The sequence below is a fragment of the Pseudophryne corroboree genome, chromosome 2, assembly GCF_028390025.1.
Source record: "Pseudophryne corroboree isolate aPseCor3 chromosome 2, aPseCor3.hap2, whole genome shotgun sequence".
NCBI lineage: Eukaryota > Metazoa > Chordata > Amphibia > Anura > Myobatrachidae > Pseudophryne > Pseudophryne corroboree.
The window spans coordinates 543006494-543078582 of NC_086445.1; the positions used below are offsets into that span (position 1 = coordinate 543006494).

General features: G+C 48.0%; 1 long non-coding RNA gene across 1 annotated transcript; it reads right to left on the minus strand.

Annotated features, from left to right (window-relative positions):
• Positions 1-3759: 3759 nt before the first annotated feature.
• On the minus strand, positions 3760-37710 carry LOC135050950 (uncharacterized). Its single transcript, XR_010241942.1, has 3 exons — positions 37352-37710; positions 5334-5400; positions 3760-4040 (listed from the first exon to the last, which is right to left on the minus strand). It is a non-coding gene; the product is annotated as an uncharacterized LOC135050950 (long non-coding RNA).
• Between the last annotated feature and the right edge of the window lie 34379 nt (positions 37711-72089).

The following is a 72089-nucleotide window of genomic DNA, read 5'->3' on the forward strand; positions in this document are numbered from 1 at the left end:
TTTCAGGCGCTCATCTCTAGTATAAATATCTTGTTCCTGGGCTGGAAAGAGTTGTCAGTGCTTCAATTGTCTTCAGTGATTCCAGTGTGCAGTCCTCCCATGGACTTTCTCTGCAGTACAGCCTGACTCTGCAGTGTCTCATCATTGCATCCTGTGACTGGCAGTTACCTGAGACCGGCTTCCAGCTTCTAGCTTCCAGCGGTGCCCTGCCCTGCCAGTAACCATCGGTGTTCCGCCATCGATCCCAAGTCTCCATCGGTGCTCCGCCATCGATCCCAAGTCTCCATCGGTGCTCCGCCATCGATCCCAAGTCTCCATCGGTGCTCCGCCATCGATCCCAAGTCTCCATCGGTGCTCCGCCATCGATCCCAAGTCTCCATCGGTGCTCCGCCATCGATCCCAAGTCTCCATCGGTGCTCCGCCATCGATCCCAAGTATTTCTCTGAACTGTGATTCCTGTTACCTGTACCAAGTCATCCGTATTCCTCTGAACTGTGTTTAATAAACCTTTGAACTTTCCTTCGTTGTCTTGGTCACGCCTTCGGGCATTTGTTCTAAAGGTTCCCTGCTTGTCTAAGAACCCTGTACTGCCTCCCAGGTACACATATACCTCAGCCCCTACAACTGAGGCTCCCCCTGGTCAGCACCAGCCCTCAGTTGTGACAGTAAGCACTGACCTAATGGATCCGGCCGGAGACCAGGTCCAAGCGACCAGGCCGATGCAAGAACTTGCAGCCTGCCTTGAACGTCAGGGGGCTACACGGGGCCATGTGATTCGCTGTCTCCTGGACCTCTCCTCTCGGCTGGATGGAATACAAGTAACCCTCCGTGGTTCAGGGGCGTCCAGTGTGCCGACTGCAGTACCTTTGGTGGTATCCCCACCCACCATTCCCGTTTCTGCTCCTTATCTCCATTTACCGACACCTGCCAAGTTTGATGGTTCCCCAAAAGCCTGTCGGGGTTTCCTAAATCAGTGTGAGATATATTTCGAGTTACAGCCTGGCAGTTTCCCAACTGACCGCACCAAAGTTGCTTACATCATCTCCCTCCTCAGTGGCTCCGCCCTCGATTGGGCATCACCTCTATGGGAGCAGTCGGATGCCGTGCTCTCTTCATATGCAGACTTTGTGGCAACCTTCAGGTGCATCTTTGACAAACCAGGTCGTGTGACCTCAGCCTCCTCTGATATCCTCCAGCTACGTCAGGGGACACAAACAGTCGGTAAATATCTGGTACAGTACCAGATCCTAGTGTCCGAACTTTCCTCAGCCCAAGGAAGGGCGTCTGTGTCTACAGCCCAAGAAGGGGCGTCTGTGTCTACAGCCCAAGAAGGGGCGTCTGTGTCTACAGCCCAAGAAGGGGCGTCTGTGTCTACAGCCCAAGAAGGGGCGTCTGTGTCTACAACCCCAGGAGGGGTATCCAATGTTCAAGCTCTAGTAGGGGCATATGAGTCTTCTCAAAAAGGAGTTTCTGATCTGTCAACCCCAGGAGGGGTGCTGGAGAAAACAACCATGAGAGAGGTGTCTGATTCGTCAACCCCAGGAGGGGTCACCAAAGTTTCAGCCCCAAGGGAAGTATCCAGAGCCAAGTTCCCAGATGGAAATTTTTGTGCTACAGATGCAGTTATGAACTCCTGTTTGACGTCTTCAGAGAGCACCACCCTGTTGGCATCCAGCATGGACCATGTCCAGGATGGTCTAACTGAACACTCAGATACCACTTATTCCGGTTCTAACCAGATTCAGACTCCTTCAGTTCCAGCTGATTCGAATGTCAATCCAAAGACTCCTCCGGTCCCAGCCGGTTCAAGCTTTTCTGGACCCAATCCGGTTCCATCCGTAGGTCCAAAGACTCCTTCAGTTCCAGCTGATTCAACGGTCTCCAAACTCAATCCTGTCCTATCCGTCGGCCCAAAGTCTCCGCCGGTCTCAGCCGGTTCAAGTTTGTCTGGACTCAATCTGGTCTCGTCCATAGGTCCAGTACAGTCTCATCTGGTTCCAGCCAGTTCAAGTTCATCAGGATTCAATCTAGATTCTTCCATTTGTTCAGGTAAAGAATTTATAAGAAGTGTCCTGGGGCCACTCCTAAAGGAGGGGGTGCTGTCACGATCCAGGTAATTCCTTATCAGCATTTACCTTCCAAATGCCTCCTGAGACTGTCCCAGTGTTCCAAGCCTGGATTCCATCTGCACTGTCTGCATGCAGCACGCTGCATCTCATTGTCTCAAATCTCTTCACTGTGATTCTGGCAGCTTCATGGTTAAAGCTCACATGCAAGTTACAATTAGTCTTTCCCTCCAAGTTCAAACATGGGCGCAGCCATGTTTGTTTTCATCATATGTTACTTTTCAGCCTATCAGCTGTACTCTGCTCTCGGCCTGATTACCCATCAGCTGCACTCTGGACTCTGCTTAATCAGCCAGCCAATCCCTGTTTCCCAGCTGGTATAAATATCTTGTTCCTGGGCTGGAAAGAGTTGTCAGTGCTTCAATTGTCTTCAGTGATTCCAGTGTGCAGTCCTCCCATGGACTTTCTCTGCAGTACAGCCTGACTCTGCAGTGTCTCATCATTGCATCCTGTGACTGGCAGTTACCTGAGACCGGCTTCCAGCTTCTAGCTTCCAGCGGTGCCCTGCCCTGCCAGTAACCATCGGTGTTCCGCCATCGATCCCAAGTCTCCATCGGTGCTCCGCCATCGATCCCAAGTCTCCATCGGTGCTCCGCCATCGATCCCAAGTTTCCATCGGTGCTCCGCCATCAATCCCAAGTCTCCATCGGTGCTCCGCCATCGATCCCAAGTCTCCATCGGTGCTCCGCCATCGATCCCAAGTATTTCTCTGAACTGTGATTCCTGTTACCTGTACCAAGTCATCCGTATTCCTCTGAACTGTGTTTAATAAACCTTTGAACTTTCCTTCGTTGTCTTGGTCACGCCTTCGGGCATTTGTTCTAAAGGTTCCCTGCTTGTCTAAGAACCCTGTACTGCCTCCCAGGTACACATATACCTCATCCCCTACAACTGAGGCTCCCCCTGGTCAGCACCAGCCCTCAGTTGTGACACATACCTTCTGGACAGTTTGCCTACTTGTCTATATTATCAGTAATCTGCATATGGGCCCTCATTCCGAGTTGTTCGCTCGCTAGCCGCATTTCGCAGCAGTGCACACGCTAAGCTGCCGCCCTCTGGGAGTGAATCTTAGCTTAGCAGAATTGCGAACGAAGTATTCGCAATATTGCGAAAATAATTTTCTTTGCAGTTTCTGAGTAGCTCGAGACTTACTCTTCCAGTGCGATCAGTTCAGTGCTTGTCGTTCCTGGTTTGACGTCACAAACACACCCAGCGTTCGTCCAGACACTCCCCCGTTTCTCCAGCCACTCCCGCATTTTTCCCAGAAACGGCAGCGTTTTTTCACACACACCCATAAAACGTCCAGTTTCCGCCCAGAAACACCCACTTCCTGTCAATCACACTCCGATCACCAGAACGAAGAAAAAACCTTGTAATGCCGTGAGTAAAATACCAAACTTCATAGCAAATTTACTTGACGCAGACGCAGTGCGAACATTGCGCATGCGCAGTTAGCGGAAAATCACACTGATGCGAAGGAAAATAACGAGCGAACAACTCGGAATGAGGGCCATGGGCTGATGGTCTCAAACAGTTCTGGCTAAATACATCATAAATATAAGACATTTTTGTCTTATCCTCCATTAAAATAACAACACAAACAACATAATTGGCATTTAAACGTAATTTATTTGTTGAACTGACAAACTGAGAATAAAGTCTGACTGAAAAGCATTGCTGACAACACGGCATAAAGGTAATATAAGTATAATTACAAGGGCATATACTCTGTCCCAAATTGAATTACTTTTTGAGAGCAAATCCCACTTTAGTGGACCAGACCGAACATAAGACTTAACAGGTCCCCACTCAAGATAAAAACCCATCAACTTAAGTGTAGAATGTGCCTCACATTCCTACTTCTCCTTAAAAGGAATGCTTTACCTCAAGTAATGTGAACGCCGGCTTCTTGCACTGTGAAGAAACACAAAAAATAACACAACTGAGCTCAAAATAATTATAAACTGTCATTCAAATACAAACCATCAGAACTATACAAACCCACAGTAACAGTACAAATGAGTGGAGGATGGATAGCCACACCACCAAGCTGAACTACAAAAATGTAGCCACCTCAGAATGTACCTCCCTTCACAGCCTGTCGATGACAACCTTAGATCTCAATGGTATACCTCCAAACTAGGCTGGGAACAATTTCAGACCAGACATATGCACATCTATTCAACAATTCTGGATTGCAGTCATGTCAGACCTACAGTATGCACTATTTTCCTGTATCACCGACCCCCAAGTGGGAGACCAGCTATCAGGAGTCCCCAGGGCCGTATTAAGGGTTGGGGGTGCCCGGGACACTTGAGACAGGGGGGCCCGATGGAAGGTGGGAGATGTATATTAATTGTGCATACCTCCAAACATGACACATTCAAGGATTGACAAAATTCTCTCTACCTAGACTTCCCTCTTAATATATGATTGGTGTGACCTGTGTTGAACTAATTAATTGATAAAAAAAGGTGTTTCACCACAGGTGATTGCAATCATAACTTAAGAGGGCAATCCAGGTAGAAAGCATTTAATCCCTCCTGGAATGGGTTATGGTAGGAGGTATAGATTGTGTATATTAAATTTAAACCAATGGTGTATATTAGTTTTAAAGTAATAGTTTAATAATACCTGGGTACTGTTTATACAGTCGCTCCACCTAATTGAAAGACAACTATTTTATAAAAAATTTCTTGCAGTGGAACAAAGACAACTTAACCTTAAAACACACATAGAAAAATAAAATAATTTATCTCGTCACATGCAAGTATAGCATCAGCCTCTGTACAACTTACACACTGGGATAGGACTCAGGAGGACTCTGTGTGTGTCTCTATCTCTAAACCAAAATGGTTTAGTTGCATAAAAGTTTACACAGGACTCAGATACCCAGGGAGGGAGGATCAGTAGCTGGGATGTCTGTGTCACTTACAGCTCTCTCCACCCTCCTATCTCTCCTCTGGTTAGAAAGCGCCATCTATGTCCTGCTCACATTCTGGCTCTCACATTAAGAGGTAAAGCTAGTGATATCAGTGGGTTTAGGCAGGGGGGGCCGGGGTACAGTATGCCCTGCATTTCCTCCTTAATCTGGCTATGGGAGTCCCCCTGCTAGCCACTCCCAAATCAACTAAACCCAGCAAACTAACCAACCAAAAACCCCAGGGTGTATATTTATTAAAAGTTTTTTCTTCCTTTTTTTCTTACTTTTTTCTTCCTTTTTTCTTTTTCTTCTCCTCCTTTATTTATATGACCCATTAGGGTTCTGCATCGCCTAACAAAGTACATAAACAAATAAGCAAAACAAGAAAACAGTGATTTGGTAGAAGATAATAAGTACTGTAAGTGAAGGAAAAGCACATGAGGGGAGAGGGCCCTGCTCATGAGAGCTTACATTTCTAAGGTGTAAATAACATAAGTCAACAACGGCTGGAGCATCAGACGGGGGCCACATAAGAAAAGGAGACCTGGTACATGTGCCCCTGCCCCCCATACCCCTTAATCTGCCTCTGCACTTACCCATGAACCCTTCGGCTAACTCACTGCCCATCAGTGACTCCTTCAGCTCTCTTCTCAGCCCGTGATGCCTTCGGATACCTCCATGCCCACCCCTGTGATGCCCCAGTATAGCACAGTCTTGGGCTGGGTACACTCCTAAAGATATATCTGCCAGTATGTACACTCCCATAAAGTACCATATAACTTTATGGGGGCTGTAGTGACCACATAATTTCAATGCCAGCCTGGTCAACAGCCAGAGCCGGCCTTAGGCATAGGCAAACTAGGCAAATGCCTAGGGCATTTGGTATGCTTAGGGGCACCAGCAGCTTCTGATGATTAAAATTATATGCGGCATGCCTATATTCTGTGTGTGAATGCGGCTGTATGAAATGCTACGTTGCAGTGTATTCCTGGAAATCAATGTAATGTAGCATTTCGTATGCAGATACAGCCGCAGTCGCACACAAAATATAGACATGCTGCATATCATTTTAATCAGCAGAAGCTGCTTCTGCGTCCTAGCCACATAGTAATGCAAATAAGATGCATTTTCATAAACAAAAGGTGCCTGACTCATGCCAGGTATCTCCTGCAGAACTAGCGGCGGTGCTAGGGGGCACCAGCCAAAATCTTGCCTAGGGCATCATATTGGTTAGGGCCAGCTCTGTCAACAGCACATACATAACAAGCAATATGCAAGTTATAATTCCCTGCAGGAGACAGCATTACAGGGGTTAATTAAAAAGTGAACAAAAAAGTTTAGGACATCCTACACTTTCTTACCTCTTTACAACCTGTTGTTCCATAGTTTTTTACACAGTGGTCCCACGGGTGAGCAGAATGCCCATGGTTATGTGCTGAAGGCAGGGCTGGTGGGCACACAAGGAGCTCTTGCAGTTCTCTAGTACACTTCCCCTTCCCCACACAACACTTCACAGAAAAATATTGACATATTTTGTCATAACCAGTCCCCACCCCCATATCCAAGAAGGAGGAGCGAAGGACACCCCCCACCCCCCCCCCCCCCCCAGCTAGGACATGCCCGAATTTTAATATGCAAAGAGTTGTGAAGTAATAATGGGTTCAGTCCTGGAGGAGTTCGGGTATGTTCTGTATTTAATGCTGTGATCATTCAAGGGTGTCCATCCTGTGGATCAAACACACATGCTGAAGTACAGTAACTGTTTGGGAGCAGGGTCCTCCAGCAGCTGTGGACATCATAATAAACACTTTGGTGGATACACTGCCCTGGTGGCGCCCCCCCTCTGCCGGACCAGCGATGGCACCCAGGGCATGCGCCTTGCTTACCCCGCCCTAGTTACGCCACTGCCTATAGCATGGGACTTGCAGTCATGTCACGAAGTGCGTCATGAAGCGAGAGAGAAAAAGCAGCAGCAGTGATGGAAGCCAATGTGACCAAGAGACTTCCAAACTCCGGGTCTGTCAAATACCAAACACTTTATTGTGAGCAATAATATAGACAAAATTCAGTGATCACACTGTATGTAAAACAATAGAACATCTTCATCAAATAGAGAACATATTTTTTGAGTGTTTATGCAACAATTCTTTGTGAAGAGCAGGGCTGTTTCTAGCCAATTTGGCTCCCAGTGTGAGATTTAAAAATGCGCCCCCCCATGACATAAAAAAATGTGCCCCCCCCCCCCCCCCCCACACACCTAGATAAAAAAAAAAATTTGCGAGTGCACCCGGCAAGGGGCGTGGCCTCATCTAAATGGGTGTGGCCTCATTTAAATAGGCATGGCCTCATCTGAAAAGACTACCTCACAATCCAGTTTTTGACCCTGCTCCAACAGATCACGACCACCACAGGAAAAAAAAAATCTACCACTTTAAGCCCCACACAGTAATGCCCCCTGCACCATATTATGCCACACACCGCAATGCCCTTGATACATTAAATCCTCACACTACGGCAGGCAAGAGTCCCCATTTCACACATTACGGCAGGTGTCCCCATTTTACACATTGAGAGAGAGAGAGAATACTTACAGAGGCGATTACCGCTCTTCGGCCCGCCTCACCAGTCGCTCCTCACGCCGGCCTTTTTCTCTTCCTAACTTGGATCCCCCTCTGTACTCCGCTCGGGGGGGGGGGGGTTTCGTGGAGTGACGGGGTTGTGTCGTGACGTAATGACGCAACCGCGTCATTCCGTGAAACTCCGCCCCCCGAGCGGGTTACTCGGGGAGAAATAGGAGGGGGAAGCAGGGAGCCACAGTTAGTGCCACGGATGGTGCCCAGTGCGGTTGCACTGCTCGCCTGCCCCAAGAAACGGCCCTGGTGAAGAGCATACAGGTTACCCAGCCTATTTACATCATCTTTACATCATCTCCATCTTTCCTATTTCCATTTCTACATAGAAATGTCAGCTTCTCTGACCTTTCTCTTACTTACCTTTACCCGATTTCCTGATTCACTTCTTTATTTATATGTTGCCCTCATAGGTACACTTATGGGATATCAGTGGAGCATGCATTTGTTATATTTATGTGTAACCAAGCACTGCCTGGAAAATATGACCTAAAGCGATTATCTGTGACAAGGCTACTTCCTCATTCCCCCAGTGGTGCCGAGAGAGGGAGGGAGAGGGTACAAATTACCCGGGCCCAGGTCTGATAGAGGGGCCCCGGACTTCCCCCCCCTTAACTGGCATCAGCAGCTACAGCTCTTCTCCTTAGCTCAGCACACACTGCTGACTGCTGGGCTGGAGTGTGGCCATGGTGGTGGTTAAAATAAAATTTTGGGAGTATTTTTTCAAAAGGTGCATGACCACGCCTACTGTGAATAGGCCATGGCCCCTGAAAAGTACCTGGGCCCAGACATACTATCTATCTATATACTGTATATTTGTGTGTGTATCTATATCATCTATCTATCTATCTATCTATCTATCTATCTATCTATCTATCTATCTATCTATCTATCTATCTATCTATCATGGCATACCCTCCAACTGTACCTTTTTGGCAGGTACAGTACCTCTTTTTTATGGTCTGTACCGATTTTTGGCTCTCCAAACCTCCATTGAAAGTATAGGAAAAGGGACGTGGTCACGCCCCCTTTACCTCTGGCCACGCCCCTTTTTAAAGCATCTGTACCGCTTTTTATGTGTAAAATGTTGGAGATTATGTCATGGCTGGCACTCTGTCCAAAATACTGCACAATTTCCTGGGTGCCCTTAGTAGTATAAGCAGAAATACTGTGGCACTCTCGGAACTTACTAATGTAACAATATATTCTGGTGATGACCACTAATGTGCAAGTAAACATTTCAGTTTATTCAACTTTGATCATAGTAAGTCCTGAAAGTTGTGTGGCATTTCTGCATATACTATATGTTTGTGTGTTTATATATGTGTGTATACAGTAGAGATGCCGAACCATACCTGACTTCACCACCCGAGCCCGGTCCTGAGTCAGGCTCGGGTTTTCCCGCCTGACTCGAAAACCAGAACGAGGCAAAACGTCATTATCCCGCTGTCGGATTCTTGCGGGGTTTGGATCCCATATAAGGACCCGCACGTCGCCGCCATTTTCACTCCGGCATTGGAGAGTGTAGAGAGAGGACGTGTCTCCGTTCTCTCAGTGTCCGTGTCTTGTTCTGCATCTGTCCAGTAACAGTGGTTGTGTCCTCTGCTACAATATGTCCAATGCTGCTGTATAGGGTGCTGTGTTGTGCTGCATCAGTTCAGTGGTGGTGTGTTTGTGCTGCATCAGTCCAGTCACAGTGGTGGTGTATTGCAGGGCCGTAACTACGTGTGTGCCAAGGGGGCTTGGCACACAGCGCAGTTGCCCTGGGTGCGCAACGGCCAGCGGCATGTAATGAGTCAAATTGACTCATTACATGCCGCCTCTGTGTGCGCCGTGCGCCGCGCTGGAGGAGAGAGACCAGCGCCGGGTTCAAGGAGGAGGAGGGAGGGGGAGCAGGGAGCCACAGCAGCGCTATTTGATTGGTAGTAAGCACCGCTGCAGCATCCCCCTCTCCTTCTGTATTGGCTGCCCGGCGCTGCTATGGATGCTGGGATGCGGTTCCTTCATCCCAGCATCCACAGCAGCGCCAGGCAACCAATACAGAAGGAGAGGGGGATGCTGCAGTGGCGCTTACTACCAATCAAATAGCGCTGCTGCGGCTCCCTGCTCCCCCTCCCTCCTCCTCCTTCTCACCTCACACAGCCTGCACCGAGAGGGAGCTGCACGAGGAGCCTGTCAGCGGGGAGAAGGTAAGTATGTCTCTCTCTCTCTCTCTCTCTCTCTCTCTCTCTCTTTCTCTTTCTCTTTCTCTTTCTCTCTCTCTCTCTCTCTCAGGGGGACACCGTCTGCCGCAATGTGTAAAAAGGGGTCCTGGCTGCCGCAATGTATAAAAAGGGGGTCTGGCTGCCGCAATGTGTAAAAAGGGGGCCTGGCTGCCGCAATGTGTAAAATGGGGTCCTGGCTGCCGCAATGTGTAAAAAGGGGGACTGGCTGCCGCAATGTGTAAAATGGGGTCCTGGCTGCCGCAATGTGTAAAAAGGGGGACTGGCTGCCACAATGTATAAAAAGGGGGTCTGGCTGCCGCAATGTGTAAAAAGGGTGCCTGGCTGCCGCAATGTGTAAAGAGGGGGACTGGCTGCCGTAATGTGTAAAAAGGGGGACGCTGTCTGCTGTAATGTATAAAAGGGGCTCTACCTGGTGTAGTGGCGCTACTGTGCAGCGTAATTTGAATAATGTAGACTACTGTGCACCGTAGTAGGAATTGCTGTTATTTTGTGGCCACGTCCCTTCTCCGTGAAGCCACGCCCCTATAAATTTTACGCGCGCCTGCGGCGCGCACTGCTCCTGTCTTGCATGGGGGGGGGCGCGCCACTGTCGTTTCTTGCACACAGCGCTAAAATGGCTAGTTACGGCACTGGTGTATTGTGCTGCATCAGTCACAGTGGTGGTGTCCTCTGCTGCCATATGTCCAGTGCTGCTGTATAATAAGTCCCTTACAGTGTTGCTGTGTTGTCCTGCATCAGACCAGTGGTAGTGGCCTGTGCATCAGTCAGTCCAGTGACCAGTCACAGTTTTGTCCTCTGCTGCCATATGTCCAGTGCTGCTGTATAGGGTACTATGTTGTGCTGCATCAGTTCACTGGTGGTGTATTGTGCTGCATCAGTCCAGTCACAGCGGTGGTGTCCTCTGCTGCCATATGTCCAGTGCTGCTGTATAATAAGTCCATTTCAGTGTTACTGTGTTGTCCTGCATCAGACCAGTGGTAGTGTCCTGTGCATCAGTCAGTCCAGTGACCCGTCACAGTGGTGTCCTCTGCTGCCATATGTCCAGTGCTGCTGTATAAGTCCAGTTCATTGCAGTGGTGCTGTGTTGTCCTGCATCTGTCCAGTGGTGTTGTTCCTGTGCTGCCGTATATGTCCAGTGATCCTGCCGTATATGTCCAGCGGTACTGCTGTATATGTCCAGCGGTACTGCCGTATAATTCCAGTAATCCTGCCGTATAATTCCAGTAATCCTGAACGTATAATTCCAGTAATACTGCCGTTTAATTACAGTGATCCTGCCGTATAATTCCAGTAATCCTGCCATATAATTCCAGTGATCCTGCCGTATAATTCCAGTGATCCTGCCATATAATTCCAGTGATCCTGCCGTATAATTCCAGTGATTCTGCCGAATAATTCCAGTAATCCTACCATATAATTCCAGTAATCCTGCAGTATAATTACAGTGATCCTGCCATATAATTCCATAGAAATCCATATAATTCCGTATAACTCCAATCCAGTGGTGCTGCCATATAAATTCAGTGGTGCTGTCCTGTGCTGTATATTATTTACTCTAAATAAAGGTATTATTAATATTTAATCCACATTTTTTTACAGGGTTTGCCCTGTGAGGTGTAGGGGTACACACTCCTGTGCCGCATATTGTGTTATATAACGCCAAAAAAATAATTGAGAACAAAAATTTGGAGGATTAAATAGGGAAAGATCAAGAACCACTTCATCCTAGTGCTGAAGCTGCTGCCACTAGCATGACATAGACAATGAAATGCCATCAACATTGTCTGCCAAGGCCGATGCCAAATGTGATAGCAGAGGGCATGTAAAATCCAAAAAGCCAAAGTTCAGTAAAAAGACCCCAAAAAATAAATTTAAATGGTCTGAGAAACGTAAACTTGCCAATATGCCATTTACGACACGGAGTGGCAAGGAACGGCTAAGACCCTGGCCTATGTTCATGACTAGTGGTTCAGCTTCACAGAATGAAAAATGAAAAGAGTTAAGATGGAAAAAGCACAGAAAAGTACTGTGCGTTCTGAGATGGTATCACAAATCCCCAAGGAGAGTCCAAGTGTGTCGGCGGTTGCGATGCCTAACCTTCCCAACACTGGATGGGAAGAGGTGGCCCCTTCCACCATTTGCAAGCCCCTTGCAAGCAGAGGTGTAGCAAGGTGTCATGGTGCCTGGAGCAAGGTATGTTTTGGCGCCCCCTTCCTACCCCCCCTCCCCTGTACTGAATGGGGGGCGTGGCCAACATGTGAGGGCATGCTACACTTGGAAAAAAATATATATATATTTAAAATAGCTGGCACATGCAGACTGACAGTAACGGTGTAATAAATTACACTAAAGGAAATGTATATATATATATATATATATATATATAAACAGGAAAGAACGCAGCGGCACTCGAAGTCTTCCAAAACAGAATTGTGTATTAAAAAAATCACTTCATGATATCCCAACGTTTCGGGGCTAACTTGCCCCTTTGTCAAGGTGAGTAACATGTTAGCCCCGAAACGTTGGAATATCATGAAGTGATTTTTTAATACATGATTCTGTTTTGGAAGACTCTGAGTGCCGCTGCGTTCTTTCCTGTTTTTACCTAGCCTATTTTTGTGAGAGGGCACCGGAACATATTAAGTGGGAGTGCCAGTCCATTCGATTAGGATTTTATATATATATATATATATATATATATATATTAGAGATGAGCGGGTTCGGATCAACTTCACGTGTATTACACGGGTCCGAGGCAGCCTCGGATCTTCCCGCCTTACTCGGTTAACCTGAACGAGGCCGAACATCATCATCCCGCTGTCAGATTCTCGCGAGATTCGTATTCCATATAAAGAACCGTGCGTCGCCGCCATTTTCACTCGTGCATTGGAGATTGAGCGGAGAGGACGTGGCTACATTCTCTGCCTGAAAAGCTCAATATCTGTGCTCAGTGTGCTGCATTGTGGTGACCACCAGTATATTATCGTAGTACAGTACAGTAGGCCATTGCTGTATCTTGCATCTCCGTGTCAGACTCAGTTCTAGACAGTATCCTGATCAGTGCTCAATATCTGCTGCATTGTTGTGTGACTAGTATATACTATATAGTAGTACAGTGCAGCATTTTGGTGACCACCAGTATAGTAGTACAGTACAGTAGGCCATTGCTGTATCTTGCAGCTCTGTGTCACTTCAAGTATCCATATCTGTGCTGCATTGTTGTGAGCAGTATATAGTAGTACAGTGCAGCATTTTGGTGACCACCAATATATATAGTAGTAAGTACAGTAGGCCATTGCTGTACCTTGCAGCTCCGTGTCACTTCAAGTATCCATATCTGTGCTGCATTGTTGTGAGCAGTATATAGTAGTATGGTGCAGCATTTTGGTGACCACCAGTATATATAGTAGTACAGTACAGTAGGCCATTGCTGTATCTTGCAGCTCCGTGTCACTTCTAGTATCCATATCTGTGCTGCATTGTTGTGAGCAGTATATAGTAGTACAGTGCAGCATTTTGGTGACCACCAATATATATAGTAGTACAGTACAGTAGGCCATTGCTGTACCTTGCAGCTCCGTGTCACTTCAAGTATCCATATCTGTGCTGCATTGTTGTGAGCAGTATATAGTAGTATAGTGCAGCATTTTGGTGACCACCAGTATATATAGTAGTACAGTACAGTAGGCCATTGCTGTATTTTGCAGCTCCGTGTCACTTCAAGTATCCATATCTGTGCTGCATTGTTGTGAGCAGTATATAGTAGTACAGTACAGCATTTTGGTGACCACCAGTATATTTATAGTAGTACAGTACAGTAGGCCATTGCTATTGATATAATAATATTACTGGCATATAATTCCACACATTAAAAAAATGGAGAACAAAAATGTGGAGGGTAAAATAGGGAAAGATCAAGATCCACTTCCACCTAGTGCTGAAGCGGCTGCCACTAGTCATGGCAGAGACGATTCAATGCCATCAATGTCATCTGCCAAGGCCGATGTCCAATGTCATAGTAGAGAGCATGTAAAATCCAAAAAACAAAAGTTCAGTAAAATGAACCAAAAATCTAAATTAAAAGCGTCTGAGGAGAAGCGTAAACTTGCCAATATGCCATTTACGACACGGAGTGGCAAGGAACGGCTGAGGCCCTGGCCTATGTTGATGGCTAGTGGTTCAGCTTCACATGAGGATGGAAGCACTCATCCTCCCACTAGAAAAATGAAAAGAGTTAAGCTGGCAAAAGCACAGCAAAGAACTGTGCGTTCTTCTAAATCACAAATCCCCAAGGAGAGTCCAATTGTGTTGGTTGCGATGCCTGACCTTCCCAACACTGGACGGGAAGAGGTGGCTCCTTTCACCATTTGCACGCCCCCTGCAAGTGCTGGAAGGAGCAACCACAGTCCAGTTCCTGATAGTCAAATTGAAGATGTCACTGTTGAAGGATGAGGATAGGGGTGTTGCTGGCGCTGAGGAGGAAATTGACAAGGAGGATTCTGATGGTGAGGTGGTTTGTTTAAGTCAGGCACCCGGGGAGATACCTGTTGTCCGTGGGATAAATAAGGCCATTGACATGCCTGGTCAAAATACAAAAAAAAAATCACCTCTTCGGTGTGGAATTATTTTAACAGAAATGCGGACAACAGGTGTCAAGCCGTGTGTTGCCTTTGTCAAGCTGTATTTAGTAAGGGTAAGGACGTTAACCACCTAGGAACATCCTCCCTTATACGTCACCTGGAGCGCATTCATCAGAAGTTATTGACAAGTTCAAAAACTTTGGGTGACAGCAGAAGCAGTCCACTGACAACTAAATCCCTTCTTCCTCTTGTACCCAAGCTCCCAGTGCAAACCACACCACCAACTCCCTCAGTGTCAATTTCCTCCTTAGACAGGAATGCTAATAGTCCTGCAGGCCATGTCACCGGCAAGTCTGACGAGTCCTCTCCTGACTGGGATTCCTCCGATGGATCCTTGAGTGTAACGCCTACTGCTGCTGGCGCTGCTGTTGTTGCTGCTGGGAGTCGATCGTCATCCCAGAGGGGAAGTCGGAAGACCACTTGTACTACTTCCAGTAAGCAATTGACTGTCCAACAGTCCTTTGCGAGGAAGATGAAATATCACAGCAGTCATCCTGTTGCAAAGCGGATTACTCAGGCCTTGGCAGCTGTGTTGGTGTTAGACGTGCGTCCGGTATCCACCGTTAGTTCACAGGGACTTAGAGAATTGCTTGAGGTATTGTGTCCCCGATACCAAATGCCATCTAGGTTCCACTTCTCTAGGCAGGCGATACCGAGAATGAACACATCAGAAAAAGAGTCACCAGTGTCCTAAAAAATGCAGTTGTACCCAATGTCCACTTAACCACGGATATGTGGACAAGTGGAGCAGGGCAGACTCAGGACTATATGACTGTGACAGCCCACTGGGTAGATGTATTGCCTCCCGCAGCAAGAACAGCAGCGGCGGCACCAGTAGCAGCATCTCGCAAACGCCAACTCGTTCCTAGGCAGGCTACGCTGTGTATCACCGCTTTCCATAAGAGGCACACAGCTGACAACCTCTTACGGAAACTGAGGAACATCATCGCAGATTGGCTTACCCCAATTGGACTCTCCTGGGAATTTGTGATATCGCACAACGCCACCAATATTGTGCGTGCATTACATGTGGGCAAATTCCAGCACGTCCCATGTTTTGCACATACAATGAATTTGGTGGTGCAGAATTTTTAAAAAACGACAGGGACGTGCAAGAGATGCTGTCAGTGTCCCGAAAAATTGTGGGCCACTTTCGGCATTCAGCCACCGCGTGCCGAAGACTGGAGCAACAGCAAACACTCCTGAACCTGCCCCGCCATCAGCTGAAGCAAGAGGTGGTAACGAGGTGGAATTCAACAGGTGGTCTTCAGGTTGCCGACTGTCAGGATCCCGGCGCACAGTATACCGGTGCTGGGATCCCAACAGCTGGCATACAGACAGTTTATCTCCCTTGTGGGGGTCCACGACCCCCCTGGAGGGAGAATAAATAGCGTGGCATGCGTAGCACGCCACCGTGCCCGCAAGGGGCTCATTTGCGCTCGCCACGCTGTCGGTATGCCGGCGGTCGGGCTTCCGGCGCCGGTATGCTGGTCGCCGGGAGCCCGGCCGCCGGCATACCATACTACACCCGAATTCAACCCTCTATATGCTTCAGAGGATGGAGGAGCAGCAAAAGGCCATTCAAGCCTATACATCTGCCTACGATATAGGCAAAGGAGGGGGAATGCACCTGACTCAAGCACAGTGGAGAATGATTTCAACGTTGTGCAAGGTCCTGCAACCCTTTGAACTTGCCACACGTGAAGTCAGTTCAGACACTGCCAGCCTGAGTCAGGTCATTCCCCTCATCAGGCTTTTGCAGAAGAAGCTGGAGAGATTGGAGGAGCTAAAACGGAGCAATTCCGCTAGGCATGTGGGACTTGTGGATGGAGCCCTTAATTCACTTAACCAGGATTCACGGGTGGTCAATCTGTTGAAATCAGAGCACTACATTTTGGCCACCGTGCTCAATCCTAGGTTTAAAGCCTACGTTGTATCTCTCTTTCCGGCAGACACAAGTCTGCAGATGTTCAAAGACCTGCTGGTGAGACACTTGTCAAGTCAAGCGGAATGTGACCCGCTAACAGCTCCTCCTTCATTTTCTACCGCCACTGGAGCTGCCAGGAAAAGGATCAGATTTCCAAAACCACCCGCTGGCGATGATGCAGGGCAGTCAGGAGCGAAAACTGACATCTGGTCCGGACTGAAGGACCTGCCAACGATTACTGACATGTTGTCTACTGTCAGTGCATATAATTCTGTCACCATTGAAAGAATGGTGGAGGATTTTATGAGTGACAGCATCCAAGTAGGCATGTCAGACAGTCCGTATGTATACTGGCAGGAAAAAGAGGCAATTTGGATGCCCTTGCACAAACTGGCTTTATTTTACCTAAGTTTCCTCTCCTCCAGTGTGTACTCCGAAAGAGTGTTTAGTGCAGCTGGTAACCTTGTCAGCGATCAGCGTAGGAGGTTACTTCCACAAAATGTGGAGAAGATGATGTTCATCAAAATTAATTATAAATTCCTCAGGGAAGACCTTTACCAGCAATTGCCTCCAGAAAGTACAGAGGGACTTGTGGTGGTGTATTCCAGTGGGGACGAATTAATACTCTGTGAGGAGGAGGATGTACACAGTGAAAGGGGTGAGGAATCAGAGGATGAGGATGAGGTCGACATCTTGCCTCTGTTGTTAGGCGCCGGGGTCCGCTCGTCGGTGCGGCCCGGCGCCTAGCAACCAGGGACGCCGTGCGCGTACAGCCGCCGGCTCCCTGGCAACGCTGGACGCCGGGCGCACGGAGCCGCTCAGACCCTAGCAACGGGGACGCCACGTTCGGGCCGCGTTCCCCGTTGCTGGGTCTTTTCTAATTTGTATTAATGGTGTGCTGGCCGTGCAGCATGCAAGCTGCACGGCATTACTTGTGATTACCCAGTCTGGCTCCTGATTGGGGAGCTCACAGTTATAAGCACCCTTTGGACTTCTCACAGACGCCGGTGATAGCTTCCTGTTTGCCTGTGTCAGTTACAGAGAGTTTCCAGTCCTGCTCAATCCGGTTGTTCCTGTCCTCAGTGATCCTGTACTCGGAAGTTTGTCATCTATTCCTGGAGTCTGACCGAGCACCTTTAACATCCTGTGGTGTTCGTGAGTCGCGGCATAGCCGTGTGTTGCGGCTTGACCGCTTACTGTTTATTATTTTGTATCTTTGTGTTCTGGAGCTTTTGCGGAGGATTCCGCTCTCCCTGGTCCACTCTGGTGTCCAGCGGTGCTGGATAGGAGTGACGGATCAGTGGATCTTTGGTTGTCCTTTTCCCTGGCGGCTAGTCCGCACATACTTCTTTGGTTAAGTTAGTTAGCTTGTAACCCCTGGCCTGGTTGCTTAGTCAGAGGGCCCCTTGTTATCACCCTGTCTCGGATTTCCCTTTGTCTCCCATTAAGACCTGAGGGGGCATCGGGGTTGGGCAGACATAATCCGCCCTTCGAACGCGGCTGCCATGGGCTCAAGCAACCATAGTCTCGCAGGGGATTTCTGATAACACGGGCGAGACAACGGAGTTAGGGCGCCAGGGGTTACTAGGCTCTCCTGCTCCCACAAACCAGTATATCTTTCCTGTACTCAGACCTCTGCCATAAGATCTCCTCTGGTCTGGAGTACGGGAATCATAACATTATCACCGGCCAGACTAAAATTTAAAATTAACAGGAGTTAATTTTTCCCTTGTTCAGTTGGGAGATTTGTCGGCCTCATGAATCCCACCGGTGTCGGGCCAAATCCTGGCCAGCTTCTAGTTAGCCAGATTCAAGAACTTACTCAGATGGTTCAGGATCTGTCCCTTCGGGTGAGGTCACAGGAAGATCTGTTACGGACTTCCCCAAGGGTCATTCCTGAACCAAAAATGCATCTGCCTGACCGTTTTTCTGGGGATAGAAAATAGTTTTTTAATTTTAAAGAGTCTTGTAAACTTTATTTTCGTTTGAGACCAGTCTCCTCAGGTACGGAGGCTCAGCGGGTTGGAATTATTATTTCTCTGCTTCAGGGGGATCCTCAGACCTGGGCTTTTGGTTTAAAGACAGACGATCCGGCTTTATTTTCTGTAGACGCCTTTCTGAAGTCTTTAGGACTGTTATATGACGACCCTGATAGAGAGGCATCCGCCGAGACTCAGTTGCGTGCTCTCAGACAGGGTAGGAATCCCGCAGAGAATTATTGTACGGAGTTTCGCCGTTGGTCGAATGACTGTGGATGGAATGACCCAGCCCTGCGCAGTCAGTTTCGCCTCGGCTTATCTGAGTCTATAAAAGACAGTCTCCTTCAGTATCCCGCTCCTGAGACTCTCGATAAACTCATGGAGCTCTCTATTAAGATTGATCGTCGGCTCAGAGAGCGGAGGGCTGAAAAAGGAGCATCTGTCGGGTCAACTCCTTGTGTTTTTTCCATCCCTGTAGACATAGAGGAGCCTATGCAGATAGGTCTCTCCAAACTGTCTCCTGAAGAAAGAACCAGAAGGCAAAATTCTGGTCTTTGTTTATACTGTGGAGGTAAGGGACATTTTGCCCGTAGTTGTCCGAACAAGTCGGGAAACGTCTCGACCAAGTGAATTGTGAGGGGGTTCACTTTGGTCTGCAGCTTATCTCCTCAAATAATTCACTGTTAGTCCCAGCTAAAGTTTCCTTTGGCAGCCTCTGTTCCTCGGTCTCTGTTTTTGTGGACAGTGGAGCTGCAGGGAACTTTATGGATTTAACATGGGCCAAGACCTTAGGTATTCCTCAGTTAGCCTTGGGTAGGTGTATCACCATGCATGGTTTAGATGGGAGTCCCTTGTCCAATGGGGTTATTTCTCTCTGTACACCTCCTGTTCTACTCTCGGTAGGAGCTCTGCATTCTGAAAAAATTGAGTTTTTCCTCACCCATTGCCCAGCAGTTCCAGTGGTTCTGGGTCACCCTTGGCTGGCCTTTCATAATCCCATCATTGATTGGCAGTCGGGGGAGATCTCACAATGGGGTACCATCTGTAATAAAGAATGTATTACGCTTCCCATCAGAATAGCTGCTGCCATTCCCGCACCCATTCCTGTGGAATACCAGGATTTTGTTGATGTTTTTTCCAAGGGCAATGCGGATATTCTGCCTCCCCATAGGCCTTATGATTGTGCTATTGAGCTAATTCCTGGTGCCACTTTGCCTAAGGGAAGGTTATATGCATTGTCCGGACCTGAAACCGTGGCCATGAATGAGTATGTTAAAGAAAGCCTAGGGAAAGGATTTATCAGGCCATCTAAATCCCCTTTAAGTGCAGGCTTCTTTTTCGTAGAGAAGAAGGATGGTTCACTCAGACCCTGCATTGACTTTAGAGCCTTGAATAAAATCTCAGTAAAAAATACTTACCCTCTGCCACTGATCTCTGTCCTCTTTGATCAGCTACGTTCGGCTGTGATTTTTTTCTAAGATTGACCTGAGAGGAGCATATAACCTCATCAGAATCAAGTCAGGGGATGAGTGGAAAACGGCATTCAGTACTCAGTCAGGCCACTATGAGTATCTGGTTATGCCATTCGGCCTGTCTAACGCTCCGGCAGTTTTCCAGGATCTCATTAACGATGTGCTCCGTGAATTTCTTGGAAAATTCGTTGTAGTCTACTTAGACGATATTTTGATTTATTCTGACTCGGTAGAACAACATGTCACCCAGGTGCGTCAGGTTCTAAAAAAATTACGTGAAAATCACCTATATGCCAAGCTGGAGAAGTGTGAATTTCATGTCACGGAGGTATCCTTTTTAGGATACATTATTTCCCCTCGGGGATTCCGTATGGAACCAAAAAAGCTCCAAGCCATCCTCAGTTGGGCGCAACCCACCAACTTAAAAGCAATTCAGCGCTTTTTAGGGTTTGCGAACTACTATAGAAGATTTATTCACTCTTTCTCTGACCTAGTTGCTCCCATTGTGGCACTGACTAAAAAGGGAGCAGATCCTACCAATTGGTCACGTGAAGCTGAGTTATCTTTTCAGGCCTTGAAACAAGCCTTTGTCTCAGCCCCTGTCCTCCGACACCCCAACCCAGAATTGCCTTTCATTGTTGAGGTTGATGCCTCAGAGGTTGGAGTAGGGGCTATCCTGTCTCAGAAGGATCCGGATTCCCTTGAATTACATCCTTGTGCCTTTATGTCCAGGAAATTCTCTTCTGCTGAATCCAACTACGATGTTGGTAACCGGGAATTGCTGGCTATTAAATGGGCTTTCGAGGAGTGGAGGCATTGGCTTGAGGGAGCGACTCATATCATTTCAGTTTTGACTGATCACAAAAATCTTCAATACATTGAATCAGCTAAACGACTGAATGCCCGGCAGGCTCGTTGGGCTTTATTTTTTACTCGTTTCAAATTCATTATCACCTTCAGGCCAGGTTCCAAGAATACCAAGGCAGATGCCCTGTCACGCAGTTTTCTTCCAGTTCAAGACAACAGTCCTGTTACTCCCATACTTCCGTCTTCAGTCATTCGGGCAGGCCTCACACAGGATTTATTTACCCAGTTAAAGCTGCTTCAACATCAAGCTCCTGGAAATACTCCTGCTGGTCGTCTTTTTGTCCCTGAGTTTTTGAGAGCAACTGTTTTGACGGAGTTTCATGATAGCAAAGTTGCCGGGCATCCGGGAATCGCTAAGACTTTGGAATTAGTCTCCCGCTCAGTATGGTGGCCTGGTCTTTCCAAAGACATTAAAGAGTTTGTTTTTTCGTGTCAGGTCTGTGCACAGCATAAAGTTCCCCGTTCTTTGCCTATCGGTCAGCTTATGCCCTTGAATGTTCCTCTTAGGCCATGGTCTCATATCTCCATGGATTTTGTGGTGGACCTCCCTCTGTCAGCCGGATGCCGAGTCATATGGGTGGTAGTGGACCGTTTTAGCAAAATGGCCCATTTCATTGCTCTTCCCCGATTGCCATCTGCCCAGGGATTGGCAGTCTTGTTCCTCCGCCATGTTTTCAGACTCCATGGGTTACCCACTGATATTGTTTCTGATCGGGGTCCACAATTCATTGCACAGTTTTGGAAATCTTTTTGTGTCTCATTGAAGATGAAATTATCTTTAACGTCAGGCTACCATCCCCAATCCAACGGGCAGACTGAGCGAGTTAATCAATCACTAAAACAATATTTGCGTTTGTACTCGGCCAAACTCCAAAATGACTGGTCTGAGTTTCTTCCATTGGCGGAGTTCGCTTACAATAATGCCTGTCATTCCTCCACCAATGTGTCTCCATTTTTTGCAGTTTTGGGTTTTCACCCCAGAGCAAATTCCTTTTTTCAACATTCCTCTGTCTCCTCACTGACCTTGACCTCTCATCTTAGGCTCATTTGGAGAAAAGTGCACCTGGCTCTCAGAAAAGCGGCATTTCAGGAAAAGAGATTTTCTGACAAGCTCCGGCGGCCGTGCACTTTTAAAGTAGGAGATAGGGTATGGTTGTCGACTCGCAACATTAAACTTCGACAAACCTCAGCCAGATTGGGTCCTAAATTTATTGGACCATTTCACATTATCAAAAAAGTCAATCCAGTTGCCTTCCGGTTACCTTTACCAAAAACTTTACGGATCGGAAATACTTTCCATTGCTCTTTGCTGAAACCATTTGTCTCGTCCAGTAGATTTCCTCGTAAGATATCTCAGGGGAGATCACCAATAGATGTACAGGGTCAGCAGGAGTTCTTGGTGGAGAAGGTTCTCGATTCCAAGTTGTCCCGGGGTCGGCTTTATTTTTTGGTGCATTGGAGAGGTTATGGTCCAGAAGAAAGGTCTTGGGTCCTGGATAAGGATATCCATGCCCCGAGGCTCAAGAGGGCATTTTTTCGAGAATTTCCCCAGAAACCTGGCTTTAGGGGTTCCTTGACCCCTCCTCAAGGGGGGGGTACTGTTAGGCGCCGGGGTCCGCTCGTCGGTGCGGCCCGGCGCCTAGCAACCAGGGACGCCGTGCGCGTACAGCCGCCGGCTCCCTGGCAACGCTGGACGCCGGGCGCACGGAGCCGCTCAGACCCTAGCAACGGGGACGCCACGTTCGGGCCGCGTTCCCCGTTGCTGGGTCTTTTCTAATTTGTATTAATGGTGTGCTGGCCGTGCAGCATGCAAGCTGCACGGCATTACTTGTGATTACCCAGTCTGGCTCCTGATTGGGGAGCTCACAGTTATAAGCACCCTTTGGACTTCTCACAGACGCCGGTGATAGCTTCCTGTTTGCCTGTGTCAGTTACAGAGAGTTTCCAGTCCTGCTCAATCCGGTTGTTCCTGTCCTCAGTGATCCTGTACTCGGAAGTTTGTCATCTATTCCTGGAGTCTGACCGAGCACCTTTAACATCCTGTGGTGTTCGTGAGTCGCGGCATAGCCGTGTGTTGCGGCTTGACCGCTTACTGTTTATTATTTTGTATCTTTGTGTTCTGGAGCTTTTGCGGAGGATTCCGCTCTCCCTGGTCCACTCTGGTGTCCAGCGGTGCTGGATAGGAGTGACGGATCAGTGGATCTTTGGTTGTCCTTTTCCCTGGCGGCTAGTCCGCACATACTTCTTTGGTTAAGTTAGTTAGCTTGTAACCCCTGGCCTGGTTGCTTAGTCAGAGGGCCCCTTGTTATCACCCTGTCTCGGATTTCCCTTTGTCTCCCATTAAGACCTGAGGGGGCATCGGGGTTGGGCAGACATAATCCGCCCTTCGAACGCGGCTGCCATGGGCTCAAGCAACCATAGTCTCGCAGGGGATTTCTGATAACACGGGCGAGACAACGGAGTTAGGGCGCCAGGGGTTACTAGGCTCTCCTGCTCCCACAAACCAGTATATCTTTCCTGTACTCAGACCTCTGCCATAAGATCTCCTCTGGTCTGGAGTACGGGAATCATAACATCTGTAGAGCCAGTTTGTGCAAGGAGAGATTGCTTCTTTTTTGGTGGGGGCCCAAACAAACCAGTAATTTCAGTCACAGTCATGTGGCAGACCCTGTCGCTGAAATTATTGGTTTGTTAAAGTGTGCATGTCCTGTTTATACAACATAAGTGTGGCTGGGAGTGCCCAAGGACAATTCCATCTTGCACCTCTTTTTCTTCTTTGCATCATGTGCTGTTTGGGGACTAGTTTTTTAAGGTGCCATCCTGTCTTACACTGCCACACAACTCCAGGGGTACTGCCGTATAAGTCTAGGGGTACTGCCGTATAAGTCCAGTCCAGTGGTGCTGTCTTGTGCTGCATCAGTAAAGTGGTGGTGTCTTGTGCTGCCATAAGTCCAGTGGTGGTGTCCTGTGATGTATATTATTTACTCCAAATAAAATGGTTATATACATTACTTATATTTTTATCCAAATAATTTTTACAGGGTTTGCCCTGTGTGGTGTAGGGGTACGCTCGCCAGTGCTGCATATTATTATAATAGCTTCAAATAAAAGGGTTATTAGTTTCCAAATAAATTTTATAGGCTTTGCCGTGTGTGTGTTTGGTTTAGGAGTACGCTATCCTGTGCCACTAATATTGTGCGTGTATTACATCTGGGCAAATTCCAGCACGTCCCATGTTTGTGCCGCACACTTGTGTCGCTTAGCTTAGCCATACAGCTACCTCATTGCACCTCTTTTACTTCTTTGTATGATGTGCTGTTTTGGGCCTAGTTTTTTTTAAGTGCCATCCTGTCTGTAACTGCAGTGCCACTCCTAGATGGGCCAGGTGTTTGTGCCGCACACTTGTGTTGCTTAGCTTAGTCATCCAGCTACCTCATTGCACCTCTTTTCTTCTTTGCATCATGTGCTGTTTGGGGCCTATTTTTTAAATCTGTCATCCTGTCTGCCACTGCAGTGCCACTCCTAGATGGGCCAGGTGTTTGTGCCGCTTAGCTTAGTCATACAGCCACCTCGGTGCAACTTTTAGGCCTAAAAACAATATTGTGAGGTGTTACGAATAGACTGGAAATTAGTGGAAATTAATGTTATTGAGGTTAATAATACCGTAGGATCAAAATTACCCCCCAAATTCTGTGATTTTAGCTGTTTTTATGTTTTTAAAAAATATATCATCCAGATCCAAAACCAAAACCAAAACACGAAAGGGTGGTTTTGGCAAAACCAAGCCAAAACCAAAACACGAGCGTGGAATTAGAACCAAAACCAAAACTCAAAACACGAAAAGTTCCCGCCGCACATTTCTAGTATACAGTAATAGCACTTACACGCTACGCTATTGGGCATCTTTTATCCCAAAATTACAATGGAGGATCCTTTTTCATAAACTGATGGTGTTCTAGGGAATGCACTCTGCAACCAATGCAGCTTTTGTGTGACTGTCCCATCATCCTTATATTAAACATTTTTGTCCCAACTGCTGGGAGGTATGTCATGGTCCTGTGAGTGCATACCTCCCAACATGACCTTCTCCAGGAGGGACAGAATGCTCTGCTTCTGGACTTCCCTCTTACTGTATGATTGTCATCACCTGTAGTGAAACACCTTTCTTATCCATTACCTGTTCAACACATGTACCGGCAATCATAAATTAAAGAAAGGTCCAGAAGCAGAGCATTTTGTCCCTCCTAGAGAGGGTCATGCTGGGAGGCATGTGAGTGGGGACATCTTGTGGTGAGGTTACTGTACCGTTGCCCAGGATTTCTCTTGGCAGCCCTGCATTCCCCTACGTTGATTGTGTTTCTGAGTGACGTTATCTGACAGCCATACTTCCATCACTGAAGGTCTGGTATATTTTTTATAGAGATGTGTGGCGGACACTTTTCGGGTTTTGTGTTTTGGTTTTGGATCTGGATCTCCATTCATGTTTTGGATCTGGATTGGTTTTGCCAAAACCACCCTTTTGGGTTTTGGTTTGGGATCTGGATGTTTTTTTTAAAAAAAACATGAAAACAGCTAAAATCACATAATATGGGGGTAATTTTGATCCTATGGTATTATTAACCTCATTGACATTCATTAACACTTATTTCCATTCTGTTCTGAACACCTCATACCTCACAATATTGTTTTGATCTGTAAAAAGAGCATTGCGCTACTGAGCAGACTCCAGTCTTTGTGTTCTCCAAGGAAGCTTCATGCTCTATCCCAAGATGGACACTGAGAGCATATGCAGGGGCAACCTAATCTCGAAACTGTGGGCCTAATTCAGACCTGAACATAGCAGCAAATTTGTTAGCAGATGGGCAAAACCATGTGCACTACAGGCGGAGGGGGGGTAAATATAACATGTGCAGGGAGAGTTAGATTTGGGTGGGGTGTGTTCAAACTGAAATCTAAATTGCAGTTTAAAAATAAAGCAGTCAGTATTTACCCTGCACAGAAACAATATAACCCACCCAAATCTGACTCTCTCTGCACATATTATATCTGACCCCCCCCCCCCCCCCCCCTGCAGTGCACCTGTTTTTGCCCATCTGCTAACAAATTTGCTGCTACGATCAGGTCTGAATTATCGGCCTGTGTTAGAGCATCACAGTGGAAGACACGTCTTCCACTTATCTCCAGAGAGACCTGTGATTATCTGCAATCCACAATGATTCCAGTGTTCCTGCACCACTACCTAGTGCCTACAAACACTCAGCAACTGGTGAGTTTATGACACCTTGCTCCAGTGAAGCTCCACTCTGAGAGAACCAGTGCGTAACAGTGAGTATGCTGTACCTACTATCTATCAATAAACCAACACACACATAATTTCCAACATGTTATGGGCCCAGGCACACAAAGTTTAAGTACACAAGCCCCAAGCTACCAATATGACCAGAGCAGTATACAGAAGCCATCTTAAGCACATGTGTAGTGCAGACTGCCGTAAAGCACAGAGTGAATACAGCACGGAGTGTTTCTACCACAGTGTAACAGCACAAAAACTGTTTATTGCACAAATAATGCAAATTTATGTCTGTAAGAAACATGAATACAGGAGCTACACCCATAATGGGGTTGATCAAGCATCAAGGTGCAAAGAATTATACAACCTGGAAGTGTACTATGGAAATAAAATTGAAGTGTCAAAGGTCGTGGAAGGTCACTGTAGAACCAGATGCATGTTCATGCACAGATGATGTAGAGTGAGCCATGGCCTCTACTGGAGCAAAATTTGTACTCTATTATACATGGGAAAACGTCAGCAAAATACTTGTGGGCAGCACTACAGGCAGCATACCAAGATGTACCTCTCATGAGGAAAATACATTTAAGACGAAAATTGTATAACACAAAATTGAATGAATGCAGCAGTTTGAGGGACAACATAAACAAAATGATGTCTGTCTCTCAGAAACTTATGTCTGGTGGAGTGCAAGTACAGATGGAGCAACGCTAATAGTGGCTCCGTCTGTGCCTGGGTGCGTCTGTAACATGCACGAGCCCCATTCACTAGAATGGGAGCGTCTCTGTACACTCCCATGGCGGGGCTAGGCGCCGGATCGCCTAGTCTCGCCAGGAGTGCACGTATGCGATGGAGCCACACTAGATGAGTGTGGCTCTATCTGTAGATGATGAAGTGATTGCTTCAGCAATGTTTCAGACTGATTTCTTGATTGTGATTTTGGAAGTAAAGACAGCAAAGTTTGCTACAGATGTGTCCCGCTATATCTTTGCTGCATATAGCAGCGTTCTGTAGTGAGATTGTTCCTGCCCTATTGAAGTGAAAGCATAGCAGGATCATGCGTACACATGTGACCCATTATGCGTCGACCTGTGTGCTGCGATGCTTACCACAGTGTAAAAGGATACATCTGTATGGACACTGTCATGGATCCATAAGTTGTGATCCGTATCGGGACACTTGGGCTCTGCTGATATAGGTATATGAGTGATGTGAGGAGGGTGTAAAATGGGCATGCAATTGGTTTTACAGGAGATTAGGCACACTAGTGATACGTAGGAACCACAGACTGATGATACGCAAGGGTACTGAAATGGAACCAGAAGCCACCAGGTCACCGGGCGACCTCTCACCTAATGATTAGAGAGGACAATTAGGCCATAGACCGAATACAGAAACAAGGCAACCCCTGGAACTCAAAGCAGCATAGTACTGGCAGCATGGAACCGTAATCCATATCAGAATCAGTCTAAAGATGGGTACACACTAGGCGATGTGCTCGGTGAGCAACATTGCCTAGTGTTTCCCTTCCTGGGCTGGGCCACCCGACGGCGGGCATACACACTGTGCGATATCGCTGACATCTGAAAAATGGAAGAGAATATCTCAATGAAGAGGTGGAACTATCTTTAAGAATATATGGAATAGGTCATCAATTGACCATACTGCTGAGCAAAACAATGTCAGTGGATGGGTAAACTGTAATCTTGTGGAGTGAGCAAGATGCATGCTATAGGAAGCAGGCATAGACAAGCAGTTTTGTGTAGAAGCCATGTCCACAGCAGACTATCTCAAGAACCATTCTCCTACAGTGGCCTGAAAGGACATAACACCTATTGAAATGTAGTCAAACAGTGTAAAGCATCTCAAAGTTCTTGGAAGTATTGCCTATATCCATATACCAAAAAAATTAAGACACAAGCTGGATTCAAAATTAGTAAAGTGCGCCATGCTTGGCTAGTCATGTCTAGAGACGTTATCTTTAAAGAAACAGCGTAAGTTGAAGAAAAGTTGAAAGCTGATATGCAGAGCAAGTCTGTGTCATTGGACATGCAGTACCAGCAGCTGAACATATATCTGAGTCAGAGACTATCAGTGTGGAAGTACAACCGCAGAGGAAATATTCTGAAAGATCAAATATTCTGAAAGATCAAATATCAGCAAACTACCTAAGAAGTACAATGCAGGATTTTTAAACCTGGCTTTCAGTGGGTCTCAGGACATCCAGGAAACAAAGTCCAGATCCGACTAGTGTGAATGGAAATCACAGTCGGGAAAAGAACTTTACAAGAAACAACAAGTGTGAAAAGCATCAAGAATCATGAAAGTGTGAATAGTATCAAGAATCGTGATAGTGATAGCAGTCCCACATTCGTGAGGCAAGAGACTGTTATTATGGTCCATGCTGTCAGTAAAGGAAATTTTACTAATGTATCTTCCAAGAAGGGCAACCTATAGTCATGTGATTTCTTGATGCCTTTTCATGTGTTTAACGCAACTTATTGTACAGGTCGCTACAGAAAAGCTGAATTTAACTGTTTGTGTAACATGAGGAAGCTTGTAGCTAGGGGGTTATTGAAAGAGGAGTGTGCTACAGTCTTCCTATTGTCCAGAGAGGCTTTATACCCTGTCTCAAGATGGCCACTGATATCTCTATTGAGCATGTTCAGAGGCCAGCTTGTCTTGAATCTGTGTTAAAGCATCACAATGGAAGACACATGCCTTCCACTTCATTCCAGAGAGATCTGTTATTGCCTGCAATCCACGGTGCATACATAAACTTACCAAGCCTACTCAGCTGAAGCTCCACTCCATGAGAACCATTGTTTAACAGTGAGTACCGCTGTAACTGCTATCATTCTATAAACCAAAACCACTGCTTAAGTAACTGGGCTGATTATTGGTTGAGTCATCCACTGGTATGTGCCTATAAATTAAAGAAGATACTGCACCAACTGTAATTCATGTATTATGTCCATTATTGATTATTGCAATAGTCTCCCTACTGGTCTTCACCTAAAAAGACTTAGACAACAACAATTTATTTTGAATGCCACAGCTAGACTAATCTTCCTCACAGAATGTTCAAAAATCAATGACTAGTCATAGGTCTGGTTTTTAATTTATCAGATACAAAACTCTTGTGGTGTCAACCTACAAAAGTGGTAACTGATAGCAGACTAGAACAGATTTCTGCAGTTCAACTTCATACCTAACATCCCTTAATCTGCGACTGTACAGCATTTACTGTATATAAAGACAATTCCTGTACGTTTAATATTGCAGTCTAGTGTCTTTTGTACGCTGTAAGTGGCTTTTTGCTGCATCTGCAGCATCTGGTATAAGACGCAAAATTTAAAGAAAAGTATGGTACGCTACTCGTCTCAGAGCATCTCAGTTGCGAGGTGCATGAGGACACAATAATACTCCACAGCCCCTAACAATTGGGGACAAACACAGTTGTGGGCTTGCACTTTCCCTTCATCAGCTTGTGTATTAGTTACAAGCACTTACTACTGCAGAATTTTGTGTTTTGATCAAAAAAAAATTTACTGTTATCAGAACAATTTTCATGCTACAATGATCAAAATGACAATATGCTTTATTTGAAGTAATTCATGCACTAAAATAAAGGTAAACGGGCACTGAAAACCCACCTATTTATCAAAGTGTACCCCTCCGATGCATAACCTAGTCCTGAGGCTGCTCCTCCATCCCCCTGCCCCATGCCTTGAACATCTCTGCTTTGCTTGCATACTGCCATCAGGCTTCCTCCTGCTTGCTTGCACCTCATGTCATCTGTCTGTCGCCCCTCACCACTAGATTGTTAGCTCTTCAGAGGAGGGCCCTCTTTCCTCTTGTTGTCTAAGCCCTCTCCTCGGCACATTTCACTCAGCGACCATCTTTACCTGCTTTTTCTCCTACTGGTAAAGGCTCCTCTCTCTCTATGGCCGCCAGCCCCAAGTAGTACAATGATTACTCCCTTGCTACTTACACCTAAGCTGTATTATGTTTTGAGAATTGTGGTGCCCTTTGTTACCTGTACTCTATTTTTGTTATTTATTTACTGTTCTGCTAAGTTTTGTCTCCCTGTACTGTCCTCTGTACGGCGTTGCAAAACATTTGTAGCACCCTATAAATAAAATGTAATAATAATAATAATAATAATAATAATAATTAGTGATGTGCACCAGACATTTTTCGGGTTTTGTGTTTTGGTTTTGGATTCGGACGCGTTTTGGCAAAACCTCCCTTAAAATTTGTTGTCGGATTCGGGTGTGTTTTGGATTCGGGTGCTTTTTTTTTAAAAACCCCTCAAAAACAGCTTAAATCATAGAATTTGGGGGTAATTTTGATCCCATAGATTTATTAACCTCAATAACCATAATTTCCACTCATTTCCAGTCTATTCAGAACACCTCACACCTCACAATATTATTTTTAGTCCTAAATTTGCATCAAGGTCGCTGGATGACTAAGCTAAGCGACCCAAGTGGCCGGCACAAACACCTGGCCCATCTAGGAGTGGCACTTAAAAAAATTGGCCCCAAACATCACATGATGCAAAGATAAATAAAAAAAAAGAGGTGCAAGATGGAATTGTCCTTAGGCCCTCCCACCACACCCTTATGTTGTATAAACAGGACACTGTTAAACACTTTAACAAACCCATAATTTCAGCGACAGGGTCTGCCACACGTCTGTGACTGAAATGACTGGTTGGTTTGGGCCCCCACCAAAAAAGAAGCAATCAATCTCTCCTTGTACAAACTGGCTCTACAGAGGCAAGATGTCCACCTCCTCCTCATCGTCCGATTCCTCACCCCTTTCACTGTGTACATCCCCCTCCTCACAGAGTATTAATTCGTCCCCACTGGAATCCACCATCACAGATCCCTGTGTACTTTCTGGAGGCAATTGCTGGTAAATGTCTCCCTGGAGGAATTGATTATAATTCATTTTGATGAACATCATCTTCTCCACATTTTGTGGAAGTAACCTCGTACGCCGGTCCTACAGTCCGGACCAGATGTCAGCTATCGCTCCTTACTGCCCTGCATCACCGCCAGCGGGTGGTTTTGGAAATTTTATCCTTTTCCTGGCAGCTCCAGTGGCAGTAGAAAATGAAGCAGCCACCTCTTCCCGTCCAGGGTTGGGAAGGTCAGACATCGCAACCGACACAATTGGATTCTCCTTGGGGATTTGTGATTTGGAAGAACGCACAGTTCTTTGCTGTGCTTTTGCCAGCTTAACTCTTTTCATTTTTCTAGTGGGAGGATGAGTGCTTCCATCCTCATGTGAAGCTGAACCACTAGTCATGAGGAACATAGGAGAGGGCCTTAGCCGTTCCTTGCCACTCCGTGTCGTAAATGGCATATTGGCAAGTTTACGCTTCTCGGACGCTTTTAATTTAGATTTTTGGGTCATTTTACTGAACTTTTTTGGGGGGGATTTTACATGCTCTCTACTATGACATTGGGCATCGGCCTTGGCAGATGACGTTGATGGCATTGAATCGTCTCTGCCATGACTAGTGGCAGCAGCTTCCGCACTAGGTGGAAGTGGATTTGATCTTTCCCTATCTTACCCTCCACATTTTTGTTCTCCATTTTTTAATGTGTGGAATTATATGCCAGTAATATATCTGGAATTAGACGGCAGTAATGTCTGGAATTAGATACCACTATATAGATACCAGATACCACTGTGACTGGAATGATGATGACCTATGCACAGTGACAGGACACTACCACAGCACCCTACAGCAGCAAGATGCAGCACAAGACACTGGATTTTAGTCACCACAATGCAGCACTGACACTGAGCACAGATATTAAGCACTGTTCAGGATACTAGAAGTGACACGGTGCAGCAAGATACAGCTATGGCCTACTGTACTGTACTACTATATACTGGTGGTCACCACAATGCAGCACTGTACTACTATATACTGGTCACCACAATGCAGCACATATATTGAGCACTGATCAGGATACTAGAACTTAGTCTGACACGGAGCTGCAAGATACAGCAATGGCCTACTGTACTGTACTACTATATACTGGTCACTACAATGCAGCACACTGAGCACAGATATTGAGATTTTCAGGCAGAGAACGTAGCCACGTCCTCTCTCTATCTCGACAATGAACGAGTGAAAATGGCGGCGACGTGCGGCTCTTTATATGGAATCCGAATCTCGCGAGAATCCGACAGCGGGATGATGACGTTTTCCCCAGTTCGGGTTTTGCGTGTTAGGCGGGAAGAACCGAGGCTGCCTCTGACCCATGTAAACCACGTGAAGTTCGGGGGGGGTTCAGATCTCAACGAACCGAACCCGCTCATCTCTAATAATAATAATAATAATAATAATGTTTTCTACAATTAAACGTTGCTTTCATTTTATCCCGATGCTCCATATTTACCTTGTTGGTAGAAACAGTATAATAGTGATTAATGATTTTCAAATATATTTCTTATATGATTAACATTAATTAGTGAATGTGTCTATGTTTATGCAGAATATATATTTTTTAATTTTGTGTGTTGTTAATTTGTGATTCTTTGTTAATAACATTTATTGCATAATATCTATTTGAATTCATAGCAGTAACATTGGCTGGCAGAACAGTTTATATGGTCAATTATTTATATTTCAGATTGCTTACTTTTACACGCAGGTAGATACATTATGATATTAAAAGTTGTATATAGGTGTCGTATAAGAGTTTGGTTTGTGGACATCTCCAATGTTTTGAGATATGTGCATGTGCAGATCTCTGTCTGTAATGACAGTCAAAGTGCCCCTAAGCCACAGTATGACTGACATTGGGGGTGGGGAAGGGACAGCGATGGTCAGCATTCCAGAAATTGGGGGCATGTCCTTGGACACAGCTTCACTGGCCCCGGATGCATGAAAACCCCTGGGGGATATATTTACTAAAGTGTAGGTTTTTAGAAGTGGAGAGGTTGCCCACAGCAACTAATCAGACTTTACTTATTTATCTAGCACCTTCTACAAGATAATAGCTATAATCTTATTGGTTGCTATGGGCAACATCTCCACTTCTATAAACCCGCACTTTAGTAAATATACCCCAAGAAATTTGGTGTGAAGGGTCAGGAAATTGTAGGCAACTTTACAAAGGTATTTTTGTGCTGGAGAAAGATCCAACATGGTGCCTTGCTTGCCATGACAGACTGCAGGAAATGATAAACTTTCCTTTTAGTTACAGTAATGATTTTATGTTTTCTTTATACTGTATATACTATTATTACTAAGTACATTCTTCAGTTGCTACTAATACCCCTTTCAGACTGCCTGAGGCGTGTCGCACCCGGGAGCCTGACAGGGGAGCACCCAGCGTGGTTGCCGGGTATTGCCAGGTTGTTGACCTCAGCAGTGACGTGGCAGGGGGCGGCGCTTGGAGATCACGTGATCTCCAAGCGCCGCTCGTACATAGAGAGTGAATGGGAAACAGGTCGCATCGACCCAGCTCCCATTCACACCGCACAGCGAGCCGAGATGAACACGAGTTCAACCCTGCTCGCGACCAGGGTTGAAATACCAGGTCACTCGACCCGGGATTTCAACCCTGGCACCTTTCAGACTGCACATGAACACGGGTTATGCGCGTTCATGCACCAATAACCGTGTTCAGAGGTGGCAGTCCGAAAGGGGTATAAGTGTGCTAATGATGCCTCTTTTTATCTTTAATATATACACTAGTAAATGAAGAGATCATAGATATGCTGGAAGGGAAATTGTCTACATTCCACTTAAAGGATTACATGTTTTTTAAACAGCTCAGAAACAGTATTTCCCATGAAACTATTTTCTCTCTGATGTATATTGGAATTTAATTGCCAGATTTTGTATTTTACACTTTGCATGGTTAATGCATATAGTCAATGGTAATATTATGACCACACAGAGCTAGCTACATGTAATTAACTACCTGCTAGGCTGCATGCCCTGCTTTAAAATTACCCAGATGTGTATGATGGATATATGTGCTAATTATGGGGGTCATTCCGAGTTGTTCGCTCGCAAGCGGATTTTAGCAGATTTGCTCATGCTAAGCCGCCGCCTACTGGGAGTGAATCTTAGCATCTTAAAATTGCGAACGAAGTATTCGCAATATTGCGATTACACACCTCGTAGCAGTTTCTGAGTAGCTCCAGACTTACTCGGCATCTGCGATCATTTCAATGCTTGTCGTTCCAGGTTTGACGTCACAAACACACCCAGCGTTCGCCCAGACACTCCCCCGTTTCTCCGGCCACTCCTGCGTTCTTTCCGGAAACGGTAGCGTTTTTTCCCACACGCCCATAAAACGGCCTGTTTCCGCCCAGTAACACCCATTTCCTGTCAATCACATTACGATCGCCAGAACGATGAAAATGCCGTGAGTAAAATTCCTAAGTGCATAGCAAATTTACTTGGCGCAGTCGCAGTGCGGACATTGCGCATGCGCATTAAGCGGAAAATCGCTGCGATGCGAAGATTTTTACAGAGTGAACAACTTGGAATGACCCCCTATATACGTGGAGATGCAATAGTTGCAGTAATTGGCTCGGTGACTATAAAACAAAGGACTTGCTGGAGAAGCTGGGGGACTTCTTTTATTTTATATCCCTCATGTTCTAAATGTGTCCTGTATTGCAAAACACCCACATCCACATGCCCTTTTGACCAGTGGTGCAAGTAGAAAAAATGTCTTATAGGTACAATGAAAATGGGGGCCTGATACACATATGGGGGGGGGGGGGGGGGGCAGATACACATATGACCCCAATAGTGCCAGATACACATTGCCCCACAGTGCCAGATACACATTGCTCCACAGTGCCGGATATGCAAATACCACCAGAGTGCTAGATATACATTGCCCCACAGTGCCAGATACACATTGCCCCACAGTGCCAGATACACATTGCCCCATAGTGCCAGATACACAAATGCCCCCAGAGTGCCAGATATACATTGTCTCACAGTGCCAGATACACATTGCCCCACAGTGCCAGATGCACATTGCCCCACAGTGCCAGATATACAAATGCCCCCAGAGTGCCAGATATACATTGCCTCACAGTGCCAGATACACAAATGCCCCCACTGTGTCAGATATGCACCCAGTGTCAGATACAGAAATGCCCCCAGTGCCAGATACACATGTCCCCACAGTGCCAGATATGCCCCCAGTGCCAGATACAGAAATGCCTCCACAGTGCCAGATATTCCCCCAGTGCCAGATACAGAGATGCCCCCAGTGCCAGATATGGCCCCAGTGCCAGAAACAGAAATGCCCCCAGTGCCAGATACACATGTCCCCGCAGTGCCAGATATGCCCCCAGTGCCAGATATACATGTCCCCGCAGTGTCCCCCTTTTCCCCTGCTGCTTACCGCGCTGCTGCTGTCCTATGTTTGAAGGGAGGAGAGCACAGCGTGTGCCTCTCCTGCCCCTCAGTCTGCGGTGGCGGTGCAGGTGTCTACCTTCAATTAGGCGCTGAACCGTGAGCCAATCAAAGCTCACGATCTGGCAGCCAATTGGGAGCCTTGGCTGCTGGTCCGCGAGCTCTGATTGGCTCACGGGTCAGCGCCGAATTGAAGGTAGACATTGAGGGGCAGGAGAGGCGCACGCTGCGCTCTCCTCCCCTCACAGCGGCAGTGCGGTGAGCAGTAGCGGAGGGAGGGAGTTGTGGCCAGGAGGCGATCGAGCCCCATGCGGAGGTTGAAAGAGCCACATGCGGCTCGAGAGCCGTGGGTTGGCCACGGCTGGTCTAGTTGGTGAGTGCAATGAGCGGCGGCCCGGCGACGGTGGGTACGGCGTACACACGGCTAAATTCTTAAGGGTACACCGTACCCGCCCACTTGCTCCACTGCTTAGTGCTGTTGTTTTTTTATAAAGTATCCAAATTATACATATATAGTGCCTGCACATGCTACACATGTCGGTTTGTGTTTTACTTCCACTTAAAAAAAAGCCCAGATTCCATTAAATGACTTGATGTTGTGCTCATAGGGCCTGCTTCAGAAATGGACAGTGGACACTTTTACAACTGCCAGTAGGCAAGTATGGAGTAGCCCTCAGGTTACTCAGATGGCTGTGAAACTCACTCTGCTGAAGCAGTGGCGTAACTAGAAATTTTTCTCCCCCAAGCCAAAAAATTCTTCGGCGCCCCCCCCCCATAATTGGCACTAGGAAAGGGACAAACATGTGCGCGCCGAAGGCGCGCGGCGCCAAAAAGGGGCGTGGTTTTGTTTAAATGGGCGCGGCTTCGCATAAAGAGGCGTGGCATTGCAGGAATGGACTACCTTATACCCCAGTTTTGCAACCTGCACGCCCAGACGTTAGCCACCACAGGAAAGAAAAATAATCCTGATTCATGCCCCTTCCATTATTTGTCATTTTTCCTCCTTATAGTAATGCCCAGTATACATTATGCCACATACTGCAAAGGCCCTCAGACATTATGCCACACACAATAATGCACATGACACAATATGCACACACCGTAATGCCCCCGACACATTATGCCACACACCGTAATGTCTATGACACATTATGACAGGAATCGCAATGCCCGTTATACATTATGCTACACACTGCAATGCCCCTGATACATTATAGCACATACCACAATGCCCATGATATAGTATACCACACACCGCAATGTCCGTGATACATTATGACACACACCGCAATGTCCGTGATACATTATGACACACACTGCAATGAACCTGAGACATTATACCACATACCACAATGCCCATGATATAGTATACCACACACCGCAATGTCCGTGATACATTATGACACACACCGCAATGCCCGTTATACATTATGCCACACTGCAATGACCCTGAGACATTATGCCACATACCACAATGCCCGTGATATAGTATACAGACACCGTAATGCCTGACACATTATGCCACACACCGCAATGCCCATTATACATTATGCCACACACTGCAATGACCCTGAGACATTATACCACATACCACAATGCCCGTGATCTAGTATACCATACACCGTAATGCCTGTGACACATACCGCAATGCCCGTTATACCCTATGCCACACTGCAATGCCCCTGAGACATTATACCACATACCACAATGCCCGTGATATAGTTTGCCACACACCGTAATGCCTGTGACACATTCTGACACACACCGCAATGTCCGTGATACATTATGCCACACACCGTAATGCCCATTACACATTAAGTCCTACATTAAGGCTTCTAATTACTTTTAAATTACCTGCTCGTTGCCAGGGGTTTCATGCTCTTGGTTCCATGCACGGTGCCAGGGGTTTTCATGCTCAGGGTGTCATGCTCGTTGCCAGGTGTTTCATGCACTCGGTGTCATGCTCGTTGCCAGGGGTTTCATGCACTGGGTGTCAAGCTCATTGCTAGGGGGTAGTGCTTGTTGCTAGGGCTGTGCTCCCAGTGCCACATATGTCCTCAGTGCCAGATATTCCCCCACGGTGCCAGGTACTCACATGCCCCCAGTGCCAAATATAGCCTCTCCCCACAGTGCCACATATGCCCCCAGTGCCAGATATTCCCCCACAATGCCAGGTGCTCACGTGCCCCCAGTGCCAAATATAGCCCCCCATGTGCCAGGTACACATACAGTGCCATATATGCCCCCTCAGTGCCCCCCCAGTGCCATATATGCCCCCTCAGTGCCTCCCCAGTGCCATATATGCCCCCTCAGTGCCATATATGCCCCCTCAGTACCCCCCAGTGCCATATATGCCCCCTCAGTGCCCCCCCAGTGCCATATATGCCCCCTCAGTGCCCCACCAGTGGAGTGCCCCCCAGTACCATCTATGCCCCCTCAGTGCCCCCCAGTGCCATATATGCCCTCAGTGCCCCCCAGTGCCATATATGCCCCCTCAGTGCCATATATGCCCCCTCAGTGCACCCCGCAGTGCCATATATGCCCCCTCAGTGCCATATATGACCCCTCTGTGCCCCCCCAGTGCCATATATGCCCCCTCAGTGCCCCCAGTGCCATATATGCCCCCTCAGTGCCATATATGCCCCTCAGTGCCACCCCAGTGCCATATATGCCCCCTCAGTGCCCCCCCCCCCTGTTCCATATATGCCCCCTCAGTGCCATATATGCATACCTCCCGCAGTGTCCCGCGATGGGGGGGGCAGTTGGGAGTCTCCTACAGTCACTGCTCTGCATAGCAGAGCAGTAGTGAATAGACGCTGTGCGCATGTGCACAGCGTCTATTCAGCGCAGACAGTGGGAGAGAGGGCATGCCAGCAGCTCACAGAGCGCTGGGCATGCCCCCTCAGTGACGAAACGGGGGCGTGACCCGCGATCGCGGGTCCTCCGCGAAGCCACGCCCCCTTTTCATGGGACACGCCCCCCGACACGCCGGAGACTCAGAGGGACACAGGAGAGGCGCACGCTGTGCCCTCCGTGTCCCTACTTCACAGCGGGGGACTAGTGACAACAGATTGACGTGCGGACGTTCGTCCGCATGTCAATCTGCTCTAAATCAGTGGCGGCGCCCCCGCAGCCCCTCGCCCCCAAGCCACCGCGAGGGCTGCGGGGGCAGTAGTTACGCCACTGTGAAGCCATGTCAGTCATGTTGCTGTATTAGGGCACTGCGAGGGACATCTCAGCCCCGAATCTGTTCATGTGCATATCCAAAAATATTGGAGATGTACGCGTAAACACATACATCTCTGAATTAGGCCCATAATGCAGAGGTCAGTCATGAATTTGGATTTCCCCAAAGTGTGTCTCAGGTCTCTGGAAGATCTCTTGCAGACTCAAAGAACACCTCTGTTGTGTAATGTCACAATCACAACTGCTGTCCTTTTATCCACCAGAAACTTTTCGGCTCTGTATAAGACACATGCCTTAGTGACTGGCGTCTTCCTCAGATCTGTTATCGATAGGAATTATAGCTTTTGCAAACATACTCTATGATGTCTAGGGAGCACCTAGATAATACAGGTGCTTCAGTAAATTATCAGGGTCATGCATTCAAACTGAAAATGAGTTACAATAAAACCACATTCCTGGCTCACAGTGGAACAATAAATATGTCAAAATCTAGCAGAGGTGACTAATGTCAAACCACCCCCTTAGGGGACTTTGGAGACAGACAGTCAACAAGAGATTTCCTGAAGGTAGAACTAATGAGGGACAAGAAGCCCTCCAGTGCTCTTGCTCCTTAGGTGCTGACTGAACAGTGAAGGAACCTTAGTTACTGGTTTTTCTAGTTTTACTTCTCTCACATTTTTCAGGGTCTCTTAAGTTTTACTTTGTGTTATGTGTTTATAAAATTCTTCCTAAGAAATAATAGAAAGATGTCACTGTTTATTTGTAATCTTAATAAAACACTGATGTACAGTAATACACCAACTCAGTCAGCTAAATGTGATAGGTCCTGATTTGGATTTTTCTGCAATTTCGGCGCAAGGTGGAAATATACTACTAATATGGTTTTGTCTTAACAAAATGTGCCACTTTAAGTTCCACTGCAAAAACTCACAAAATATTCACATTTGCTACATTGGAGCTAGGGAGGCCAATCCCGGGATCGGCGGGATCCCGGGATTTGGGCCCAAAAATGCCGGGATTTGAATCCCGGGATTGGAGCCTCCAATCCCGGGATTCACAGGATTAGAGTGCGCATGCGCAGTTTTGCCGGACAGCGCTGAGTACTATAGCACAGCGCTGCCCAGCTGTCAGCGATGTAGTTACACCCGATATGGACACACACACACTGACCGCGCTGGCGGCATTTCAAATGTAGCGCCGGCCGCCAGCCAATCAGAGCTGGCAGACCGGCAGCCAATCAGGGAAACGGCAGCAGCCGCTGCTCCTGATTGGCTGCCGGACTGCCAGTTCTGACTGGCTGGTGGCCAGCGCTACGTTTGAAATGCTGCCAGCGCGGTCAGTGTGTTTGTGTCCATGGCTGGTGCCCGCGGCCCGCCTAATTAGTAAGTGTTTATCTTATCGCTGCCTACACCCACACTCCCTCACTGCTCCAGACATCCTCCCTCTGCTCGCTACACCCACCGGCACCTTCCCTTCCTGTACCTTACATGCTCACTACACACCCACCCTCCCGCTGCTCCCTACACCCACTCTCCCGCTGCTCCCTACACCCACCCTCCCTTCCTGTTCCTTACATGCTCCCTACACCCACCCTGCCTTGCTGCTCTCCACATACTTTCCCTGCTCCCTACACTGCTCCCTACACTGATCCCTACTTCAAACCCGGGATCCTGGGAATCCCGGGATTGAGCATTTTTCAATCCCGAATCCCGGGATTGAAAAAATGCCCCGGGATTGGCCTCCCTAATTGGAGCCTTTTACATGTGGTCTTGTTTATTTCTTAATGTGTTGTATACACTCTTAGGGTGGGTACACATTAGAGATGAGCGGGTTCGGTTTCTCTGAATCCGAACCCGCCAGAACTTCATGTTTTTTTTCACGGGTCCGAGCGACTCGGATCTTCCCGCCTTGCTCGGTTAACCCGAGCGCGCCCGAACGTCATCATGACGCTGTCGGATTCTCGCGAGGCTCGGATTCTATCGCGAGACTCGGATTCTATATAAGGAGCCGCGCGTCGCCGCCATTTTCACACGTGCATTGAGATTGATAGGGAGAGGACGTGGCTGGCGTCCTCTCCGTTTAGAATAGATTAGAGAGACACTTGATTTACTAATTTTGGGGAGCATTAGGAGTACTCAGTACAGTGCAGAGTTTTGCTGATAGTGACCAGTGACCACCAGTTTTATTTATAATCCGTTCTCTGCCTGAAAAAAGCGATACACAGCACACAGTGACTCAGTCACATACCATATCTGTGTGCACTGCTCAGGCTCAGGCCAGTGTGCTGCATCATCTATTATCTATATATAATATTATATACCGTATATCTGTCTGACTGCTCAGCTCACACAGCTTATAATTGTGGGGGAGACTGGGGAGCACTACTGCAGTGCCAGTTATAGGTTATAGCAGGAGCCAGGAGTACATAATATATTATATAGTGAGTGACCACCAGACACACAGTGCAGTTTATTTAATATATCCGTTCTCTGCCTGAAAAAAGCGATACACACAGTGACTCAGTCAGTCACATACCATATCTGTGTGCACTGCTCAGGCTCAGGCCAGTGTGCTGCATCATCTATATATTATATATCTGTCTGACTGCTCAGCTCACACAGCTTATAATTGTGGGGGAGACTGGGGAGCACTACTGCAGTGCCAGTTATAGGTTATAGCAGGAGCCAGGAGTACATAATATTATATTAAAATTAAACAGTGCACACTTTTGCTGCAGGAGTGCCACTGCCAGTGTGACTAGTGACCAGTGACCTGACCACCAGTATATATAATATTAGTAGTATACTATCTCTTTATCAACCAGTCTATATATTAGCAGCAGACACAGTACAGTGCGGTAGTTCACGGCTGTGGCTACCTCTGTGTCGGCACTCGGCAGCCCGTCCATAATTGTATATACCACCTAACCGTGGTTTTTTTTTTCTTTCTTTATACATACATACTAGTTACGAGTATACTATCTCTTTATCAACCAGTCTATATTAGCAGCAGACACAGTACAGTGCGGTAGTTCACGGCTGTGGCTACCTCTGTGTCGGCACTCGGCAGCCCGTCCATAATTGTATATACCACCTAACCGTGGTTTTTTTTTCTTTCTTTATACATACATACTAGTTACGAGTATACTATCTCTTTATCAACCAGTCTATATATTAGCAGCAGACACAGTACAGTGCGGTAGTTCACGGCTGTGGCTACCTCTGTGTCGGCACTCGGCAGCCCGTCCATAATTGTATATACCACCTAACCGTGGTTTTTTTTTCTTTCTTTATACATACATACTAGTTACGAGTATACTATCTCTTTATCAACCAGTCTATATTAGCAGCAGACACAGTACAGTGCGGTAGTTCACGGCTGTGGCTACCTCTGTGTCGGCACTCGGCAGCCCGTCCATAATTGTATATACCACCTAACCGTGGTTTTTTTTTCTTTCTTTATACATACATACTAGTTACGAGTATACTATCTCTTTATCAACCAGTCTATATATTAGCAGCAGACACAGTACAGTGCGGTAGTTCACGGCTGTGGCTACCTCTGTGTCGGCACTCGGCAGCCCGTCCATAATTGTATATACCACCTAACCGTGGTTTTTTTTCCTTTCTTTATACATACATACTAGTTACGAGTATACTATCTCTTTATCAACCAGTCTATATTAGCAGCAGACACAGTACAGTGCGGTAGTTCACGGCTGTGGCTACCTCTGTGTCGGCACTCGGCAGCCCGTCCATAATTGTATATACCACCTAACCGTGGTTTTTTTTTCTTTCTTTATACATACATACTAGTTACGAGTATACTATCTCTTTATCAACCAGTCTATATATTAGCAGCAGACACAGTACAGTGCGGTAGTTCACGGCTGTGGCTACCTCTGTGTCGGCACTCGGCAGCCCGTCCATAATTGTATATACCACCTAACCGTGGTTTTTTTTTCTTTCTTTATACATACATACTAGTTACGAGTATACTATCTCTTTATCAACCAGTCTATATATTAGCAGCAGACACAGTACAGTGCGGTAGTTCACGGCTGTGGCTACCTCTGTGTCGGCACTCGGCAGCCCGTCCATAATTGTATATACCACCTAACCGTGGTTTTTTTTCCTTTCTTTATACATACATACTAGTTACGAGTATACTATCTCTTTATCAACCAGTCTATATTAGCAGCAGACACAGTACAGTGCGGTAGTTCACGGCTGTGGCTACCTCTGTGTCGGCACTCGGCAGCCCGTCCATAATTGTATATACCACCTAACCGTGGTTTTTTTTTCTTTCTTTATACATACATACTAGTTACGAGTATACTATCTCTTTATCAACCAGTCTATATATTAGCAGCAGACACAGTACAGTGCGGTAGTTCACGGCTGTGGCTACCTCTGTGTCGGCACTCGGCAGCCCGTCCATAATTGTATAAACCACCTAACCGTGGTTTTTTTTTCTTTCTTTATACATACATACTAGTTACGAGTATACTATCTCTTTATCAACCAGTCTATATTAGCAGCAGACACAGTACAGTGCGGTAGTTCATGGCTGTGGCTACCTCTGTGTCGGCACTCGGCAGCCCGTCCATAATTGTATATACCACCTAACCGTGGTTTTTTTTTTCTTTCTTTATACATACATACTAGTTACGAGTATACTATCTCTTTATCAACCAGTCTATATATTAGCAGCAGACACAGTACAGTGCGGTAGTTCATGGCTGTGGCTACCTCTGTGTCGGCACTCGGCAGCCCGTCCATAATTGTATATACCACCTAACCGTGGTTTTTTTTTCTTTCTTTATACATACATACTAGTTACGAGTATACTATCTCTTTATCAACCAGTCTATATATTAGCAGCAGACACAGTACAGTGCGGTAGTTCACGGCTGTGGCTACCTCTGTGTCGGCACTCGGCAGCCCGTCCATAATTGTATATACCACCTAACCGTGGTTTTTTTTTCTTTCTTTATACATACATACTAGTTACGAGTATACTATCTCTTTATCAACCAGTCTATATATTAGCAGCAGACACAGTACAGTGCGGTAGTTCACGGCTGTGGCTACCTCTGTGTCGGCACTCGGCAGCCCGTCCATAATTGTATATACCACCTAACCGTGGTTTTTTTTTCTTTCTTTATACATACATACTAGTTACGAGTATACTATCTCTTTATCAACCAGTCTATATTAGCAGCAGACACAGTACAGTGCGGTAGTTCACGGCTGTGGCTACCTCTGTGTCGGCACTCGGCAGCCCGTCCATAATTGTATATACCACCTAACCGTGGTTTTTTTTTCTTTCTTTATACATACATACTAGTTACGAGTATACTATCTCTTTATCAACCAGTCTATATATTAGCAGCAGACACAGTACAGTGCGGTAGTTCACGGCTGTGGCTACCTCTGTGTCGGCACTCGGCAGCCCGTCCATAATTGTATATACCACCTAACCGTGGTTTTTTTTTCTTTCTTTATACATACATACTAGTTACGAGTATACTATCTCTTTATCAACCAGTCTATATATTAGCAGCAGACACAGTACAGTGCGGTAGTTCACGGCTGTGGCTACCTCTGTGTCGGCACTCGGCAGCCCGTCCATAATTGTATACTAGTATCCAATCCATCCATCTCCATTGTTTACCTGAGGTGCCTTTTAGTTGTGCCTATTAAAATATGGAGAACAAAAATGTTGAGGTTCCAAAATTAGGGAAAGATCAAGATCCACTTCCACCTCGTGCTGAAGCTGCTGCCACTAGTCATGGCCGAGACGATGAAATGCCAGCAACGTCGTCTGCCAAGGCCGATGCCCAATGTCATAGTACAGAGCATGTCAAATCCAAAACACCAAATATCAGTAAAAAGCCTCTTTTTTTCTTTGCGTCATGTGCTGTTTGGGGAGGGTTTTTTGGAAGGGACATCCTGCGTGACACTGCAGTGCCACTCCTAGATGGGCCCGGTGTTTGTGTCGGCCACTAGGGTCGCTAATCTTACTCACACAGCTACCTCATTGCGCCTCTTTTTTTCTTTGCGTCATGTGCTGTTTGGGGAGGGTTTTTTGGAAGGGCCATCCTGCGTGACACTGCAGTGCCACTCCTAGATGGGCCCGGTGTTTGTGTCGGCCACTAGGGTCGCTAATCTTACTCACACAGCTACCTCATTGCGCCTCTTTTTTTCTTTGCGTCATGTGCTGTTTGGGGAGGGTTTTTTGGAAGGGACATCCTGCGTGACACTGCAGTGCCACTCCTAGATGGGCCCGGTGTTTGTGTCGGCCACTAGGGTCGCTTATCTTACTCACACAGCGACCTCGGTGCAAATTTTAGGACTAAAAATAATATTGTGAGGTGTGAGGTATTCAGAATAGACTGAAAATTAGTGTAAATTATGGTTTTTGAGGTTAATAATACTTTGGGATCAAAATGACCCCCAAATTCTATGATTTAAGCTGTTTTTTAGTGTTTTTTGAAAAAAACACCCGAATCCAAAACACACCCGAATCCGACAAAAAAAATTCGGTGAGGTTTTGCCAAAACGCGTTCGAACCCAAAACACGGCCGCGGAACCGAACCCAAAACCAAAACACAAAACCCGAAAAATTTCAGGCGCTCATCTCTAGTACACATCACTGGCGTATTTATAATGGGTGCAGTGTGTGCAGTGCACATGGGCCTCCGGGGTCCAGGGGGGCCCACACCACACACCAATTATTTTTAATACTTACCCTCCAGAGTTCCTCGGCGCAGCAGCAGCGCTGCAGAAATCACTAGGAAAACGCTGCCGCGCTATTTTTCCAGAGATCTGCGCATGTGCTCTAGGCTCTGGGACAGTGCACAGAGCTACAGCGCATGCCGGCTAGAGAGGAGGGGGCCCAGATGGATCCATGGATCCTGCCGACAGGCCTCCTCCTCTCTACATACGCCCCTGGTACACACTTAAACGATTTGGCCCGATTTGTCATTTCTGGACAAATCAGAGCGACAAATTGGGCATATACTGTAGTTAAGTGTGTATGCCCGATTTCACGATCTCGCTGGTCGCATGTGATATCTTTTTGTCGGCCTGCTCTACGGCCAACCAGAAGATGTTGAGTGTGATGCCATGCTGGCGAATGCACTATGACATCCTACAGTACATCGCGCTGTCAGGGGCGCCAACAGGGGCGCCGACAGGGGCGTCAACAGTTTTGACGGGCCCTGGTACAAGGAGGGAGTGAGGCCAATGGGGGAGGCATGACTAGACCACCTCCGTTAAAAAAATTAAAATGATGTTCCCATGTGGAAATGTGCACCATGCCAGGGGAATATCGGCATTCAATCCGGCAGGCGGCGGGGGTGCAGGAATGATCGTTCGCTACCTCCCCACACAGGGAGAGAGGATTATTTGCCGCTGCAGCTGCCTCTCTTCACAGCGGCAGCCAGTTCTCTCTCTCTCTGTGCACGGCTCTTTACAACAGGGAAGAGGGAGGGGGGCAGCGGGATCCCCTCTCTGCACCACTGCGAGCCGTTGTCCCCCTATCACAGCAATTAGACTGTGCCTCATATCAGTCATACTGTCATACTGCTCCAACGCCAGTTGTATGATAGCGGAGATGGCGGAAATATGGTCAAACATTGAGGTGCACAGTTTGATCAGATTTCTGCGTCTAAAGGGCACATCAGCAGCTGACATTCATCACCAATTTATTGAGGTGTACGGTGATAACGTCATGCCACAAAACAGGTTTGGGTTTGGTGCACTGCCTGTGGTGGATGTTCTTTGCCAGCCGAATCGCTGCTCATCTTCAACGTCTGCCTATGCCACTGTCTGCAGGAGGCATCTGAAGAGAAAAGACGCCTCCTACTGGCATCTCAGGTCTGAGTGCTACATTCGTAGATGCAGCATTGGGTCCCCATTGCGACCCTCGGACACAATGCCATCAGCATCGGCCATCTGAGTAAGCCTAAGCTACTCAGAACGGACACATCCACGTATAAGGCCATTAAATCTGTATTTGAAGATGCAGACACTGGCCTCGCCACTCCCAGAAAACAAGATCATCACATGCCCGTTTCTGTGTCATTCAATGCTGCATGATCAAATGCTACATCTTTGAACACAGCACTTGGACCTGAGATATTGGCTGGAGCCGTCTTTCATAGGCAAAAGCAGGGAGGTTTCCTGATGCCCGGAAACCCCCCTCCTCTTGGCCAGCATCTCAAATTGTGACCACAATACGATTGCTATAACTGCCGCCACCACATGCAGTTTGAGGGACATCTTCTTCAGATGAAGCCGCTGACATCCACAAAAGGCGGAGAAACACGTTATCAAAACCGGGGGAAGCAGGAGGTAAATTTCAATATGCTACACTCCCAGCAGAAAGATCGTGTGAGTGCGGAAACTTCGGCTAAGGAGACCTGTAATATACTGTAACAAGCTGCAAAGCCTGGGAGCACCAGAAGCAGTTTATGAGGACAGATCCTATGCTAACAAATAACTGTTCCCGATGCCCGTATAGCCATTTAAACAGAGCTGAAAGTAGCAGCAAAAGAGGAGAGTGTCCATTGTAAAAGTGTCCATTAAAGGAGCTGTGAGGATATATGCTCTTCTTAGGACATTTACAAAAAATATACACCTGGCGCCACCATCCTCAAAGTATTTAGCAGCTAGTCTCGGTGATTAAGTTCCAATTCCCCCAAATTCGAAAGCAGAATTTTTAAATAATACTGGGCGGTATTTATATGTGATATTGTAAATTATTGTGTTTTATTATATAAGGAGAGAGTATTGACTGCATAGGAGAGGAAAGAGTTAAACATCTGGGGAGGGGTGGACCTAGCTGTGAGGAAAGTACAGCCTTCTTTAGGGGGAGGGTTTGCTATATATAGGGAAGGAGAGGCCATCTTAAGTCTCTTGGTGATTTGCTTTGGGGTGAGTGCTGCTTTGCAGAATCCCCCCATTTTCTTTTTCGGATTTATACATTTCAGTGTTTTGTCAGCTAGTCATGGGCAAAGTGATTCACTGAGCTGAGCTGAGACACATGACTCAGTTCAGTGAAGTGTCTGGAGTCAGTGTCTCGGCACATGAGTCATGACTCATCTGTAGTGGAATGTGTTGCAGAGACTGCACATGAATCAGTGAGTTGCCAGTGCTGGAGGATCAGTGCTGGACTCATGGAGTTATTCAGCTGCAGTGATTGTACAGTGTATCTGGGGGAGGCAGCTGCTTATGCCCTGATTGTTAATAATATGTTAACATAGATTTACTGTTATGTTGATATATTATTAATAACCACTTATTGCATACTAGTTATAGAATATGACATTACTTTTGGCTGAGGAGAGAAAGCTTAACAGCCATGAAACACATCATTCATTCTGTAACTAAACCAAATAAAAACGTTTTTTTTTTTTTATATCTTGCATACTTTGCTAATTGGATGATTTTAGGTGGCCTTGGATTTATTATATTATCCACTATCTAGCCTCCAGGGAGTTTGCCACCCACAATCACACTGAGCAGGATCAGTGAGCACTGAGCCGAGAGCCCTGTACCACAGGGGCTCCACCTCCTGCTGCATGAATCAGATTCATTCACTGAGTCACTGGGGTAAATTTACTAACATTCGTAATTTTCGGAAAAAGGTCAAAGTTCAATCACGAATGACATCGAAAGTGTAAAACTGCAACTTTTTGAATTTATTACGACTAATTTACTAAGCTGTCGTATTCGGGTTTTTCTTTTCTTCCGATGTCGATGTCATTCGTGTTTTATTTTTTATTTTTACGGCAGTGATTAGCAAAACACTGCCGACTTTTTTTACAATGAATCTCGGCCGGATCTGTGTGATCCGTGCTGGGGTTCATTTTTTATTTTAAAAAAATTAAACAATGTAAAATCAGAAAAAAAAATTGCGTGGGGTCCCCCCTCCTATGCATAACCAGCCTCGGGCTCTTTGAGCCGATCCTGGTTGCAGAAATATGGGGAAAAAATTGACAGGGGTTCCCCCATATTTAAGCAACCAGCATCGGGCTCTGCGCCTGGTCCTGGTTCCAAAAATACGGGGGACAAAAAGAGTAGGGGTCCCCCGTATTTTTAAAACCAGCACCGGGCTCCACTAGCTGGACAGATAATGCCACAGCCGGGGGTCACTTTTATATAGTGCCCTGCGGCCGTGGCATCAAAAATCCAACTAGTCACCCCTGGCCGGGGTACCCTGGGGGAGTGGGGACCCCTTCAATCAAGGGGTCCCCCCCCCCCAGCCACCCAAGGGCCAGGGGTGAAGCCCGAGGCTGTCCCCCCCCATCCAATGGGCTGCGGATGGGGGGGCTGATAGCCTTTGATGTAAATGAAAAGATATTGTTTTTAGTAGCAGTACTACAAGTCCCAGCAAGCCTCCCCCGCATGCTGGTACTTGGAGAACCACAAGTACCAGCATGCGGCGGAAAAACGGGCCCGCTGGTACCTGTAGTACTACTACTAAAAAAATACCCAAAAAAACACAAGACACACACACCGTGAAAGTATAATTTTATTACATACATACACACATACATACATACTTACCTTATGTTCCCACGCAGGTCGGTCCTCTTCTCCAGTAGAATCCAAGGGGTACCTGTTGAAGAAATTATACTCACGAGATCCAGGGGTCCAGGGTCCTCGGGGAATCCAGGTGTAATCCACGTACTTGAAAAAAATAACAAAACTGACACCCGAGCCACGCACTAAAAGGGGACCCATGTTTGCACATGGATCCCCTTTTCCCGACTGCCAGAAACCCACTCTGACTGATGTCTAAGTGGGTTTCTTCAGCCAATCAGGGAGTGCCACGTTGTAGCACTCTCCTGATCGGCTGTGTGCTCCTGACCTAACTGACAGGCAGCACACGGCAGTGTTACAATGTAGCGCCTATGCGCTACATTGTAACCAATGCTGGGAACTTTCTGCCCTGCGGTTGACCTAAAGTGACGTCACCGCTGAGCAGAAAGTTCCCAGCATTGGTTACAATGTAGCGCATAGGCGCTACATTGTAACACTGCCGTGTGCTGCCTGTCAGTTAGGACAGGAGCACACAGCCGATCAGGAGAGTGCTACAACGTGGCACTCCCTGATTGGCTGAAGAAACCCACTTAGACATCAGTCAGAGTGGGTTTCTGGCAGTCGGGAAAAGGGGATCCATGTGCAAACATGGGTCCCCTTTTAGTGCGTGGCTCAGGTGTCCGTTTTGTTATTTTTTTCAAGTACGTGGATTACACCTGGATTCCCCGAGGACCCTGGACCCCTGGATCTCGTGAGTATAATTTCTTCAACAGGTACCCCTTGGATTCTACTGGAGAAGAGGACCGACCTGCGTGGGAACATAAGGTAAGTATGTATGTATGTGTGTATGTATGTAATAAAATTATACTTTCACGGTGTGTGTGTCTTGTGTTTTTTTGGGTATTTTTTTAGTAGTAGTACTACAGGTACCAGCGGGCCCGTTTTTCCGCCGCATGCTGGTACTTGTGGTTCTCCAAGTACCAGCATGCGGGGGAGGCTTGCTGGGACTTGTAGTACTGCTACTAAAAACAATATCTTTTCTTTTACAACAAAGGCTATCAGCCCCCCCATCCGCAGCCCATTGGATGGGGGGGGACAGCCTCGGGCTTCACCCCTGGCCCTTGGGTGGCTGGGGGGGGGGACCCCTTGATTGAAGGGGTCCCCACTCCCCCAGGGTACCCCGGCCAGGGGTGACTAGTTGGATTTTTGATGCCACGGCCGCAGGGCACTATATAAAAGTGACCCCCGGCTGTGGCATTATCTGTCCAGCTAGTGGAGCCCGGTGCTGGTTTTAAAAATACGGGGGACCCCTACTCTTTTTGTCCCCCGTATTTTTGGAACCAGGACCAGGCGCAGAGCCCGATGCTGGTTGCTTAAATATGGGGGAACCCCTGTCAATTTTTTCCCCATATTTCTGCAACCAGGATCGGCTCAAAGAGCCCGAGGCTGGTTATGCTTAGGAGGGGGGACCCCACGCAATATTTTTTGAAAAAATAAGCACTTTCCCACCCCTTCCCACTGATATACATGCACGGATCTCATGGATCCGTGCATGCCTATCCAATCACGAATAAAAAAAAAAGGTCTGTTTTTTTTTAGCACTTTTTTACGAGTTGTAATTTTTCACGGTAGTGTTTGGTTTTTTTTTGCTTTGCACTTCTTAGTAAATGACCGAGATTCATACTTAAACAGCCGCGTTTTGACCGATGGTGTATTCATTCGTGATTTTTTTCCTAGGACTTCAAAATATTACGAATGCCCTCATCACTGCCGTGATTATTGCTTAGTAAATTACCGAGATGACACTTTGATGAAAAAACGGCATCTCGGTCAAAATCGGGAGCTTAGTAAATTTACCCCACTGAGTCTACACAGTGTACAACTGTCTCCCTCACTGGCAGACTCAGGATGAATCATGATTCATGACATGGATCAGGCACAGCAGCAGAGCACTCACTGACTGGTGAGTCGTGACTGCTCCCTCCCCCCTCCCACTGGGTGTCACCTGGTATAGCCTCTGGCCAATCACAGCTAAAGACAGCAGAACACACTGACTGAAGGACACAGGACACAGAGTTTCCTCCCTCTGTCTGAGAGAAGCTGCTGCTGCTGCTGTCTCGACTCATGAAACAGTGAGTGACTCGAATCATTCACACTTCCTGATGATTCCAGTCACTGTGTTGAGACAGAGAGTCAGTAGCCATCTCTATTGTCAGCTCCCTGCATTTAGGTCACACATCAGTGCTCTGGCTGCCACTAGCCCACGACGGTCCGCCGGGACCCCAGCCCGTTACCGCTCATCGGGCGGTGGGGGCTGGTTCCGGGGGCGAGCTGGCTGGCCCTGGGGACGGCGTCCCGTCTCCTAGGGCCTCCTCGAGGGATCTGGCGGAAGCCGGGCCGGATGTGACTGGCGGGAGCGGCCGACGAGGAGGATCAGAGAGGGAGTCAGGCCGCCCGGAGGTGGGCGGGCAGCAGCCCTTGCCTCCGGGCATGGCCGGGGAAGCCCCAGTGCCGGGTGCCCGCGGGAGCGCGCCGCGCCAGGCGCTCATCCAGGGACCGGAGACTGAGTTCGATGCCCAGCTCTTCCCCCTTGCCGGGGCCGGCTAGTGGTTCCAGGCGGGGGGAGGGCACTGGGCGGGGGACGGTGGCCAGCCGAGCGAGGCCTGTCGCAGGGCCTCGCACGGCGTCATCCCCAAACGCTTCGGCTGAGAGAGCACGGACCGGAAGCGGTGGGACGCGCGCGCGCCGCCGCTCGCGCACGTGTGCGCGCAGCGGCGCCGCTTTCCTCCTTGTCTCCTCAGCCCTCTCCCCCGCAGCCGGAACACGGTGTGGAGCGGGGAGGGAGGGGGAGAGGCAGTGATCAACCAGGTTAAGCTAATGGAGCTCTTAATGCAGGAGCCCAGACAAGAGGCCTTGTGGTGACAGAGAGCAGTGGGGCGCGCGCCCGAGGTGCGCGCACGCCCACGCTCGCCTCTGGCGCCGCTAGCCGCGCACGTGTGTGCGCAGCAGCGCCGCCGGCCCTGCTGTCTCCCCTGCTATCTCCCAGGCAGCCGGAGTCCGGCGGGAGCCGGGGGGAGAGGGGAGACAGGGCAATTATGATCACTGGCAGGGCAGTGCGATACCAAGGAGAAGGGGTGCGGCAGCAAGAGGTCACCGGGTGCGCGAGCCCGTGTCCACTGAAAGCGGAGCAGTGCGCGCGCGCTCTGCTGCGCCGCGGGGTTCCCGGTCTTTTCAGATCACTCCCCCAGGGCCGGAATCTAGCGGCCTGCGGGGGAGGAGGGGGGACAGGGAATGGGTTAGTGGCCGCGGGGCTGCTGCACGCGCCGCAGGAGCTCGCGGCGGTCCCACCCCCCCCCCCCCCTCTGCGGCATCGGATAGTTCCGATACACGGGAAGAGGGGACAAATTCGGAGGCGAGGGCAGTGCGGGCGTCGACAGCGGTGCCTCCGCTTTCCCGCAAGGGCAGCGTGCGTCGGATGCCCGGCACACGCATGTCGGGCGGCGAGTGCGTGGTCGCACGCGGGCCCCGGCGAAGGACCCAGGACCGCGTTTTGGGGCAGTCACGACCCCTCCGGAGCGCTGGCTCGGCCCTGGCCACAGCGGTGAAGGTGTTAGGGCCGCTAGCCGCAGCTGCCTCCCCTAGAACGGCTGTTCGTTCCGGCGGGCTGCGGGCTATGGCGGCGCAGCGGGTGGCACGCGCCTGCCGTGAGCTCGGGACGGTCGCCGCAGAATTACAACAGGGTCCAGGGCAGGACGCGGGGGAGCTCACGGCCGCAACGCCCCCAGCACTGAGGCCGCGGCATGTGCCGCGAGTGCTGGAGGGGTCCTCCGCTTCTTCCTCTTTTTCAAGGGAGTTCGGGGATGAGGCGATGGCAGATTTCGAGGAGGAAGGCAACGATTTGGACGCGCCGGAAGATTCCATGTCGGGGCAGTCGGCGGCATCAGGTAAGATGGTGCAGTCGGTATTCGGGTTCCTCCACGAGCTCTAGTTCGCGTAGTTCTTCCTCTTCCTCATCTTCAATGTCGTCACAGGCGTCCGAAGTCAGTAGCACAACTAGGGCAAAGAAGCGGGCAACTAAATTCGCCAAGAGGGCAGCGGAACAGGCGCAAGCGGCTTAGCGAGGAAGCGCGTAGGGCCAAGAAGCTCGCAATTTGCCCGGTGTCGTGCGATTCGTCTATACTGCTGTACTGCGGGGGCTGCGAGATAGCTGCCGCAAGAAGATTTGGAGGGGCGACTTCGTGGACGTGTTCGTATTGATGAAGGTCGCGAAGAAAGAGTATAAGGTGGCGGCGCAAAGAAGGGCATCGGGGCTGAGGCATTCCGTACCTTCGATAATTGCCTGGCCGGGTTCTGGGTCTTCGCGGCATCTTACCTGGAGGACAGGCCGGCAGAGCACACGAATATAATTAGGTACCTGCATCTCGTACATGACATGCAGCGCACGTCTTCGGGATCGGAGTGGCGCAGGTACGATCAGGAATTCAGGGAACAACAGGAAGGTTTGCAGGTCATGGACTTCGGGTTCAAGGACGTTGAGGTTGGGCTCAAGGTCACCCGGGCTTCGCTACAGGCGGAGGAGCCCCGGAAGCCGGGGGCAGACGGGCACCACGCAGGGTCGTCCTCCCAGTGGTTCGGCGCGGACGGCGGATTGGCCAAGTCAGGTAGGTCGGCAGTCCGCGCAGGGGGGCGTGCCACCACAAAAGGAAAATGTTTCACGTTTAACAACGCGGCGTGTTCCTTCGGAGGATGACTTGGTCATCTCTCCAGTGGGGGTGGTTCCTAAGAAGGCTCCAGGCGCCTTCCGGCTCATTTGAGTTCGCTTTTAGGTGTGTACTGCCGGAAGCTGTGAAGGGCGACTGCGGGGTGTGCCAGAACGCACCATTTCGTGCGTTTGTCCTCAGAGATTAAGAGGGATTTGGCAATATGGGCCTCGTTCCTCGAGGACTTCAACGGGGTGTGTATATGGCAGGCCCCAATGGCGGACAGCGCTAGGTTGCAGCTGTTCACAGACGCAGCGGGCGCCTCTGGATTCGGTTGCCATCTGGAGGGATCTTGGTGCGCGGCCTCGTGGCCGGCAGAATGGCATCGCGGGGGTTTCACGAAGCACCTTTTGCTTCTGGAGTTTTTCCCATTATGGTGGCGTTGGAGGTCTGGGGCGATCGGCTGGCTAATCGCAGCATTTTGTTTAGATGCGATTATCTGGGCGTGGTGCATGCGATTAATAACCAGAGGGCAAAGTCATTGGTGGTTATGCGGGTGCTAGGGCAATTGCTTTTGACATGCTTGCATAGGAACCTGTGGTTCCGCGCGCAACATGTGCCCGGTTTGGAGAATGGGATTGTCGACGCTTTGTCGCGAGGACAGTGGGAGAGGTGTTGGTTGTTGGCACCTGAGGCCAACGAGCAAGGTTTTCATTGTCCCGGTTAGGTTTGGCAGGTGATCGGGCCGGACTGGAGGGTCTAGCGTTGCGGTCAGTAGCGCCAGCCACGCTCAAGGCTTACGAACAAGCTTGGAGTGAATGGGAGGAGTTTGTCCAAGGGCGTCAGCATCAAGGTAAGAGTAGGCATCGGCTGATGCTTTCTTTTATGTGGCAGCTTTACGTCTCCGGTAGGTCACGAGCAGTGGTATCGCGGTATTTGGCAGGCATCTCATTTTTCTGCAAGCTGCGAGGCGTCCCTGACGTAACAAAAAGCGAGGTCCTGCGGAAGGCAATGAAAGGGTGGGCGCGAGTTGCGCCGTCGCCACCGGATAGGAGGCGGCCCATCGATGCGGCTTTGTTGCCAGCCGTCATCGAGGCGGTAGGGCGAGTCGCGTCGTCCAGGTTTGAGACGCTTTTGTTTAGTTTGGCGTTCTCAATGGCTTACCACGGGGCCTTTCGAGTTTCTGAGTTGGTAGCGCCTTCCAAGAGAGCAGATTCGCGCATGCTGGTCGGGGACGTGGTAGTGGGTGAGAGGTCCTTGCTGTGCAGGTTGCGACGCTCCAAGACGGATCAAGTGGGGAGAGGGCGCTGGGTTACAATGGTTCCAGCGCTAGAGGAGAGCGTTTGCCCAGTTGGCTGGCAAGGCAATATGTGGTGGTGCGACCCGTTAAGGAGGGGTCTTGGCTGTTGCATTATGATGGGCTGCCAGTCACGAAATACCAGTTTCGTTGGATGCTGAGTCGTTGTTTGGCGGGCTTGGGCCTCCCACCCACTGCTTTCGGTACCCATTCCTTTCGCATAGGCGCAGCGGCGTCGGCTGCTGCGGCGGGTTGCTCCAGAACTGAAATCCAAGCGGTGGGGCGATGGAAGTCGTCAAGTTACAGACGATATATTCGCCCCGTCACATGAGAGGTCGGTTTGCGCTTGGGGCTTTGTTTAAATGGTAATGTATTACGTTGTTCCAGTTCTGTGATTTTATGGTGTTGTGCGTCTGTTGGTGTTCCCCCTTTTTTATCCTACTCAGGGATTAGCTACTCGCCGTTGCTGGCATGAGTCGGCAGCGGGGGTCTGGAGTTATTTGCGATTTTTTGCCTGACTTGACGGACTGAATTCTAATCTATAATTCGGCTAATTTGGTCTAATCAGAGTCCCTCAGCAGGTCTTTACGTTTCACCTCCAGCTGAGTTATTACATGTGTTTCCCATTTTATATCCCCCCCCCTTTTTTATTTTGTTTGTTTTATTTGATCCTTCCCCTTTGTGTCTTTAATTGCGCTTTAAATTGGCAACGGAACATGGTGCAGTCGGCTAGGCCGTGACTGCTGCAATGGCGAGATCTAAAGTTTTCTTTTTTGGCAGATCCTTCAGTATAAACAATTAATAAGCCTCTTAGTAATCAATTCTACCCCTCTTTTTCCCTTCAGGATGGTTCGGAGACTATTTGCCCATTTGGGTGGTTGGCCACTCTTACATTTACTGGGCGGCCAGGTTTGTGGCCTCGGAAGGGTCTCAGGCATTGCTAGGAACACAGGGTGTCAGATGGCTTGGCTGGCGAGGAATGATGTGGGGTGAGCTGAGGAGTAGGTTAGTGAGTCAGGCCAGCAAGCATGGAGTCCCTAGGGTTTTGGTTGTCCATCTAGGTGGCAACGACCTGGGGAAGAGGACATCCTTGGATCTGCGGTGGGCCATGATACAGGATCTGGCAAGTGTGACCGCGGCATGGACCAATTGTGTGTTGGTTTTTTCCATGATGGTGCCAAGATTGTGTTGGAGGGGTGTGGCGGATGGTCGTCAGATTGATGAGGCCCGGAAAAAGGTGAACGGAGCGGTGGCAAAGTGGGTGCTGTCCCACGGTGGGAGGGTGGTTCGCCACCCGAGGATACGGTTCAGAGACAGCCACCTTTTCCGGCGCGATGGAGTACATCTATCCAATGAGGGGATGATGTTTTTTCTGGAGGATCTAGGTTTCGCTTTGCAGGAGTTTGGGTAGGTTTATGGTGGCGGTGCGAAAGACTTTGGGGATGAGTCTTTCGCTGTTGGTGGAAAAGAACGGCAGTTTTGTATTGTAGGGAAAACTGTAGTGTTTTTTACAGTTTGTTGTGGTTTAGGTGCACTCACCTCCATCGACTTATGGCCGCTTGACCACCCGTCCGGGAAGGCAGCGGCAGGGCACCCAGGAGCGGTGGGTAGTCACTGTGGGGGTTGAGTTGTCACCTATTACCGGTTTATAGTAAGTTTTAGTAAATTTATAGGGTTAGTTATTTAAAGTTAATTCAGATTAATTGAGCCGTTCTTTTGGGCCGCCACCATATGTCAGCTGGAGCGGCATATTAAATTAATTTCTTTATTACAGGTTTCCTAATGGATAGGGACAAATAAATAGCTAGCAATTTTCTGCCAAAATTCAAGTCTCAGTGTCGTTATTTCTGGTTCTAGGTTATGAATGCTTTACTTTCAAAGAAAGGGGTCCACCAAATATCACTAAGATGTTTAAAGGTTATCAAAGTAAGAAGCGCTGTCTCATATTTTCTTTTTTCTTCTTAGGACACACTGCGTGATAAATACATTACCCCTCCTAACCCAGAACGGACCCTATGGAAGTTCTAAAGACTGTTGTTAATTTATATTCTAACACTAAAGGCATTTAACACCATATTTGGATAATAAATGTATAAAGAAATGCCCATTGAAATGGGGAGAATGCATGCCTAACAAAAGTTCTATGTAAACTAACATTGTAATAGTCTGCATGGATACAAGGACTGAACTGTGGGGGTAATTTAGAGCTGATCGTAGCAGCAAATTTGTTAGCAGTTGGGCAAAACAGGGTGGTCTTCAGTTTGCCGGCTGTCGGGATCCCGGCACACAGTATACCGGCGCCGGAATCCCGACAGCCGGCATACCGACACCTTTTCTCCCTCTTGGGGGTCCACGACCCCCTTGGAGGGAGAATAGATAGCGTGGCGAGCACAGTGAGCCCGCAAGGGTCTTATTTGTGCTTGCCCAGCTGTCGGTATGCCGGCGGTCGGGATTCCGTAGCTGGTATGCCTGACCGCCGGCATACCTACTACACCCGGCAAAACCATGTGCACTGACTGCAGGGGGAGGGGGAGGGGCAGATATAACATTTGCAGATAGTTAGATTTGGGTGGGTTATTTTGTTTCTGTGCAGGGTAAATACTGGCTGCTTTATTTTTACACCGCAATTTAGATTTCAGTTTGAACACACCCCACCCAAATCTAACTCTCTCTGCATATGTTATATCTGCCCCCCCCCTTCAGTGCACATGGTTTTGACCAACTGCTAACAAATTTGCTGCTGCGATCAACTCAGAATTACCCCCTATATTTGATCCTACTAACCGCATGCTAGATATAACGTTTATTCTAGAACAATATAACTAAAAGTTAATCGGCAATAGCCTCTGTTATCAGTTTAAAGACAATTGTCTTCTTTTATATATATATATATATATATATATACACTGCTCAAAAAAAAATAAAGGGAACACTTAAACAACACAATGTAACTCCAAGTCAATCACACTTCTGTGAAATCAAACTGTCCACTTTGGAAGCAACACTGATTGACAATCAATTTCACATGCTGTTGTGCAAATGGAATAGACAACAGGTGGAAATTATAGGCAATTAGCAAGACACCCCCAATAAAGGAGTTGTTCTGCAGGTGGTGACCACAGACCACTTCTCAGCTCCTATGCTTTCTAGCTGATGTTTTGGTCACTTTTGAAAGCTGGCGGTGCTTTCACTCTAGTGGTGACATGAGACGGAGTCTACAACCCACACAAGTGGCTCAGGTAGTGCAGCTCATCCAGGATGGCACATCAATGCGAGCTGTGGCAAGAAGGTTTGCTGTGTCTGTCAGCGTAGTGTCCAGAGCATGGAGGCGCTACCAGGAGACAGGCCAGTACATCAGGAGACATGGAGGAGGCCGTAGGAGGGCAACAACCCAGCAGCAGGACCGCTACCTCCGCCTTTGTGCAAGGAGGAACAGGAGGAGCACTACCAGAGCCCTGCAAAAGTACCTCCAGCAAGCCACACATGTGCATGTGTCTACTCAAACGATCAGAAACAGACTCCATGAGGGTGGTATGAGGGCCTGACGTCCACAGGCGGGAGTTGTGCTTACAGCCCACCACCGTGCAGGACGTTTGGCATTTGCCAGAGAACACCAAGATTGGCAAATTTGCCACTGGCGCCCTGTGCTCTTCACAGATGAAAGCAGGTTCTCACTGAGCACATGTGACAAACGTGACAGAGTCTGGAGACGCCAAGGAGAACGTTCTGCTGCCTGCAACATCCTCCAGCATGACCGGTTTGGCAGTGGGTCAGTAATGGTGTGGGGTGGCATTTCTTTGGGGGGCCGCACAGCCCTCCATGTGCTCGCCAGAGGTAGCCTGACTGCCATTAGGTACAGAGATGAGATCCTCAGACCCCTTGTGAGACCTCATGTGGCTGGAGTGTGTCAGCAGTTCCTGCAAGACGAAGGCATTGATGCTATGGACTGGCCCGCCCGTTCCCCAGACCTGAATCCAATTGAGCACATCTGGGACATCATGTCTCGCTACATCCACCAATGTCACATTGCACCGCAGACTGTCCAGGAGTTGGTGGATGCTTTAGTCCAGGTCTGGGAGGAGATCCCTCAGGAGACCATCCGTCACCTCATCAGGAGCATGCCCAGGTGTTGTAGGGAGGTCATACAGGCACTACTGAGCCTCATTTTGATTTGTTTTAAGGACATTACATCAAAGTTGGATCAGCCTGTAGTGTGTTTTTCCACTTTAATTTTGAGTGTGACTCCAAATCCAGACCTCCATGGGTTAATAAATTTGATTTCCATTGATAATTTTTGTGTGATTTTGTTGTCAGCACATTCAACTATGTAAAGAACAAAGTATTTAATAAGAATATTTCATTCATTCAGATCTAGGATGTGTTATTTTAGTGTTCCCTTTATTTTTTTGAGCAGTGTATATATATATATATATATATAATATATATATATATATTAATATATATATATATATGTGTGTGTATTTTGTGTGTGCTCTGTATGTACAATAAAGTTTGTTTTTTAAATCTTTTATATTGATTGAGCAGCGCTTCTCTTTCTTTATGATTGACTATGGGGGTCATTTCGAGTTGTTCACTCGTTTGCCGATTTTCGCAACGGAGCGATTAAGGCGAAAATGCCCATGCGCATGGTACACAGTGCGCATGCGGTAAGTATTTTAGCACAAAACTTAGTAGATTTACTCACGTCCGAATTAAGAATTTTCATCGTTGAAGTGATCGGAGTGTGATTGACAGGAAGTGGGTGTTTCTGGGTGGAAACTGGACGTTTTCTGGGAGTGTGCGGAAAAACGCAGGCGTGCCAGGAAAAAACGCGGGAGTGCCTGGAGAAACGGGGGAGTGGCTGGCCGAACGCAGGGCGTGTTTGTGACGTCAAACCAAGAACGAAATGGCCTGAGCTGATCGCAATCTGTGAGTAGGTCTGGAGCTACTCAGAAACTGCTAAGAATTTTCTATTCGCAATTCTGCTAATGTTTTGTTCGCTATTCTGCTAAGCTAAGATACACTCTCAGAGGGCGGCGGCCTAGCGTGTGCAATGCTGCTAAAATCTGCTAGCGAGCGAACAACTCGGAATGACCCCCTATGTGTCTTTCATAAATTCTGATGTCTGAAATTAGCAATTATGATGAAATAATAAGTAGATGACCTAATTGACCACAACAGGATGTACTACACTTGTGTTACTACACTTAGGGGGTCATTCCGAGTTGATCGCTAGCTGCCGTTGTTCGCAGTGCAGCGATCAGACTAAAAATCGGCACTTCTCCGCATGCGTATGCGGCTCAATGCGCACGCGCGACATACTTTCACAAAAGCCGATGCAGTTTCACACAAGGTCTAGCGACGCTTTTCAATCGCACTGCTGGCCGCAGAGTGATTGACAGGAAGTGGGTGTTTCTGGGAGGTAACTGACCGTTTTCGGGGAGTGTGTGTAAAAACGTAGGCGTGTCAGATACAAACGCAGGCGGGCCTGGGGAAACGCAGGCATGGCTGGCCAAACGCAGGGCGTGTTCGTGACGTCAAAACAGGAACTAAACAGTCTGAAGTGATCAAAAGCTAGGAGTAAGTCTCGAGCTGCTCAGAAACTGCACAATCTTTTTTTGTAGCAGCGCTGTGATCCTTTCGTTCGCACTTCTGCTAAGCTAAGATACACTCCCAGAGGGTGGCGGCTTAGCATTTGCACTGCTGCTAAAAGCAGCTAGCGAGCGAACAACTCGGAATGAGGGCCTTAGGGGGTAATTCTGAGTTGATCGCAGCAGGATTTTTGTTAGCAGTTGGGCAAAACCATGTGCACTGCAGGGGAGGCAGATATAACATGTGCAGAGAGAGTTAGATTTGGGTGTGGTGAGTTCAATCTGCAATCTAAATTGCAGTGTAAAAATAAAGCAGCCAGTATTTACCCTGCACAGAAACAAAATAACCCACCCAAATCTAACTCTATCTGCAAATGTTATATCTGCCCCCCCTGCAGTGCACATGGTTTTGCCCATCTGCTAAAAAATTTCCTGCTGCGATCAACTTGGAATTACCCCCTTAGGGCGGTATCCATTAAGCTGTGATAGCACGGTCCGCTATCATGGCTAAAGTATATCGCTTCTACAGTATCTCCCGGAAAAAAAACAGCTTATCGCAGACTGCGCGCTCTCGTTGTTCACACAAATTCTATTCCAAAATGGTGAAAACAGGATTCACGCGGTAATTCTAGTCTGCAAAAGCGGTGATAAGTATAGGAGACAATGGGGAAATCTGCCTGTACCCTCCAAAAAGCTAAATTAATATAGGAAAACATTATAGAAGTCTATTAGTGACCATAATAAAACTATTTGGTGTAATAAAATTAGGTAAAACAAGTTTTATGGTAAGAACATACCTTTGTTAAAACTCTTTCTGCGAGGTACACTGGGCTCCACAAGTCTGGACAATGGGGTGTAGAGAGTAGGATCTTGATACGAGGCACCAACAGACTCAAAGCTTTGACTGTTCCCAGAATGCACAGCGCCGCCTCCTATATCACCCCGCCTCCCAGCACAGGAGCTCAGTTTTAGTTAACCAGCCCAATGCGGTAGCAGGAAAAGAGACAACAACGGTTAGTAGCCACATACACCACACTCTCACGACAAGAGAAGTGTCAGCGGCTAATGCCGTATCAACCCAAAGAAGCTAAGTGCGTCAGGGTGGGCACCTTGTGGAGCCCAGTGTACCTCGCAGAAAGATTTTTAACAAAGGTAAGTTCTTACCATAAAACTCATTTTCTGCTGCGGGGTACACTGGGCTCCACAAGTCTGGACAATGGGGATGTCCTAAAGCAGTTCCTTATGGGAGGGGACGCACTGTAGCAGGCACAAGAACCCGGCGTCCAAAGGAAGCATCCTAGGAAGCGGCAGTATCGAAGGCATAGAACCTTATGAACGTGTTCCCGGAGGACCACGTAGCCGCCTTGCACAATTGATCAAGGGTCGCACCACGGTGAGCCACCCAAGAAGGTCCAACAGACCGAGTAGAATGGGCCGTAATGTGAGCAGGAGCTGACAGACCAGCCTTCACATTAGCATGTGCAATCACCATTCTAATCCATCTGGCCAGGGTCTACTTGTGAGCAGGCCAGCCACGTTTGTGAAATCCAAACAAAACAAAGAGAGAATCAGATTTTCGAATAGAAGCAGTTCTTCTCACATAGATTCGGAGAGCCCGTACCACATCCAAAGACCGCTCTTTGGGAGACAAATCAGGAGAGAGACAAAGGCTGGAACCACAATCTCCTGATTAAGGTGGAATGAAGAAACCACCTTAGGTAAATATCCGGGACGAGTCCTAATAACCGCTCGTCACGGTGAAAAATCAGATATGGGGAACTACAAGACAAGGCACCCAGATCCGACACTCTTCTAGCAGAGGCAATAGCCAGCAAGAACACCGCCTTAGGGGAAAGCCACTTAAGGTCAGCTGAACCAAGAGGTTCAAATGGAGGCTCCTGCAACGCCTCCAAAACCACCGACAACTCCAAGGAGCCACAGGCGGGACATAGGGAGGTTGGATACGCAACACACCCTGAGTGAAAGTATGAACATCAGGTAAAGTCGCAATTTTTCTCTGAAACCACACCAACAAGGCAGAAATATGAACCTTGAGGGAGGCCAGACGCAGGCCTAAATCTAGGCCCTGCTGCAGAAAAGCCAAAAGTTTGGCTGTACTAAACTTGGAAGAGTCATAATTGTTAGATGCGCACCAAACAAAGTATGAATGCCAGACCCTATGGTAAATCCGAGCAGAAGCCGGTTTCCAGGCCCGCAACATAGTTTTAATGACCTCTTCAGAAAAACCCTTAGCCCTCAAGACGGAAGCTTCAAGAGCCACGCTGTCAAAGATAGCTGGGCTAGGTCCTGGTAGACACAAGGGCCCTGAACAAGGAGGTCTGGGCGTTGTGGAAGTAGAAGTGGACGCTCTGACGATAGGCCTTGCAGGTCTGAGAACCAGTGCCGTCTGGGCCACGCCGGAGCTATGAAAAGCAGATTTCCTTTTTCTTGCTTGAACTTCCGAATTACCCTGGGCAGGAGTGACACCAGAGGGAACACGTACGGCAGCCAAAACCTCCACGGCACCGCCAGCGAATCCACGAATGCTGCTTGAGGATCCCTTGTCCTTGCTCCGAAGACCGTAAACTTGTGATTGTGTCAAGACGCCATCAGATCCACATCTGGAAGACCCCACCTTTCCACGAGGAGTTGAAACACTTCTGGATGGAGGTCCCACTTGCCAGCATGCACGTTCTGACGACTGAGAAAGTCCGCTTCCCAATTCAGGACTCCCGGAATGAATATTGCCTATATTGCCGGTAGATGGCGTTCTGCCCACTGTAGAATCCGTGAGGCTTCCTTCATTGCCAAACGGCTTCGAGTGCCGCCTTGATGATTTATGTAAGCCACTGTGGTGGTGTTGTCCGACTGTACTTGAACAGGACGGTTCTGAATTAAATGCTGGGTCAGGTTCAACGCATTGAAGACCGCCCGCAACTCCAGAATGTTGATCGAGAGGAGAGATTCCTCCTTGGTCCACCGACCCTGTAAGGAGTGCTGCTCCAGCACCGCGCCCCAACCTCTTAGACTGGCATCTGTCAACAACAGGACCCAGTTGGATATCCAGAAGGGACGGCCCCTGCACAATTGTTGGTCCTGGAGCCACCAGAGCAGCGACAGACGGACCTCCGGAGTCAATGAGATCATGTGAGACCTGATCCGGTGAGGCAGGCCCCTCCCACTTGGCTAGAATCAGCTTCTGGAGGGGGCGAGAATGGAATTGAGCATACTCCACCATGTCGAATGCTGACACCATGAGGCCCAGCACCTGCATTGCCGAATGTAGCGACACTTACGGACGAGAAAGGAAGCAACGAATCCTGTCCTGAAGCTTCAGGACTTTCTCCTGAGACAAGAACAACCTCTGGATGTGAGTGTCTAACAGCGCACCAAGGTGCACCATGCTCTGAGCAGGGACCAGGGAGGATTTCTTCCAGTTGATGAGCCACCCGTGGGCTTTTAGAAACCGGACCATCATATCCAGATGACACAGGAGAAGATCTGGGGAATTTGCCAGGATTAACAAGTCGTCCAGATACGGCAGTATCCTGACCCCTTGACGGCGGAGTACCACCGTCATCACCGCCATAACTTTGGTGAAGACTCGCGGAGCCGTTGTTAAACCAAAAAGGTAACGCCCGAAACTGGTAATGGATGTTGCCAATAGCAAACCTCAGGTATTGTTGATGTGACACTGCTATAGGAATATGCAGGTAAGCATCCTGTATGTCCAAGGAGACCATGTAGTCCCCAGGTTCCAAGGCCAGAACTATAGAGCGAAGGGTTTTCATACGGAACTTGGAAATCTTCACAAACCTGTTCAATGCCTTGAGGTTGAAAATGGGCCGGGAGGACCCATTTGGTTTTGGGACTAGAAACAGCGGAGAATAGTACCCCCGGCCCCTCTGAGCAAGAGGCACCTGTACTACGACTCAGAGCCGGCCATAGGCATAGGCAAACTAGGCAATTGCCTAGGGCATTTGATATGCCTAGGGGCATCAGCAGCTTCTGCTGATTAAAATGATATGCGGCATGCCTTTGTTCTGTGTGTAGCATTTCATATGCAGATACAGCCACAGTCTCACACAGTATATAGGCATGCTGCATATCAGTTTAATCAGCAGAAGCTGCTTGTGCATCCTAGCCACATAGCAAAGCAATTAAGATGCATTTTCCTTAAAAAAAAGGTGTGCCCGACGTTAGCATTGAGGCAAGATTTATGAGACACATCTGTATCCAAGCAGAGGCAGAGGTCACAGTGTTAGTGGCAGTATGAGTGCTGTGTGCATGTGAGTGGGTTGGTTGTGCAGTAGTGTTCTGAATATATGTAAGGAGCATTATGTGTGTCATGTAAAAATGTATTCCTAATGTGCAACATACCTGTATGTGTAAGGGGCACTATGTGTGTCATTATGTGTATAAGGGCATTAATAATGTGCGGCATATGTGTAACAGGGTACTACTGTATGTGTGTCATTATGTGTATAGGGGCACTAATAATGTGCAGCAAATGTGTAGGGGGCACTATGTGTGTCATTATGTGTATAAGGGCATTACTAATGTGCGGCATATGTGTAAGGGACATTATGTGTAAAAGGGCATTAATAAAGGTTGTCATAATGTGTAAGGCACATTATGTTTATAAGGACAGTAATAAGGTGTCTCATATGTGTAAGGGGCATTACTGTGTGGAATTAGGTGTATAACTGCATTACTAATGTGTGGCATTATGTGTATAAGGTGCTCTACTATGTGGCGTTGCATATAGAAAGTGCACTACTGTGTCATCTAATGTGAATAAAGAGCAATATGGTGTGGTGTAATGTGAATAAGGAGTAATTCAGTGTGATGTAATTTGAATAAGGGTCACTACTGTGGGGAGTAACGTATATAAGTTAAAGTGATACTGCTGTGGGATGTAATATGAATTATGGACACTATCGCATGATCAAATGTGAATAAAGTTGCACTACTGTGTGGCGTAATTGGAATTGGGGTTACTATTGTGTGGCCATGCCCCTTGCCAGCAAAAACACACCCTCTTTTTGGGCTGTGCGCCAAATGTGCGAACTGTTCCTATTTAAAATATAGGGGGTTCGAACACCAAAATAAGGACTGCTATAGGTGAGGGGTGATGGTGCTGGGAAAGAGGCGCAAGGTCAGAGGCAGAACCAGTAGTGGTGCTAGGGGGCACCAGCCAAAATTTTGCCTAGGGCATCATATTGGTTAGGGCCAGCTCTGCTACGACTCCTGTATCCAGGAGGGTCTGTACCACCGAGTGTAGAGTTTTTGCCTTTGTCTGGTCCAAAGGGATGTCTGTCTGGCAAAATCGATGAGGGGATCGGTTTTTGAAGGCAATGGCGTAACCTCGAGTGACGACTTCCCGTACCCAGGCATCTGAAGTGGTCTTCAACCATTCCTGGGTATAACCTAGAAGCCGGCCTCCCACCCTGGGATCCCCCAGGGGAAGGCCCGCCCCGCCATGCGACAGGCTTATCGTCTTGGCAGCTGGCTGACGGGCAGCCCAGGCTCTTTTGGGCTTCAGCTTACCAGGTTTGGAAGTGCGGGCCTGCTTATAGTACGCCTGACCTTTTGCTTTACCTGAAGGACGAAAGGGTCGAAAGGACGTACCTTTAGCCTTCGACACAGAAGGAGCGGTATTAGGTAGACAGGCAGTTTTGGCAGTAACCAAGTCAGCCACTATCTTATTTAAGTCCTCCCCAAACAGAATATCTCCCTTGAAAGGGAGTACCTCCAGGGTTTTTCTAGAGTCCAGATCCACAGACCAGGATCTCAGCCACAATATCCGGCGAGCCAGGACTGACGTAGTAGAGGCCTTGGCTGCCAGGATACCGGCATCAGAAGCCGACTCTTTAATATATCGAGAAGCTGTGACAATATATGACAAGCATTGTCTAGCATTGTCAGAGGAGATTTCAGCTTCTAACTCCAAGGCCCATGCTTCAATAGCTTCAGCAGCCCATGAAGCTGCAATAGTAGGCCTTTGTGCAGCACCCGTGAGGGTGTAAATTGCTTTTAGACAACCCTCCACACGTTTATCCGTAGGCTCTTTCCGAGACGTGACGGTAGTGACAGGTAGAGCTGAGGAAACCACCATCCTAGCCACATGTGAGTCCACTGGAGGAGGTTTTTTCCAATTCTTAGACAGCTCTGGCGCGAGGGGATAGCGAGCCAGCATCCTCTTTTGAGGCACAAACTTCGTAACCGGGTTTTCCCAGGGTTCCTGACGTATATCCACTAGGTGATCAGAGTGAGGTAAAACTTGTTTAACCACCTTCTGACGCTTGAACCTATCTGGTTTCTTAGGAAGCACGGATGGCTCGGGATCATCCGTAATCTGCAGAATTAATTTAATAGCCTCCAAAAGGTCAGGAACATCCACATGTAAACTACCCTCCCCATCAGCCGTATCTGAGTCAGAACCTGAGGGGTCAGTATAAGTGCCGTCCTCATCAGACGAGGTGTCAGTGACAGCAGTGGATTGTGAGGAGCAGAGGCGGAACTCCGGGAGTCAGCGGAGTCGGCTGCCGCCGGGCTCCTGGCCTGAAGAGGGCGCCTCGCCTCCATGTGAGTTCGTCTGTTCAGCCCGCACTGAGTGAAACTGACTCATTCCTGTAAGCCGCGGGCTGTAAAGAGGCCACTACAGTGCAAACCCCGGGAGAGTACGCTGGTGCGCACCTGCTGTGGGAGTTAGGAGAGGAGCTGCTGCTAACGCTGCCCCGCTGCTGTGGGGAAGGGGGGGACGGGACGGATGGACACACGTGCGAGGCGGTGGTCAAGAGCTGGTACCACGCTTGCCTTGGATTCCACTTCCTAATAGCGCTCTGCCTCCGGTAATTGGGGAGGAGAGAAGAGCCTTCTTTCACTACACAAGGTATCCATCTATGCTCCCTTTCTCCCTCTATGAGTGCACTGCCAGTATACTGTATGTATGTTTGTATATATAGATAGAGGTAGGGGTCCGGCACAGCCACATAATAGACTAATACATTGGCTGCCCTCACAGCAAAGTAGTTTAGCAAAATAGAGGTGGTGCGGCACTCCAATGATTTGCACACTGACACCAATTGAAGTAGTGCTACGTTTCAATGCCCGTTTAATGAATCTGCATTTTCGTCATATATACAATGACCCCCATTCTGCCTCATCCCGTCCTCCAGACCTCTGTTGCTCCATCTGCCCCCCCCCCCCATTTGCCAAGTCCTTCTGCCCGCCCGCGACCATCCCTCCCCAGCTCCCTCCCATAATTACTTGTACTCCCGCAGGGAATACATATGTTTTACCGACAGACGGGATGCCGTCTGTCAGTATCCTGACAGCAGCATCCCGTCCGTCAGAATGCTGGCAGGGGGCATGCGCAATGAAGCCCCTTGCATGCTTGTTGCGCTCGCAACGCAGTGGTCTCGGTGGTTCTCATCCCACTCTATTGGTGTTGTGGACACCCATGAGTGGGAATCAGACTTGTGAGACGGTATTCTGGTGTCGGTATCCTGACCGCTAAGAATCCCGACAGCCAGCAAACTGATTGCCTCCCCTCCCGCAGTATCGGTCACATAATAGACCCTACATCACTTTCAGCTCCAGGCCCATGTGGACCCTAAACTGGCACTGGTCTGCTGGGATGTATCATTAGCACAAGGTTAAAAATGCAGCCAAACCTCCAAAAATGCAGTTTTCAGAGGTTTGGCGGCTTACTACTTATCCACCAAGCCTAGACCCCAGGGCTTCGATGCGGTGGGCAACACCATCTTTAGATGGGCTTCTATCACATTTCCCATTGGAGCCCTCCCAGCACCCCCCAGTAGGGCGCGTCAGCCCACGCATGCACAGATAGGACTCCGGATCATACACCGGGAAGTTCTACTGTATCATGGCAAAGAATAGCTCTCACCGCAAGAGCTGTCCTTTGGAAATTTCTTCATGCATACGCCATTATGCTTGCAAAGAATGGCAAGATATATATACAAATATATATAGCTTGCAGGATCAATATTGGTGTGTGTGTGTGTGTGTGTGTGTGTGTGTGTGTGTGTGTGTGTATATATATATATATATATTTGCCTCTATATAGGGGGCACCTATGTTTATCTTGCCTCCGGGCGTCTAGGATGAACTTACGCCACTGGTGAGGAGATAAGCGCTCGCTTAGAGGACCTCTTGGACTTAGGCGAGCGTTGGTCATACTTTTTAGTAGTCAAGGACTGGTTCAACTTCTTTAATTGAGCAGATAAATCGTCCGCCCACGGCGGGTTAGCTGCAGGGCCCACATACGGTTGTACCGGCATTGGGGGTCCCATAGGGGGTGTTAGTTTATGAACTAGCGTATGCAGAAGCATGGAAAAATCGGCCCACGGTGGGTCAGTAAGTGCCTCCGTTGCCACAGTCCCACTGGGGGGCAAGGAGCCCCCAGAACCAGAGCCCACAGCTGCTATATTCTCCTCATATGTGCCTGTGGCTTCAGCAACACCAGCAATGTGTTCCGCCCCAGAACCGTTACCCTCAGAAGCAAACATGATATAACTTGCAGTATGAGGTAACATAGTACAATTATCAGCAGCACAATATCCCAAACCCAAACCCCTGCGCAGTGTAGTCAGCATTAGCAGAGATAAAGGAGAGATATGGTGACCAAATCACAGAGAAAAATACGTAATACAGTATATCTTTGTGAAAATCCTATATTAGATAACACCTGACGCACCAAGCCCCCTCAGGTTATAGAATAGGTATCCGGACTCCAGGTCGACAACAAAAAGGTTGACACACCTTAGGTCGACACACCTTAGGTCGATATGGACAAAAGGTTGACATGGACAAAAGGTCGACAGGAACAAGGTCGACATGGAAAAAGGTCGACATGAGTTTTTCACAATTTTTTTCTTTTTTGGAACCAGTTTTCATACTTAACGATCCACGTGGACTACGATTGGAACGGCAATCTGTGCCAAGCGGAGCGGAGTGAAGGCACCATGCTCGAAGCATGGCGAGCGAAGCGAGCCATGCGAGGGGACGCGGTGCACTAATTGGGGTTCCCGGTCACTCTACGAAGAAAACGACACCAAGAAAACATAAAAAACTAATGTCGACCTTTTTCCATGTCGACCTTGTTCATGTCGACCTTTTTGTCCATGTCGACCTAAGGTGTGTCGACCAATTGGCGTCGACCTAAGGTGTGTCGACCTTTTTGTTGTCGACCTGGAGTCCCAGACCCATAGAATATAGGGATAGCAAGTTGAGTGAAAGACACGAGATGGACACTCAGCTATCAAATGCACACACAGATAGTCACAGTCTGTACAATGCAGAGGTTATTACAGACAATAATACTGCACTGGACTAGCTTACACAGCTATATAACAGTAGATACACAGTAAGAACTGGATGTATATCAAAGGGTAATTGTACTATAATACCCTGACTAAATGCACTCTTTCTTAACTATCACTGTCTAAAAAGGCAGGTAGAATACTTAAGTGTCATGTAAAGGCACAGCGCTGACAACCAGGCGGCTTTACATAGGAGGATTTGCCCAAGCAGTCCCAGGAACAGTGAGCTGAGGGATAATGACGCCGCAGACACTGACTGGGAGTGAGGAAAAGACAGATATGCAGCTCCAGGGCGGGAATATTTGCGGGAAATGGCGCCCTGGGGCTGGGGGAGGGGCTTCAGGTCTAAGGCTTATCCCCCTTGCTGGCAAAACCACCGGGTACTGTGGGCGATATAAGAAGTGGCTTAGAGAGAAAACCCGACCTGCACCCATGCCCTGGTGATCTAGTGGGATCGCCTGTACTGCCACAGTGTCCACCGCCAGCGCGCGCGGCCCGCCTCCCACTGACCACGCCGGATCGCGATAAAGATCGGGTCCCGCGAGCAGGACCCACTTCCCACCTCCCGAAGCGCGGCCACGCGATCCTGGAGAGCCCCAGCCGTGTGTGTCTAACATGAAGAAAACCGGAGCCTCCGCTGTAGGTACCCGGCAACCAGGGCTCGGGAGTGTACAGCACCGCTGGGGAGAGCTGGAGCTGCAGCAGTGAATGTCACAAGACATTTACCACCGCTGCTGCCCTTGAAGTCTTCACTTTTTACCTCATAAAAAGCTTTTCTCAGGGCTGCTTGGAGCAGCCCCTCTGTTAAGTGCCTGCTTACTGCAGCACCAACTGACAAACTGAGCTACTGTGCTGGGAGGCGGGGTGATATAGGAGGCGGCGCTGTGCATTCTGGGAACAGTCAAAGCTTTGAGTCTGTTGGTGCCTCGGATCAAGATCCTACTCTACACCCCATTGTCCAGACTTGTGGAGCCCAGTGTACCCCGCAGCAGAAAAAAGGTTGTTACTGTACATGCATTTTGTATTAAATGATAGAAAGCATTTTTTGTTTTAGCAAAACAAGTGCTCTCATTAAATTTGTGGTACAGAAAAATGGGTATAAGTATATACTTGGGGTGTCCGCTTTCAGATTTCTGTACTTAGCCTCTTTACAAGAAGTGCATCTAAAAACCCTCCAAAGAGCGTATATAGCACCCAACCAGAGAGTGCACATGGTCCCAGATGATGATGGCTGTTGCATCAAATGCACTGTGAGTAGCGCCACTTTGTATCACAACTTATGGTCCTGTCGGAAAATATCTCGATTTTGGCACAAGGTGGTTGCTTATCTTAACTGTACCTTTCAACTCCAGCTAGTTAAAAATCCGATGGCATGTTTATTTTTTGATTTTAGAGAATGGTCCTTAGGGCCAGAGGAAAGGAGTATTGTTCCGGTGCTATCTGTTATTCTGACAATCGCGAAGAAACAAATCCTTAATCACTGGATCAAACCGTCTACACCCTCTCTAATGGCGGTTAAAAATATGATCCTCAGAATCCTCTACTTCGAGAGGTGTGCCTCTCTTCCTGATATAGAATCAGGGGTTAGACGGTTTGCCAAAAAATGGGAAAGGTATATTGATACTCTGGACCCTGCAGTACAAGAGTATATTTATAAACTTTTTGAGACTACTAGATGGTACCTGTACAGACAACTTGATGGTGTTTCTTAAATTACCTGCACCTATTTTTTACTTTCTCTCCAGAGTTTACTGATGCTCTTTGAGCCATGACAATACAGTATATTATGTTATGTTTTGTACTATGTCTGATTTTACATGTATACCGAGTTTGCTCTCTTCCTGATGCCCCTTAGTATGCTCATGTACCGTCTCTAGCCAGTTGATCTTCTGGATATCTCTAGCTGCTACTCATACCT